General features: G+C 37.2%; 2 protein-coding genes across 4 annotated transcripts; both read left to right on the top strand.

Annotated features, from left to right (window-relative positions):
* Window positions 1–16,215: 16,215 nt before the first annotated feature.
* Window positions 16,216–49,536, top strand: LOC127435825 (FYVE, RhoGEF and PH domain-containing protein 6-like). 3 transcript variants are annotated; one of them, XM_051689563.1, is made up of 21 exons: window positions 16,216–16,344; window positions 18,119–20,054; window positions 25,473–25,572; window positions 30,758–30,819; window positions 30,913–30,943; window positions 34,209–34,360; window positions 34,767–34,923; window positions 35,130–35,217; window positions 36,268–36,318; window positions 36,968–37,026; window positions 37,126–37,197; window positions 38,966–39,034; window positions 39,428–39,511; window positions 40,061–40,140; window positions 40,431–40,533; window positions 40,640–40,786; window positions 42,366–42,468; window positions 42,646–42,743; window positions 42,963–43,091; window positions 46,862–47,004; window positions 48,246–49,536. In XM_051689563.1, the coding sequence occupies exons 1-21, from the start codon at window positions 16,329–16,331 to the stop codon at window positions 48,280–48,282; spliced, it is 3,717 nt and encodes a 1,238-aa protein (XP_051545523.1). In that variant the 5' UTR covers window positions 16,216–16,328; the 3' UTR covers window positions 48,283–49,536. The 3 variants fall into 3 exon arrangements, with proteins under 3 accessions (XP_051545523.1, XP_051545522.1, XP_051545524.1); XM_051689562.1 differs by having other exon boundaries at window positions 42,366–42,489; XM_051689564.1 differs by lacking the exon at window positions 18,119–20,054 and having other exon boundaries at window positions 42,366–42,489; window positions 48,246–49,531.
* A 702-nt stretch (window positions 49,537–50,238) lies between these two features.
* On the top strand, window positions 50,239–55,292 carry LOC127435827 (hypermethylated in cancer 2 protein-like). Its single transcript, XM_051689568.1, has 2 exons — window positions 50,239–50,315; window positions 51,702–55,292. Exon 2 carries the CDS (start codon window positions 51,733–51,735, stop codon window positions 53,137–53,139), a length of 1,407 nt encoding a protein of 468 aa, XP_051545528.1. The 5' UTR covers window positions 50,239–50,315; window positions 51,702–51,732; the 3' UTR covers window positions 53,140–55,292.
* The last annotated feature ends 16,797 nt before the right edge of the window (window positions 55,293–72,089 follow it).

The following is a 72,089-nucleotide window of genomic DNA, read 5'->3' as shown; positions in this document are numbered from 1 at the left end:
CATGTATGTGTGTGAATGTATGCGTGTGTGTATATTTTGTCTTGTGTATTCTATACACACACACACTAATATTTATTATTTATTCAATTGTAATTATTTTTTAAAAGTCTTGTTGCTGTTTTTGTATTGTTGTGTACTAGAAGCTCCTGTCACCAAGACAATTTCCTTGTATAAGCATACTTGGCAATAAAGCTCATTCCGATTCATAACACCAGCCAGGATCCAGTTCTTCATGTTCTTATCCCCTACATCAGTGACTGCCACATCACCTAAAATACAGAGACTGGAGCAAAATGAGATGAGTACCTAATACATTGCCTATAAAACTCTGGGCCCTCAACCAGAATTATTGTATCGTAACACACCACCAAAAAACATGATTGGAAATGCCAGCAGGTGGATGTCTTTAAGACCCAACCCATACAATCTAGAGGGGGTCCAATAGAATCTATGTAAAATCTTAAATTGCATAAGGCACACCTTTGCATCTCTAGATGCAGACTTGATGTTTTTTTAGAATCCTAGCCCACACTCCCTCCTCCAATACCAAGTTTAGATCGCTCAAGAGATTATGGGAGAAAGAAGTTGATGCTGTCCCCCAGACTCAGCAGGGAGTAATACAATGATGCCTCATGGCCTATTTCAAAAATGCAGTAATCATCGCTTCCAGAGTATCTGCCGCTTTAGGGGGTTGTATATGTTGGGCCTCATGTATTCAGATAAAAGACAAAAGGCAGGACTTACAGTTGTAAAACCTAACTCAGCCCCCACACACCAAGTCGTAAATCTTACTGATAAAAATCACGCCAAAAAAAAGGGAGTCCAAAACAGACTACAAATCCCATGAAGCCTTGCTCACTAAAGGATCGAACTCTCAACTCCTATTGGATGAGGCACACAACAGAACATCCCTCAAACCATGACATCATCAGGAGTAGAAATACCTCCGAAATGCTTTCAGCAACTTTGAGCTACGTCTATACACGGTGAACATCGCTGCTCTCAGGTGCAACCTCGTGGCACAAGGAAGTAACATCCGACTTGAAACTGTGGCCATACAATCTCCATCTCACTGGACGAGTTGAGATTACTCCGTGTTCAACCGAACACTAACGGATCCGAAGGAGACCGCTGAGCACTCCGCATCTTCATCCGTTTGCCTGCAGAAGTGAAGAGATTAAAGATTTCTCTTCCATCTTCAATCAAGTCGACACTTCTGATTTCTCCACCAGCCCACCGAGAAACAATCAGCCGTACACCCGCCAACAGAGCGAGGAAACGGCCTCCCGTCATCACCCGAGCCTCAAGGAACCGGGTCGGATTAACACACATTCTGTATCCTCATGCGATTCAAGTAAGAGGTTTACGTCTGGGCAGAGATAGAATATTATTGTGCGTTATTCTTGTGTTAAGGTTTTTGCTTGTACAGTTTACGGACCGCCATGTCCGCTCATTATTAACATGTGTTATAGGATTATTTTAGTTTCCATGTCTAATATCACTGTTTAGTTTGTAGTTGTAAGTCGGAAGTTTGACTGCATTGTATTAATTATTAATTGATATTACTGCATAAATAAACTTTTGTTTATATTACAAAGAGAAGTGTTTTGGTTTGTTCTGCATACACCTGTGTCATGCTGACGGGATGTCAGTGCTCGGATTCAAGCCTTCATTCATTGTTTTTTCCCGAAAATCGATATTCTTCGGATGTCGATTTTCCTAAGAAAACAATCTAATATAGAGACATATTATCTGGTTATTAGTCCCTGATTCCAGGGTGGTGCCCCATCAATGTTAATCCTTATTAATATTCTATTGATTTTTGATAATTGATAATTATCTTTGAATTTGAATGATCAATAAGCTAGTGTTAATTGTTTCATCAATGTTAACAATTAATGATTCTCATTGTTGATTTAAAGGATTAAAAAAAAAAAAGCTAACATTGATTCTCAATTTTCTATTGATTAATAATTATCTTTGATAATTACTATTGCTAATAACTAAACCCGCTTCTAAACATAGCGCACTACATTTACTGGAGCCCCATATGAGGTTTTAATGCGTTATTCAATTAATTAATATTAAATAAAGAAATATTTCTGATAGTAATACTGATTTAAACAACCAGTAAAGCCCTACAACATCACTCAAAAACCTTTATTAAAGGGGCCAAAATTAAATCACAATAAAATGCCCAAATACTTAATGCCCTGTTTTGGCCACTGGAAAGCACCTGGCTGAAAAGCTGTTACTGGGCAGTACGCTGTCAAAGTCAAAGCTTCAGATTTAGACCAATTAACTTTGTATCCTGAGAATTTAGAAAAGGAATTCATAATTCTGTGTAGGCAAGGCATAGATCTAGTGGGGTCGGAGACAAATATCATCTGCGTAAAGCAAAAGTTTATGCGCAATACCTCCCACCACCACCCCTGGAATATCATCTTCCTTTATTGAAGCTGCTAATGGTTCCAGGGCAAGACAGAACAATAATGGGGGAAGAGGGGCACCCGGCAAGGTTGCCCTATCCAGATTAAAATAATCTGAAATTAATCAATTTGTTTGTTCTGCCGCTACCGGGTGTCTAAAGTCCATTCAATAAAAAAAATCCATTCAGTAAGAGTATTCCTGAACCCGTACCTTTCCAAAAAAGATAATCCCATTACACCATATCAAACGCCTTTCGACGTCAAGTGAAATGGCAGCGACCAGAGTCTGATCATTCACCACATGATATTGATGAAACGCCTAATGTTATCAGAAGAGCTGCAGCCCCGAATAAACCCCACCTAATCTATAAGAGATGTTATAACTTAATCGGTTGGCCAGAATTTGAAAAAAAAAAATAATTTAACAGCTAGATTAGTGAAATTGGACAGTAACTCTTACACTCACTTAGATCTTCGTCTTTAAGAATCAGACTGATCCGGGCTTGTCATGGTTGGAAGCTTTCCAAGCTTTAAATGATTCCATATAAACTAACAAAATTGGAGCCAGTTCTGTAGCATAAAATAAAAAAAAAATAATTCAGCAGCAAAACCATCTGGCCCTGGAGTTTTATCCTCATAAGTAATCGGAGCAATTACATCATCAAGCTCCAAGGTTCTCAAAATAAAGATAATTTTTGCCCAGTCATCAGTTTAGGGAGTTCTAATGGTTCCACAAAATGTCTAAAATCTTCATCAATAGACGAAGACACAGAACTATAAAGATCAATATAGAATTCTTTAAAGGCATTATTAATATCAATGGCTGAGGTAAATATTTCACTACCAGCAGATTACCTGAGGGAATGGTAGAAAGAGATTCTCTCTGCTTTATATCTAGCCAAAAGCTTCCCTGCTTTGTCCCCCGACTCAAAATATGACTATCTTGCCCTAAATAACCAAAACTCCTTCCGTGACAAAATAGTATTATATCTGTATTTCAATTGGGTCAATTCTCTGAGGCTATCAGACAACATCTGGCTTTTAAATTCTGTCTCGGTACTTTTAATATTCCCTTCCAACGCCACAAGTTTTCGTGCTTTGGATTTTTTGATGAATGAGGCATACTGTATGATCGGACCCCTAAGAACCGCCTTAAGTGCCTCCCAAGCCACGGCCACAGAGGATACCGAGGACCAGTTAGTCTCCATATAAACATTGATTTCATTTAGCCTTTAACATTTGTTAGAAATCAGGATTTTCTATGGGTTAAGGCACCCCATAAAAAGGAAGGTTATTAAGCGTAATATGAAATAGTGTTTCTTCAAGAAACACATCTTTCCCCACAGGAAGCTGAAATTTGGGAAGATATGGGGTGGACATGTTTTCTTTAGTGCTGGTTTCCAATTGAGCAGTCAACAGATGTGATGAGGGACTTAGATATAAAAAATAAAAATAAAAACAAATTTAAAAAATAAATCTGTCAGTGTTGCTCTAGGGGCTTGCACACTTTCAATCAAGGACTGAGTCCATCAAAAGATTAAAGTCTCCTCCCAATATTATATCATGAGGGGTGCCAGCGGCTTGCAACATCCCTTCAAGATCTATAAAAAAAGCCCTAATCTTCAGTGTTAGGTGTGTAAATGTTAGCCAAAAATCAACCTTTGCCCCTGAATTTGTTAAAATAATGACTCTTCCCAATTTCTTTAATCTGTTTAAGACACTTGAACTGTAGATGTTTATCAATATAATGACTCCCCTGCTCTTACTTGATCCAGCACTAAAGAAAACATGTCCACCCCATATCTTCCCAAATTTTTCAGCTTCCTGTGGGGAAAGATGCATTTCTTGAAGAAACACTTTCATATTTATTACGCTTAATAACCTTCCTTCTTTTTATGGGGTGCCCCAACCCATTCACATTCCACGTGGAGAGGGACAATCCACTCATTAACATTTGACATTAGAAAAAAATAGATTGTGTCAAAGATTATAAAGACCACATTCCCCATTAGAAAAAAAAATGTGCATTAACCCCACGCACGACAGCGCCAACCGGCATCCATCCTTTTAAACTAAGTCCATGTACGCCTAAGAGAGTCCCTGCGACAACTTTGCCATCGGATTGCTCAAGTCCGGTGCTTCTGTACAAATTGAGGCAAAACTACATAATACTTTGTAAAACAAACTCCAGCCAATAGGCAGAATTGTAACATTTGAAGGATGTGACGAGCAGGATCTAAGTGCAGCAAATTTAATGATGAATAAATAAAAGACAGGAAAAATGCAGAAGAGCAAAACTAGGAACCAGGAAACAAGAACAAAACAAACAGGCTAGAACTTGGAGCACAAACTGGAAAAACACACTATCAGTATAAGGTTAAGCCATGGAAGGCAGAGCCGTGGGAGGCTCGAAGGGCAGAGCCGTGGAAGGTGGAGCCGTAGGAGGCTCGAGGGGCGAAGTCGTGGAAGGCAGAGCCGTGGCAGGCTTGAGATGAAGAGTCCTGGATGACTGGGAAATGACCTCCGTGGTCACTAAAATGAACAGAGTGGTTGCGTACATGGGCAGAGACTTGGGAACATAAGCCTTTCTCCGCCTCCGGGAGGCCAAAGTTGGCAGTGCAGGCTCTGGGACGGACAAAGCTTCCAGCTCACTGGCCATGGAAGGCTTGGGCATTGACTCATTGGCTGAGGTAGGCATGGGTGCTGACAATTTGTGAGGAAGGGTTTTTATGGCCCTACACACCGATATCAGTGGCGGATCATTCAACTTGGAGACAGGGGCCAAGAAGGGCGTCGCAGAAGGCTGGGCTGTGACATGGCGAGGAGCAGACTCAGACGTGGCTGTGACATGGCGTATACTCAGGCGTGGAAGTCTTGGAAGCCGGGATCAGGACTGAGAGAGGAGGATCCCCTGAAGTGAATGTTTCTAATATTAACTCCACCTATTCCTCCCACATGTAATCTCTGGCAATTCCCTCCACTTGTGAGCTATGAGTCCGACCTGATACAGGGATTTCAGGTGGGAAATCGGTAAATCCAGTGCATCTGGCAATGATGCTAAACAGATGCGAGTATTCCCTAATTGGGAAGTTCGCTCGGCTCAACTGGATAAAATATGCTGCTAGATCCATTTCGGTTTGGTCAGTTGTTCTGTAATGTTTGAAGGATGTTACGAGAGCAGGATCTAAGTGCAGAAACTTTAATGATGAATAAATAAAACAAAATAAACAGGAAAATGCAGAACAGGGCAAAACTGGGAACCAGGAAACAAGAACAAAAACAGGCTAGAACTGAGCACGAACTGGATAAACACAAATGACAAAAGGTTAACACACAGTAACTGAAACAGGTCACATCAATATGGAACAGCTGAAAGTGATCAGAGCAGGGGATTATGGGAAGTGTAGTCCAGGGGAAACAGTGACAAGGCAAAACACAAAAAGGCGGACAGTGAATCGTAACAAGAATAAACACTAAAAACGTGTAGATTCATTCACAGAACTGTCTCGAAGGTGTGTTATTCCACAAATACTTCAGCCACTAGGCGGAACCAGCACAAAAAGAAACAAAAACGACCATCCGAGCAACCTGGATGGCTAAGTGTATAATCAGTCCAACTTCATTAAAGACAAAATCGCTTGTTGTGGGCATGTAAATATTTTGCAGCCATCCTTAGTATCCATTCTCAATCTGGCTGGGAACTTCAGTGTAAGTGATATTCAGTCAATGCTAAAGTTTCTTGGAGTGTTATTCCACAAAACAAACTCCAGCCGCTAGGTGGAACCAACACAAACAAAAAAAAAAAAAAAAAAAAAAAAAAAAAAATACCCAGCTTCTTCGGACAGCCAAATGTACAGTGAGACAGCCCACTCGGGGGCCACATGAGAAACACCAAATGGTTTACTCACACCAATGTTTCTATGAAGGACAGTGCTTGCTTGGGAAATGTAAATACTTTGTGGCCATCCTTAGTATCTGTTCTCAGTTTGGCCAGAAATAGAGCAAAAGTGAGCATCCATTGATGTAAGAGTTTCTTGCATTCCTTGAATGGATCTCGTTTCCCTCGTTGAATTCGCAAAGTCCGGAAGCAAGAAAATGTTGCGATTCTTCCAAAAGTTTTGCTTTGTTCCTCACCTCGCGTAACAAGATCTTTATCGGATGATCTCAGAAATTTGGCCAGAATTGATTGGGGCCTGTCTCCCTCAGTGGAACTACGAGCCGGGACTCTGTGTTCTCACTCGATTTCTAGCTTGTGGCCGGTTATGTCAAGCAGACTCGGGAAGAGCTCGTCTAGGAATTTCACCATCTCAGCCTTCTTCATGCTCAGGAATTCCAACAATTATTTCACCGGCTATGATTCTCAAGGTCTTCCAGTTTTTCCAAAATGCATTCCACGTCTATCTTGGTCACTAGTGGATTAGCGGATAATTCCCTCTCCAATGACTCCAGATAATCAATCTGTCTCTCACCCTCCGACAAGCTTGTAACCAACTCAGAATTTCATTTCCATCACTGTAATCGATCGACGTGTTATAGCGAGATCTAAGTCAGTAACAACTTTCATCAGCATTACAGACATGCTCGCCAGATGCCACTGAATTTCTGCCACCGCACCGTCCAAACCGAGTCCCTGGTCTGCGGGCCTGTCAGAGGTTTCAGCTTGAGCACGTAGGTGTCTTTTAATGTCTCCAGAGCCTGAGGATTTTGAATTCTTTGCCATGTTGACTTCAAAGAACAGATATGTAGCAGGGTGTATCGAATCTCACCGGATAACAAAAAAAATAAACTAGCAAAGTGCGCAGAGCTCAACGTTTACACGTTCACTCCTCGCATGGCGTCACGTGACTCCGCCGCAATTACTCTGTATTAAATGCAAGATGAATCATTATCTTTATCATGTAATCATAAATGCTGCCACACTATGCGACTGTACTGCCTATGGTTTTACCTTTTAAAACACAATTGTCATAAATACACAGTTAATTGTATGAATTATATAGTATAAAACCAAATGACCAACTATAAGCTTAAAGGACACAGAGTCAGAACCAGCCACAGCTCAAAATGGAATGAAATGCAAATAAACCATGCAATGATGAAATAATATCTGCATTAGTTTTGAATGTTGAAATTCACTTCAGCAATATCAAATGTTACTATGTGATCAAATGTGTATTTATTACAAACAAAAAGATAAGTGAGATTTGACACACTACCAATGACCTATCAGTTCATGTTTCTGTTCAAAGAATGTGACAACCTACTACCAGGTTATTTACAACATGATTTAAATGCGTTGTTTTTCTATAGTGCTAACAAATAAAATTACGAATGTCCACAATGTATTTTCATTTTGATTTTCAGGAGGATAAAAGAACTAATATCTATGAAGCAACTTCTCATTTATTAAAAAAGGCTGACATTGTAGCATTTTTTTTTCTGTATACCAAATCACGTCACTGTATGACCGTGTCGCCATGTTTGTGACCAAAATTCTATATACCAGCTGTCACCAAATAGCGCATTCTGATTGTTTTAACAGTGCAGACTGCTTCATCCATAATTTCTACCACCGATGATACTCAACAGGCGGCGCCGAATCTTTTTTTGTGGCCCGTGTGATGTTATTACATACAATTATTAAATGAGCATGATTTTTAAGGTGTCCATTTTCTAGAGCATTTACTGTAATTCTCAGTATCCATAAACTGTCTGTCTGTCTATCCAGGGTATCTGCAGGTTCGAAGGAAAGAAATGTAAGACTTTAAGGCCAAATAAAACTAACTTAAGACCACTTTTCACAATAAAAAACAAACCCACAATAAATAATTCATTAGCAGGTAAATACAAAACCACTGATGCTACTTCAATGTCTCTACATGTTTTTTTATATTTTGTGTATTTATGCGTTCTTTTTTAAATAAGTAAATGAATACATTGAGTTTTAATGTTGTATTAAGAATGCATGTAGCCTAAAGTATGTAGCCTATATTGTGACCCTTCTCTTTAGTCACTTGCTTTCCAACAAGACGTGATGCAGTAGACCAATGCTTTGGCAATGTCACCGCTTATATCAAGCACGGGAGTGGTGGCAAAAACCATGCACAAACTTTTCAGATTACGTTGTTGAAAAATTATTCCGAGGGCTCTCGTTGACTGCTGTGGCTTCAAGCCATCAGAGCTGACTGGACCGAGGAGATCATTTCAACTCACAACTTTGCAAATTTATAGCGAACATGGTTACATGTTTGTTATTAACTCATTTCATTATAGTAATTGTATCGCTAAGAATATGTTTATGATGGTTGTGTCATTTGTTTAATCTAATCTGTCAAATCCAACACAACAGTCAGCGGGCTTTCTGCCACCACTTACTGCACATGCACAGACATTTTCGTAAACAAGACGACTGGTCTATAGACTTTATTCAAAGTAGCACCATGTTTGGAAATGAGGCTGTGAGGGATAGACTTACCATCTCTTCAATGGCATGCAGGTCTGAAGCTGTAAAAAACTCCTAGATCCCATCTGATCTTTACAGACCGGGTGAAGCCGTTTTGATTCAAGGGCTTGTCTATGTATCATGTAATGTATTCACACTAAGAGTAGAGCAACACCCTGTATTATCGTCACCAATCCACTGTGTTTACCGTCATTGCCTGTGCAGTTAATGTCATGTTCACACAAATGAATCCAGTGTGGCAAAAGATGCTCATCTGTTGTCTGTCTGACAGAAACAAGATGGCAATGTACAATTAAATACAACAATAATCTAAAATCCTAAAATGACATAAGAAAAAGGTGACAATATACACTCACTGAGCACTTTACTAGGAACACCTGTACATCTACATATTTGTGCAATTATATAATCAGCCAATCGTGTGGAAGAGCAATGCATAAAATCAGGCAGATACGGTCAGGAGCTTCGGTTAATGTTCACCTCAACCATCAGAACAGGGAAAAATGTGATCTCAGTGATTTCCACTGTGGCATGATTGTTGGGGCCAGATGGGCTGGTTTGAGTATTTCTGTAACTGTTGATCTCCTGGGATTTCACACAACAGTCTTTAGAGCATACTCAGAATGGTGCCAAAAACAAAAAGAATAGCATCTCAGAATGCACAACACATCGAACCTGGGCTACAAGAGCTGAAGACCACGCTGAAGTCTGGAAAAACACAGCCTGGTCTGATGAATCTAGATTTCTGCTGAGGTACACAGATGGTAGGGTCAGAATTTGGCACCAACAGCATGAATCCATGAACCCAACCTGCCTTGGGTCAACAGTCCAGGCTGGTGGTGGTATTGTAATGGTGTGGGGAATGTTTTCTTGACACTTTGGGCCCATTAATACCAATCATCGCTTGAATGCCACAGCCTATTTGAGTATTGTTGCAGACCATGTGCATCTCTTCATGGCCACAATTTACCCATCTTCTAATGTCTACTTCCAGCATGATAATGCACTGTCACAAAACAATTCGTGTGAATACGTTTTGAGAATGACAGATGTTTTTTAATGCCATGTCACTCAGTCCAGCTTTACTTTAGAGCTGTGGCAAAAAGAATCTCACCTGTTGCCCATTTGTGAAGACCGTGGCAAAACAAAAAAATCCTTGTTAATTTGTACATTAAAGCTGACGGAAACCAATGTGTTCTTCTCCGTCAATCAGTGCTTTCGTCAAGTTGAAGAAAAAAAAAAAAAACTTCGTGACAATCATTTCGTGATAATCTGTTGTTTTACATCTCTTGCCATATGCCCAATACAATTAGCTACAGTATCATTTGACACTGGTATCAGTGCTAATTGATCTGCAGCTCTTTGTCAACACATAACTGTCTCTTTAGTTCAGGGTAAGAACAAAGGCTCACCTAAATTGCGTGGCTTCCCAGTTTTGGCAATCCAATGAGAGATAATGAAGTTCCGAAGGAGGTCCCTCGTTCACTGCAACAGCTTTCTGCAGGAGTAATTTGACCACGTTGCTCCCGTAGTTTTCACTGAAAAACGTAAGCGGCTTGTCCTTAGCATGTTGGAAGTTTTAAAGCTCTCCTTTGCAAACATGTTGCCTCAAATCACACCGTTTTCATCAATGGTCTGAGTGAAGCTTTTTTCCAAGTAGATATTGATGTTGTGCTTTTGGCTCTCTTTTTTGGACACTTTCATGCCAGCACCAATCAGACATCACTCCAAGTCTAAATCTGCAGTCCAACTATTGTACAATGAAGACGAACTACAAATTGCTAGGCCCATGTGACTCTTGAAACCAGCAGTTAATTAGTTTGTCACCATTAGGTTTTTTTTTTTTTTATACACTTGTTAAAACAATATTCAAACAACCCCTTACCCCCAGGTTAAGAATCTCTGCTTAAGGCAGTTCACTAGCGTTAGCTTTCAAGCATTTACCTATGTGTTTTACTAGGGCTAGCTTATGAGCATTTCCATGTGTTTTTCACATATTGAAAATAGCATAAAGTTTATAGTGATAAAACTGGATCCATATATCCGTATGTCAAATAAATAACTCAAAACTGGAAAATCAGCAGTCTGTTCAGAGCCTCCTTCAGAACATCCTTTTTATCATGCTTGCAGGGCCACCAACCTGGACAACATACTCCTATACTCATGCAGTCCTTAGTGTATAGCAGCAACTGACATATCCTTCTGTGGTACACCATTAACTCTGCAACACTTAGCAATTCCTTTTGAAGATCCTACAAAAAAAAAGATAAAGAGGGCCAGCAGTATCAGAAGCCAGTCTCAGAGAGATTAAAAATGTTTATGACAAGACTCCATTCTGTGCTGCTGCTATTCTTACATTATGATAAATTTATCAAAGGCCAGAATTGTCACAAGTTGTGTTGGAGAGGCGATGTATCTATAGGCAGGCATTAATGAGGAAGATGAAGATAATACAAAACAACGTGGCGCGCCATAAGCAAAATCAACAAACTAACACAAGCTTACACGGACAAGAACTGACAATGAATGAACAAAACTGAAGGGTATATATACACAAAAGGAATTAATGAGGGAATAGAGGACAGGTGAGGATGATGTGGAACAGATGGAGGTGATGAGGGCAGTGCACCATGAGAAATGGAGCCCAGGGGGAAACTTCAAAATAAGAGTCCATGGAAAACATGAGGGAGACAAAACGTGACAGCAATCATGTCTTGAACATTGGGGAGGACCAAACCATTTAGGGGGTGGGGGGGTCGTGGTCACAAATATAATTGTCCTCTTTGGTCATTTAAAATAGTAAAGGCTCTGAATGCAATAATTTTCTGAATAAAGGCTTTAAATGCAACACAATTGTGTAACTTTTAGAACCAAAAGTTACACATTTTGTTTTTCACACAGTACAAGACTGTGTCTACATTGCTAGAAATTTGCCCGTTTTAGTCATCTTTTTTGCGCTGTATCAAAGAAAAGACTAACAATTTTAATTCTCATCCCTAATGTATCTGTAAAATGACATGACTGTGGCAGCTGGCTAGCAAAAACAAAATACACAATTATTTACTGCTCAAGTTGTCCCTCATTGTGTTTTCCTCCCAGTAGAATCTTAACACAATATTTTCTTCAAGAACTGGAACGCTGCTCTTTTCCATACAAAAACAATTTGTACTGACCTCTACTGTCAAGATCCAAAGGGGGAAAAAAAATCATTACGAAAATACCATAAAAGTAGTCCATACAACACATAGCTGTTGTGTGGCCCCAGAAAGCTTGGAATATAGTTCACAAGTCATATGGACTACTGTTATGATGTCTTTATACTGAATGTAACGATGCTGGCAATGATGATGACGACAACGTGTAGAGAGAACCCAAGTGCAGTTTATTTACAAAGTGCAGTAATCCAAAAACCCTAACTAAAAAAAACCTTGACTTGACTTGACTTGACTTGACTTGACTTGACTTGACTTGACTTGACTTGACTTGACTTGACTTGACTTGACTTGACTTGACTTGACTTGACTTGACTCACCCTTACATCAAAATTCACATTCAATACTTGACAACTAGACAATGCAAACATGAGGGCTTAAATACAAGACATGGGAGAACATAAACCAATGAACAAACAGAACTCATAACAAGCTAATTAAACAATAAACCAATGAAAACATGACACATGAACATGGAGGGAAAACAGGAATCACATGACAAGGGAAACAGGAACTAAACATTTCTAAATAAAAGACATGAATCAACAAAATACACATGACATTGAATCTTTAATAGTGCTTTATAGTATTTGTCCTTTATGAAGCTCGACCGCTCCTTCTCACTATAAACTGTTATTCTATGGAATAGAAAAGAGCTGCTTAAAATATCTATTTTTATGTTCCAAGAAAATTTAACAGTATATGAGTTCTGAACAACATAAGGGTGAGTAAATGAGTGAGTAAAAGTACATTTTCCATTTGTAGATGAACTACTCCTTTAACTAGTGGTTCATCCTCAAAATAAAATGGTCTCTTAAGAGATGCTGTACACAATTCAGAATTAATTAAAGACTTAATTCTTAATTCTTAAATTGATTTTAAATTATTACCTAATAATATTTGCATTAAAAATGTATGACACTGTCCTTGCCAAAACCTAAAAGCACAATAGAAGTCACAAGTCACAGGTCTTACCATGTTCTAGTTCTGATCTGGGTGATGACGCTCTACTTTGTGTTATAGATCATTTTCTAAGACAGTATCAAGTGAATTTTCTAAAAAGCTACTTCAAAAACCTACCAGATTACCACATTCATTCAATTCCTTTACAATATACAGACATTCACTCTTATTTAAGCTTGATATGCTGAAAACTGCTCCGTTAATGTTTTCACATTTACAGTTATGAATGATATACAAATCACGTACTGTACGTGACATATTTTAAATTCAAATTGGTGAATTTCGCCTAATGGTGAATAGTTTACCCCCTTGGAAATTATGGTTGGTCTGTACAACATTTCAATCATAAAAGAGTCAAATATTGCATGTTTAGTTTGATACTGACCTCTCACATGACACAAACACTCTTAACCAGAACTGCTTGCTGATTCTTGTTGCTGGAATAATCCATGAGGTTCCTGTTCAGCTTCTAAACTGTTTTTTTTTTTTTGTTGTTTGTTTTTTTGTAAAGCTGCTTTGAAACAATGTGTATTCTGTATTGTAAAATGAACAAATAAAAATGACTTGATGAACAGGCACAGAGGAAAACTAGTACACCGTGTATACACCACGTAGCTGCATTAATCCACAAAATGCAAACCTGCTTAAATGAAATCACAAGATATGCTATATTTCATACTAACTAGACCAATGCATCAGTATATAAATCATAAGGATATAGTGAAAACATGCAGCCTCAGAACAAGCAACTCAACACTACAGTCAGATTAATGTTTGCTCAGACACTTCAATAAAAGTAATAGACATTCTATGTGACCAAACCGAAAATGTATTACATACAAAATAATTCATTTTATTCCATCTAGTCATGCCAGATCAAACAATAAAATTAATTTATATTGTTGTAAACTATAAAGACTTATTTACAAAATACACTTAAATGTGAGCAGAAAATACTGATCACAATGCAGGCCTATTCTGAAAAGCAGAAATCTCTAAAGGCACAAATAACTACTCCAACACACCAGAAACATTTATAGCAACTTCTATATAATTCGAGTCACTTGAATTAATACTAAGTATTAATTAAAATAATTAAAATATGCTTAATTAAAGTGTGTCGGAGCTGCCATCTAGTGTTCTGCTATGAAAAATACAAGAATAAGCGTATTGCTAGTCATAAATCTATATACTATGTATATATATATATATATATATATATATATATATATATATATATATATATATATATATATACACACACACACACACACACACCTGGCAGCCAAAAGTTTAGAATAATGTCCAGATTTTGCTCTTATGGAAAGAAATTGGTACTTTTATTCACCAAAGTGGCATTTAACTGATCACAATGTTTAGTCAGGACATTAATAACATGAAAAATTACTATTACAATTGTACAATTACAATTTGAATAACTTAAACTACTTCAAAGAGTTCTCATCAAAAAATCCTCCATGTGCAGCAGCTTTGCAGATCCTTGGCATTCTAGCTGTCAGTTTGTCCAGATACTCAGGTGACATTTCACCCCACACTTCCTGTAGCACTTGCCATAGATGTGGCTGTCTTATTGGGCACTTATCACGCACCTTACAGTCTAGCTGATCCCACAAAAGCTCAATGGGGTTAAGATTCATAACACTCTTTTCCAGTTATCTGTTGTCCAATGTCTGTTTCTTTGTCCACTCTAACCTTTTCTTTTTGTTTTTCTGTTTCAAAAGTGGCTTTTTCTTTGCAATTCTTCCCATAAGGCCTCCACCCCTGAGTCTTCTCTTTACTGTTGTACATGAAACTGGTGTTGAGCGAGTAGAATTCAATGAAGCTGTCAGCTGAGGACATGTGAGGTGTCTATTTCTTAAACTAGAGACTCTGATGTACTTATCCTCTTGTTTAGTTGTACCTCTGGCCTTCCACATCTCTTTCTGTCCTTGTTAGAGCCAGTTGTCCTTTGTTTTTGAAGACTGTAGTGCACACCTTTGTATGAAATCTTCAGTTTTTCTTTTTTTAGTTTTTTTTTTTTTTTTTTTTTTTTTTTTTGGCAATTTCAAACATTGTAAATTGCCTTCATTCCTCAAAACAATGATTGACTGATGAGTTTCTAGAGAAAGCTGTTTCCTTTTTGCCATTTTTGACCTAATATTGACCTTAAGACATGCCAGTCTATTGCATACTGTCTCAACTCAAAAACAAAAACAAAGACAATGTTAAGCTTCATTTAATGAACCAAATAGCTTTCAACAGTGTTTGATATAATGGCAAGTGATTTTCTAGTACCACATTAGCAATTTAGCATGATTACTCAAGGATAAGGTGTTGAAGTGATGGCTGCTGGAAATGGGGCCTGTCTAGATTTGATCAAAAATGACTTTTTTCAAACAGTGATGGTGCTGTTTTTTACATCAGTAATGTCCTGACTATACTTTGTGATCAGTTGAATGCCACTTTGGTGAATTAACCATCAACTCTCTGTAAGCTGGACATGCTGAGAAGTAGCAAATAATCGAGTCCTGCAGCTTTTATAGACCAACAGAAAAACGGGCATTGTGACGTCAGCAGAAACACATTGCACATGCGTCACAAAACCCGATGAGGATGAAGTCGTGAAGAGTTCTAAACAAAAGAATTGAACAGATTACTTGTTGCCTTTGGCTTACTCAGTGTTTCTTTCTTTCTTTTTTGTGTAATGAGCTATTTTGTTTATTTATTTATTATTTACTTTGCAGCTTTGAAACAATATGTATTGTAAAAAAGTGCTGTACAAATGAACTGTACTGAATTTTGTAGTCGAGTAAACGTACACAAATGATGCTTTTTCTCCTTTACACACGAGGGCGCCGTTGAACTATTTTACTGCTTTAGTAAAAGTCGGTCAATTGAGTGTAAAATTAATCCAATTTGTTTACATTGGTTGACTGACTGTCAATACAGGTGTAATTACGAGTGTAATGTACAGTAAATTATCTTCCATTTGTTTACTCCGAACAACACAGCCATTGCTGTACACACATGCAAGGGATTCACAATACTGTGCGTAACACTTGTGCAAATATGTATTTGTTGGTATAACCCGCCCTCACTGCATGCCTAAAGGAGTTTGATCGCAATCTTTCCTCATTACACTGGAAATATTGCTTTGGACAGCGTCGCCGAACTTTTAGAAAACATGTACTGGGAAAAACAAACACAAAAGGACATTCAGTAGAGGTGTCATATATCTCATGAGTACGTGAATATTCTGGGATGATGAAGAGGGCAGGTGAGTTATTTTCCTGCTTCTACATAACAACATTTATTATAATCTACCACAGAAAGAGGAGTTAAGTTATATGTACACTTTTTAGATAGTACCAAAACTGCTGTTGAGTTTTAAAGAGATTTTTAAATAACATTGCACCATCTGATAGACAGTGAGTTTGAAAGACAAAGTGATTGCTCACAAATGGAAAAGTTACTTTTCATGTCGCTTGGTTGAATTGGGACAACTTTCTGAAGGCAAATAAATTCGAATATGGGCCTTAACATTTGATAAGCCTGTTAGGTTTGTTCCTTTAATAAAGTTAGACAATATAGTATACATATTGTTGAATTTGATTTTGCTTTGTGTTGTGGTTTTTCATTAAAGCTGGGGACTTTCCATGTACATTTATTAGTGATCAATATGGAAACTGAAAATGAATGACAGCACCCCAGAGGTTTTTGTTGTTTTCTTCAACCTGAAATTATGTTTGAGGTCTGATTAAATGTCTGAGAGACCCTAAGCCTCTTTTAATAGCTCAAAATGCATACTTAACAATAAAGTATACTGTGTGGCTTTTCCTAATTTTATGAGAACTGATAACAACTTGATAGCATGATTTAAAAGTCCTCATTTGTGTCTTTCCACTGTGGAGGCCTGTCAAATTGGATTTGTTATATATTTCCACATGTTCATGCTGGGGTCACATTTTCCCCAAACAGAAACAGTATACATTTCCTGCATTTAATAAACACACACACACACACACACACACACACACACACACACACACACACACATTTCTAAAAGCTGAATGTAAATTTTTAGAAGAATATTTTAGCTCTGTAGGTCCATACAATGCAAATGAATGGTGGCCAGAAATTTGAAGCTCCAAAAAGCACATAAATGCTGCATGAAAGTAATCCATACTACTCCAGCGGTTAAATTCATGTGTTCAGAAGCAATATAATGGGTGTGGGTGAGAAAGAGATAAATATTTCAGTCCTTTTTACTATTAATCACACTTTCCCTTTGGTGATTGCCATTCTTTGTGCTTATCGCCACGTTCTGCCAAAAAGAAAAACTTGGTCCTCTCATGAATGCGCATAGGAGGAATGTCGCTTCTGAAGACGTTGATTTAACTGCTGGCGTCATATGGATTACTTTAATGCTGCCTTTATGTTCTTTTTGGAGCTTCAAAGTTCTGGCCACCATTCACTTGCATTGTATGGACCTAAAGAGCTGAGATATTTTTCTAAAAATCTTTGCTTGTGTTCAGCAGAAGAAGGAAAGTCATACACATCTGGGATGGCATGAGAGTTTGTAAATGATGAGAGAATTTTCATATTTGGGTGAACTATTCCTTTAATATAGACCTACCATGAGCTTTGAGGTTGTTAATTGATGTTGTATGCTTCTGTTTAACCCATCAGTCCAGGTTATTTTAACATAATTTTTTAGAAACCATGTTTAATAGTGTTATTCCTGGTGAAGAACTACACTACCTATAATTCAGCAGAGAAAGATCCACCAATCAGAGAATCACAGACAACAAAGCATGCCAAACATGCTCATTGTTTTAAATACATTGTTTCTATACTTATTATCAACAACTTATCAATCAACCTACTGTGTTTTATTCAGTTTTGTATAGGATTATTCCCCCCTCCTTTCAATACCATTCTAAACATTCTACAGTAAGTTCTTATTATTGTATTTAGTCAGACACAACATTTACTAATTATATTGTAAATTAACCTTGTTTTTATCTCTCTGGGTTCTTTATTTGTCACAGCGGGTGAGCCAAAACCACCTTTGGCTCCAAAACCAAAAGTTCTTCCAACACCAGCGCAAACAGAACTTCCACTTGCTTCAAAGTTATGTGTTCATCAGTGTGCCCCACCAACTGTTAAAAGTAACATCAAGCCTGCTTTGCCACCAAAACCATGCCTCTCCAAAATTCCTCCTCCCTCTTTCAGGACAAAACCTCCCGGATCCAAGGTTGAGCACCAAGCACATTTTCAACACAAATCGGACATCACAAGAAATGTTAGCTTTCTGAATGTCAGAAATGGAACACACACAGGGAACAACAAACCAGAGTGGGATTACGTAATTCCAATTTGTGTTTGTAATGACAGAAACTGTGCAGATTGCTCTCCAGAGAAAAACAACCAAAAAGTTCTTCAACAAAAAAAAAGTACAGATGCGTGGAAGGAAAGCAAAACAGAAGGTTCTAAAATGAGTCCACCCAAACCTCATTTGAGAACATCAGAGGATCAGAAATTTGTGGTGAATAAACCCGCATTGTCAAGGAGCATCTCTGGAAAGGACTCGTCCAATAATAATCTGATTGAAAAACCTCAGATTTGGAATACAGAGCATTTGAAGGCAAATCAGAGCATCATACTGTATGGAAAATTCAGATTTAAAACCCAAAATACCAGGATGCACCAGAAGAACATTGTTTCTAGTATTAATTCATTAATTGATAGTAGGCCATCACCTGAACCCATTGAAAGTATGCAAATCTCAAGTAAAAGTGCACAATGTAGTCTGTCCCCTGATAAAGTACATGCTGTTTCTAAGCCTCCTGAGAAAGTTCCACCTGTTGTCATGCAGCAAAAAGCTAACATTAACCTTCAGGAGTCATCAGGACTTACCAAGAGAGATCTTACTGTCTTACCTGTTGATATAAACAGTCCAGATCTGTTGCAGAAAGAAGGTCCTCACAAGGAGAATATCACCACTGTGAGACCTTCTAGTGAGATCAAAGGTAACCAAAGGGGTGGTAACAGTACCCAATACAACAGCAAGGGCACCCCCGTTCCTGCCCCACGCCAGAAGATCCATCGATTGCAACATAATAAAACCCAGCATGTGTGCCAACATGCACCAGGGACTGAAAATAAAAAGCAAAATCTGGATGGATGCCCCAATGCCTTTGAGAACTCCTTAACAAGCAATCAACATCCTACAACAAAGAGGACAAGCCAGAAACGTCGACCTGATAACTTTAGGAAGGATAGCATTGGGACTACAGAACATACAGTAGATGGACTCCTTATAAAAACAAGGACATTCAGAGTGCAATTTTCCGAAATGAAGAATGAAGATCACAAAACTGTGATCAATCTGAGCCAACCAAGTAAGAAGCTTGAAGAAGAAGCCCAAAAGCTTGGCTTGAAACTCAAGCCTAAATCCAAGTCCTTATCCTCAGCAGACATGCATAGACCTGATGGCCTAAAGAAGACCTCCTTTCTAAGGATCATGGACCTTGACATCAGTGTCAAAAAAGTGCCTCAAAAGCTGTTTGTCAAGAGTGGGCAGGCACTTGATTGCGCTGCGGTTACAAATGAACAAACAGTCGACACGGAATGCTATTCAGATAGAAACCAAAACGAAGTGTGCTCTGAAAGACAGATATCACTGCACAATAGTTACCCAGATGGATTGAATGTGAAGCCAGTAGTAAATGGGATTAAAACTGAAATTGAGCAAAATGTAGATGACCTTGAGGTAGATCTACAGAATTCTGGTCAATATGAACATATATATGAAGATATCCTAGAATATGAAAACCTGCCTCAATGTAGCATTCCAAATGCACAAGACACCAATAATTGCCAAAGCCAATCTTGTATGTATGAGGGCGATGGTATTTATGAAATTCCAGATGTGTTCCCTGAAAACTCTACAGACACCAATGAGCAGCAAGATTTTCTTAAAAGGTACATAAACTTCATAGTTTATAATAGAGGTCAACCAAAAAGGTGTTTTTTAAATGGCTTATGGCGATATCAATAAAGCATGTTGACTAAAGTCCGATATAATGCCAATTTATCACACAATTTAATGTAATAGTAAATAACATAAATATAAACTGGTAAAAAATGTATGAACTTTTATTTAGCTTATATTTACTCAAAATTTCACACAAAACGTTTTTGTGTCCTAGTCTACAACTAAAGCACGTTGTATCCCTCACACTGGCAAAAGCAACCATTATTCCCATCTTGCGTGCCTGCAGTGAGAAGCTTCTCACTTTAGAATTACCCTACATTAAAACAGCCTTGCGTAGCTGTCTTTTGAAGGAGAAGGGCACCAGGCTAGTGTGAATGTCAAGTTGTACTGAAACACTGGACACATTTAACTTCACTTCGGCAGCAAAATGCTTTGGTGCCACAAAAATTCAAAGGAACATAGTCATAATAAAGAGCCAATGAAATTGGTCAAGGTGAGAAATTATATGACATAACCTAATGATTTGTTATTTGAATATTTCTTTACAAATGAAAAGATGTGGTAAATTGCAGTTTAGTTTTTTCTTTGCCCCCTTTTCCCCTGTTGAACATTTTCTTATTTAAATTAGATGCTAATTCCAAATTGTCTGGCAAAATTCATCATTCCCAGACACATTGTGCAGAAATTTTACTCCCTGCCAGATCCTGACTCCCCTCTACCTGATTGGCCTTATCCCTAAAGCCCACACCTAACCCTAACCATCATTGGTCCCTACCGCTAAAGCCCATCCCTGCACCTGCCCCTAAACATAAGGATATAGGAAGTCTGAATTTGGAACGAATAAATTTCCTAGCTGAAACGCTGGATGGTACAGTTGAAGTCAGAAGTTTATATACACCTACCTTAGCCAAATACATTTAAACTCAGTTTTTCACAATTCCTGACATATAATCATAGAAAACATTCCCTGTCTTAGGTCAGTTAGGATCACTACTTATATTTTAAGAATGTGAAATGCCAGAATAATAGTAGAGATAATTATTTATTTCAGCTTTTATATCTTTCATCACATACCCAGTGGGTCAGAAGTTTACATACACTTTGTTAATATTTGGTAGCATTGCCTTTAAATTGTTTAACTGCTAGGCAAGTGTCGCCAGATAGGCTGGTCTGGGAGATGGGGGCGTCGAGAAAGCGAAACTTGTTGGCGTCCTTCATTTCCACCAGGTTAAGCCATAGGTGGCGCTCCTGAACCACCAAGGTGGACATTGCCTGTCGCCGAGCGCAGCTCCTGCATCACTCCCGGGTCAGGACTACCCTCGTGCAGCTCTTTCAATGCCTTGGCCTGGTGTACTTGCAGGAGGGCCATGGCATGCAGGGCAGAGGCGGCCTGTACAGCGGCACTATAAGCCTTGGCTGTCAGAGACAACGTAGACGTACAGGCCTTGGACGTGAGTCTCGGGCGATTCGGCCAGGTGGCGGCGTTTTGCATCAAGATTGGTTTGCGGTGATAGACCTGAAGGACGCGTACTTCCTTACGGGCGAAGAAGGTCACAGCGTGGGCTCTCGGGCAGGCGATGTCCACATTGGTGGTTATTGGAGGCTATCCAACATGTCCTGCCCCGGTGCGGTTCAAGGTCCCGCACCCCGTCTGCTCACCGCCAAGGGCGTCCACCTGCGGCAGCAACTCAGGCGGCTCTGCTGCAGCCCGAGCCAACCGCTTTTCCTTGTGAGATCCCACCCTCAGGTACGTCAAACACAATCGTCCACATGGTGCTTCTCGCTCGAAGTTTCAGGTATGGCTAGCGCTCTCCAACCCATTGCGCTGGTTGGCCAGGACAATCCGACTCGGCTATGCGATTCATTTTGGCCGGTGTCCGCTCGGGTTCAGTGGCGTCCGTTTCACCTTGGTGAGGGGCGAGAATGCCGCTTCACTGCGTGCGGAAATGGCGATCCTTCTGCAGAAGGATGCGATAGAGCCTGTCCCTCCAGCTGAGATGAAGAAGGGGTTCTACAGCCACTACTTCATTGTGCCAAAGAAAGGCGGTGGGTTGCAGCCAATCTTGGACCTGCGAGTGCTGAACCGGGCCCTGCACAGACTCCCGTTCAAGATGCTGACTCAGAAGCGCATTCTGTCATGCGTCCAGCATCAAGATAGGTTCATGGCAGTAGACCTGAAGGACGTGTACTTCCCTACGGGTGACGTAGGTCACGGTGCGGGCTCTCGGGCAGGCGATGTCAACCTTGGTGGTCCAGGTGTGCCACCTATGACTTACCCTGGTTGAGATGAAGGACGCCGACTAGGTCTGCTTTCTCGACACCCCCATCTCCCAGACCGGCCTATTCGGCGACACCGTTGAGGACTTTGCCCAGCAGTCAAGAAGCAGATGGAGGCTATCCAACATATCCTGCCCTGGTGCGGTTCAAGGTCCTGTACCCTGTCTGCTTGCCGCCAAGGGCATCTCCCTGCGGCAGCAACTCAGGCGGCTCTGCCGCAGCCCAAGCCAAGTGCTCCGCCCTGGCGTAGAGCCCCCCACAGGAAGCTGATGCCCCCTGTCTCATGTTCTGGCACTAAGAGCCCCAGGAAGGCCTCCAAGCGCCCCTGAGATGGAAGACCCAGGGATGAAGAGACCTGCTGGAACCCCGGAGGTGGTGCACAGACGACTCCATCCCCCGGTGGAGGGCCGGGAGGAGAATCCTTTGTTCCCTTTTGTTTTGATTTTGCTGCATGCCCAAGGGGCTGTGCACCCACATTTTCAAAAAGAGAGCAGTCTCCTCATTCCCTGGGTCATACACTCGGTGTTTACGGCCGTCGTTGTCACAATCGGCGTACATCGAACACTCACGGCCAGGGCACTATGAACGCAGGCTCCCCACCTTCACGCACCCGGCCGTGGCACACACACACCCATGGTCAGGCAGTTGTGTTGAGCCATGAGGGCGCCCAGGCCCCTCCCCCATCGCTGACCGTTCCTATGATGGGTATGCGGAGGGAGGTAAGTGCTTTGACGTTTCCCTCAGCACAGCCACGAGTTGGGAATGCGAGGCTCCTCAACGTGGCAGTTCCTGCTCCTCCCCGCCGTGAGGCCCCACCCGCAGATACGTCAAACGCAATCGTCCCATTGGTGCCCCTCACTAGGAGTTTGGAGGCGTGGCTCTCCAACCTGTCGCGCTGGTTGGCCAGGATGATCCGACTCGGCTATGCAATTCAGTTCGCTCGGCGCCCGCCCGGGTTCAGCAGCGTCCGTTTCAGCTCAGTGAGGGGCGAGAACGCCGCTGCCCTGCGTGTGGAAATCATGATCCTTCCGCAGAAGAAGGGGTTCTACAGCCCCTACTTCATTGTGCTAAAGAAAGGCGGTGGGTTGCGGCCAATCTTGGACCTGCGAGTGCTGAACCAGGCCCTGCACAGACTCCCGTTCAAGATGCTGACTCAGAAGCTCATTCTGTCATGCGTCTAGCATCAAGATTGGTTTGCGGCGGTAGACCTGAAGGATGCGTACTTCCATGTCTCGGTTTTACCCTCGCATGTGAAGCGTTTTTACTTTGAAGTTGATCTATCACTCTCATGCGGATCCAGCGAGAGCAGCAATCTGCTGACCTCTTCTAGTTTCACTCAGCCCCGATCGCCTGCTTGGAGTGTCACGGATTGACCATTGCACAAGATTCATGAGTTAGAGGGACACAGTTTTTATGAAGACTATTATAATACATGCATCAGAGGCAGATACTTTATATGAGCACTCCACAGGAAGAAAATGCTGGATTTGCGCAATTTTTCTTAGGTTTGTGAATTTAATCTGTTTAAACAAGAAATCTGTTTATTTGCAGATGATATTCACTTTTTTCCTGGGGGTCTTACTGGGAAACTGATGTGGCATACAATTTACTAGCTTTGGCTGCAGTCATTTTAGACCCTGTTTACAGCTGCTATTAAGATGGATGATCCGATCACAGATGGTCAGCGCTAAATAAAGTTGTAAACCTGGTGCAAAACATTTTGTGATTGAATAAAAAACACATACAGAGGTAGCCTGAAACGCATGTTACCACATCACATTTGAAGTGTAAATTCCATTCTGAATGATGCATCCCAGATGGCAGCGAAGTGCAACCTCTCAATCAACCAGGGCCATTTCTAGGTATAGGTGAACTAGGCAGTTGCCTAGGGTTAGCTGTGACGGGGCACCAAATCGGAAGCCGCCCCCAAACATCGCCCTTCCCCCGCTCCGGCAGTCGGGAGCGAATACAATACCACGTCCGCACCCACAAAAAAATTTATGGATGCTGCAACAACAACTGTGTTTACTTAATAACGGAAGTAACGCCCACATTTTGCACAAAGCATCACGGGACATAGGAAAAAGGTGGATATGATAGAATTTTTATTGATATTAGCCTTTTTATCATTAGACAAGACAATTAACAGTTACAGGGAACTATTGAGTTGAGCGAGATAGAGAGAGAATGAAACACACAAGCACTTTAACATTATGATCTCCTGCTTCTCTGTAGCTGCTTTGATATGCGGGAATGTTTAAATGAGACGTTGTTGCAGGCCGGTCTTTTATTTTGGTAACACGATGGCGCGTAACAACAAAACGAACAGTGATTGGTCATTTACACATCAGACGGCTCCTTCACATGCAAGCAGGTGGTTTTCGGCGCTGTCCTGGCTTAAACTAATCGGCCAAACAGGAAAATGTATCGGCCAATGCCGATAATTTAAAAATATGAAATACTGGCAGATTTATTAGTCTCTACAAAATAGTAGTTGACCATTAGTTTATCGTATATAACATTATACCAAAAATATATTTTTTGAACTTAAGGGGATCTGACATAATATAAAAATCACCTTGTGACTAGCTGATTAAAAGTAATTTATAAAAAATGTAAGTTATTTCACAGAAAAGCTCTTGCATCATTTGTTTGCAGATGGCACTTGGTTTAATGTTTTGTTGTCTAATGCAATGAAGTTCATATACTTTTAAGTGGGACAAAAGTGTCCAGAAGTGTTCAAATAATTTTTGGGGCCACTGTAAATAGCTCTCTTGATGTAAGTTGAGACTGCTACTGCAATTAGATGCATCTTAATGATAGAAACCCAGCAGTACTTTACGAACTTTACGAACTTGTGAAACATATTTGAGTTTGTCGTATGTGACACACCCATTTGATAAGGAGTTGGAAAAAAAATGGCTGCTACATTCTAAACATGCTGCTGAATGATTTCATATTTTAACCTATTTCTGATTCATATTACAGACTATTGTTGACTGCTTAGATAGTTTTGATCTTGGAGAGTACAGAATTGTGGTGTTTTAGTCATCACACCTTTTTTAGTTCCTCTCACATGCCTGTACATTTTGCATTGCTTTTTATGTTGCTTCTTGTATTATTTTCAGAAATGTGTTTGAAGAAATGCACGTGGATGACACACATTCAGAAGGAGATGATAGCAGCTTGGAGGAAGAGGAGGATAATACTGTCAGCAATGAGAGACAGGTATTGTTTTCAAATTTGGGTCAATGACATGCCACTCATTTTTTTACTCTTTTTGTCCAGACCTATGAAGTTATTCAAAAATACATAAAAAATTCACACAAATTATTTGAATACACCTCTAGTATGATTAACACGTTTTTAATTTCTAGGATCAATGTCATTTTTATATTTTTTCTGGGGCAAAAATATCTATGTGGTGAAATGTTTTTTTAAACATCTTTTATTATTATTTCTCAAAACAATAAGCAGAGAAGCAATTTAAAAACTACTTTTGTACACAAAATCAAAAACAGGTTGTGTAACCAACATGCTGGTAGCCATTCTATTGTCTTGTGACAAAAAATAAAAATAAAATAGAGAGGACGGCTTTAGACTGTGTGTGAAGTTTTTAAAAAATATTAAATATTTGGACATTTTTATGAAAAGGCATATTTGGTTTAGGTCAAAAGGAGAATCCCTATGAAAACTTCTCGATATCATGATTAAAAAATTAATGATATTAATATCTATATATATATACTGTATATATACACCAATCAACCACAACATTAAAACCACCCGCCTAATATTGTGTAGGTCCCCCTCATGCCGCCAAAAAAGCCCCAACCTGCATCTCAGAATGCTATTCTTCTCACCACAATTGTACAGAGCAGTTATCTGAGTTATAGACTTTGTCAGTTCGAACCAGTCTGGCCATTCTCTGTTGACCTCTCTCATCAACAAGGCATTTCCATCCACAGAATTGGATGTTTTTTGTTTTTGGCACCAATTGGAGTAAATTCTAGAGACTGTTGTGCGTGAAAATCCCAGGAGATCAGCAGTTACAGAAATACTCAAACCAGCCCATCTGACACCAACAGTCATCCATGCGATTATCTAATCATCCAATCGTGTGGCAGCATTGCAGTGCATAAAATCATGCAGATACCGGTCAGGAGCTTCAGTTAATGTTCACATCAACCATCAGAATGGGGACAAAATGTGATCTTAGTGATTTGGACCGTAGAATGATTGTTGGTGCCAGATGGGCTGGTTTGAGATATATATATATATATATATATATATATATATATATATATATATATATATATATATATATATATATATATATATATACATATACAGTTGAAGTCAGAAGTTTACATACACTTAGGTTGAAGTCATTAAAACTCTCTTTTTTTTAACCACTCCACAGATTTAATATTAGCAAACTATAGTTTTGGGAAGTCGTTTAGGACATCTACTTTGTGCATGACAAGAGTAATTTTTCCAACAATTGTTTACAGACAGATTGTTTCACTTTTAATTGACTATATCACAATTCCAGTGGGTCAGAAGTTTACATACACTAAGTTAACTGTGCCTTAAAGCAGCTTGGATAATTCCAGAAAATGATAACTGAGTTGGAGGTGTACCTGTGGATGTATTTTAAGGCCTACCTTCAAACACAGTGCCTCTTTGCTTGATCATGGGAAAATCAAAAGAAATCAGCAAAGACCTCAGAAAACAAATTGTGGACCTCCTTCGAAGCAATTTCCAAATGCCTGAAGGTACCATGTTCATCTGTACAAACGATGGTACACAAGTATAAACACCATGGGACCACGCAGCCATCATACTGCTCCGGAAGTCTCCTAGAGATGAAAGTAGTTTGGTGCGAAAAGTGCAAATCAACTCCAGAACAACAGCAAAGGACCTTGTGAAAATGCTGGAGGAAAGAGGTAGGCAAGTATCTATATCCACAGTAAAACAGGTCTTATATCGACTGAAAGACTGCTCAGCAAGGAAGAAGCCACTGCTCCAAAGCTGCCATAAAAAAGCCAGACTACAGTTTGCAAGTGCACATGTGGACAAAGGTCTTACTTTTTGAAGAAATATCCTCTGGTCTGATGAAAATGTTTTTTAACTGTTTGGCCATAATGACCATCGTTATGTTTGTAGGAAAAAGGGTGAGGCTTGCAAGCCGAAGAACATCATCCCAACCATGAAACATGAGGGTGGCAGCATCATGTTGTGGGGGTGCTTTGCTGCAGGAGGGACTGGTGCACTTCACAAAATAGATGACATCATGAGGAAGGAAAATTATGTGGATATATTGAAGCAATATCTCAAGACATCAACCAGGAAGTTAAAGCTCATCGCAAATAGGTCTTCCAAATGTCCATAATTAATATTACAATTTGAAAAAAATGTTCAGAACTTCTTAAACTACTTCAAAGAGTTCTCATCAAAAAATCCTCCACTTGTAGCAATGACAGCTTTGCAGATCCTTGGCATTCTAGCTGTCAGTTTGTCCAGATACTCAGGTGACATTTCACCCCACACTTCCTGTAGCACTTGCCATAGATGTGGCTGTCTTATTGGGCACTTATCACATACACTATATTGCCAAAAGTATTCGCTCATCTGCCTTTAGACGCATATGAACTTAAGTGACATCCCATTTTTAATCCATAGGGTTTAATATGACGTCGGTCCACCCTTTGCAGCTATAACAGCTTCAACTCTTCTGGGAAGGCTTTCCACAAGGTTTAGGAGTGTGTTAATGGGAATTTTTGACCATTCTTCCAGAAGCGCATTTGTGAGGTCAGACACTGATGTTGGACGAGAAGGCCTGGCTCGCAGTCTTCGCTCTAATTCATTCCAAAGGTGCTCCATCGGGTTGAGGTCAGGACTCTGTGCAGGCCAGTCAAGTTCTTCCAAACCAAACTCACTCATCCATGTCTTTATGGACCTTGCTTTGTGCACTGGTGCGCAGTCATGTTGGAACAGGAAGGGGCCATCCCCAAACTGTTCCCACAAAGTTGGGAGCATGGAATTGTCTAAAATCTCTTGGTATGCTGAAGCATTCAGAGTTCCTTTCACTGGAACTAAGGGGCCAAGCCCAGCTCCTGAAAAACAACCCCACACCATAATCCCCCCTCCACCAAACTTCACAGTTGGCACAATGCAGTCAGACAAGTACCGTTCTCCTGACAACCGCCAAACCCAGATTCGTCCATCAGATTGCCAGATGGAGAAGCGTGATTCGTCACTCCAGAGAACGCGTCTCCACTGCTCTAGAGTCCAGTGGCGGCGTGCTTTACACCACTGCATCGGACGCTTTGCATTGCACTTGGTGATGTATGGCTTGGATGCAGCTGCTCGGCCATGGAAACCCATTCCATGAAGCTCTCTACGCACTGTTCTTGAGCTAATCTGAAGGCCATATGAACTTTGGAGGTCTGTAGCGATTGACTCTGCAGAAAGTTGGCGACCTCTGCGCACTATGCGCCTCAGCATCCGCTGACCACGCTCTGTCATTTTACGTGGCTGAGTTGCTGTCATTCCCAATTGCTTCCACTTTGTTATAATACCACTGACAGTTGACTGTGGAATATTTAGTAGCGAGGAAATTTCACGACTGGACTTGTTGCACAGGTGGCATCCTATCACAATACCACGCTAGAATTCACTGAGCTCCTGAGAGCGGCCCATTCTTTCACAAATGTTTGTAGAAGCAGTCTGCATGCCTAGGTGCTTCATTTTATACACCTGTGGCCATGGAAGTGATTGGAACACCTGAATTCAATTATTTGGATGGGTGAGCGAATACTTTTGGCAATATAGTGTACCTTACAGTCTAGCTGATCCCACAAAAGCTCAATGGGTTTAAGATCCATAACACTCTTTTCCAATGATCTGTTGTCCAATGTCTGTGTTTCTTTGTCCACTCTAACCTTTCCTTTTTGTTTTTCTGTTTCAAAAGTGGCTTTTTCTTTGTAATTCTTCCCATAAGGCCTGCACCCCTGAGTCTTCTCTTTACTGTTGTACATGAAACTGGTGTTGAGCGGATAGAATTCAATGAAGCTGTCAGCTGAGGACATGTGAGGTGTCTATTTCTCAAACTAGAGACTCTGATGTACTTATCCTCTTGTTTAGTTGTACATCTGGCCTTCCACATCTCTTTCTGTCCTTATTAGAGCCAGCTGTCCTTTGTCTTTGAAGACTGTAGTGTACACCTTTGAATGAAATCTTCAGTTTTTTTGGCAATTTCAAGCATTGTATAGCCTTCATTCCTCAAAATAATGATTGACTGTTGAGTTTCTAGAGAAAGTTGTTTCTTTTTTTTTGTTGCCATTTTTGACCTAATATTGACCTTAAGACATGCCAGTGTATTGCATACTGTGGCAACTCAAAAACAAACACAAAGACAATGTTAAGCTTCATTTAACGAACCAAATAGCTTTCAACTGTGTTTGATGTAATGGCAAGTGATTTTCTAGTACCACATTAGCAATTTAGCATGATTACTCAAGGATAAGGTGTTGGAGTGATGGCTGCTGGAAATGGGGTCTGTCTAGATTTGATCAAATATGATTTTTTTCAAATAGTGATGGTGCTGTTTTTTACATCAGTAATGTCCTTACTATATTTTGTGATCAGTTGAATGCCACTTTGGTGAATTAAAGTACCAATTTCCTTCCGAAACAGCAAAATCTGTACATTATTCCAAACATTTGGCTGCCAGTGTGTGGGTATATATATATATATATATATATATATATATATATATATATATATATATATATATAGAAAAGTATTTTAATACCTTGATGTTTACATCACTTGACATTTTTAAAGTTATTATATATATATATATATATATATATATATATATATATATCATATATATATATATGTGTATATATATTATTTTTTCAACTGCTTTAAATGTTTTAAATCAGTGATTACATTTCTACCAACTGGACATATGTTTTAAACTAGAATTGTAAAAGTTTTCTCATTTTTATCACCTAGAACAACCTTATTTGTCAATGACCCATTTATTGAATATTTAAAACAGTACTTGCCATGCCATGAAATTTTGGTAGTTATAAGATAAGCTGATGTTTCAGATATTAAAGCAGCTACAGATAGTACAGTATATATAATGTAAATAAATGTATAAAGTTAATGTAATTAAAAAAAAAAAAAAAAAATCTTGATGTAAAAAATGTATTCATTGCCATGTAATGCACCGACTACCAAAATAACTGTACCTCTTTGGTACACATTGCAAGTTAAAGTGACTGTAATGTCTTTGTCCTAGTGTGAAGGTGCAACTTATAAACACATGTAGCGGCTGGAGACTGGAATCCTTTTATATTTAAATGTAATGTTTCTGTTTTAATTTTAATTTTAGATGAAGGCTAAAAAGACCAAGGTTGCCCACATTGTAAAAGAGATCATGACTTCAGAGAAAATGTAAGTCTTTTCTGTATTTTAAGCAGGACTCTTATTCAAACCTTATTTTTTATTAAACTATTTTATTTATTATAACTATTTATTATTTTACAGATTTGTAAAAGTACTGAAGCTGCTCCACATAGTAAGTGGTCACTTTAACTTTGTGTTCCCTTATATTGTGTTTTCCGGTCAAAACTGACCGATTAACCTTTTATTTTTTTCCTGAAAACTAGTTTATTTCATCCAGTTCATCTGAACACACAATTTTGTTTTAGATCATTTTTATTACGTTTTATTGGCTTTATTTCACTTTGTTACACCTGTGGTGTTCCTGGTCTAAAGTGACCGGCCACTGGAAATGAATGGATTGGACTACAAAATACAGAAATATTAAGTGTTCAGGAGAATCCCAATCCTTTAGATGAGCACATACATGGCATTTATAAAGTATTCTGACCCCTTTATTCTTTTCACATTTTGTTATGTTGCAGCGTTATGCTAAAATGATTTAAATTATTTCTTTTTTTCACATCAATCTACACTCCATACCCCATAATGACAAAGCAAAAAAAAAACAAAAAAAAAACTTTTGATAACTTTGAAAATGTATTAAAATGTATTCAGACCCTTTACTGTGACACTTGAAATAGCTCAGGTGCATCTCATTTCTCTGGATCATCTTTGAGATGTTTCTACACTATGATTGGAGTCCACCTGTGGCAAATTCAATTGATTGGACAAGATTTGGAAAAGCACACACATGTCTATATAAGGTCTCAAAGCTGAAAATGCATATCAGAGCAAAAACCAATCCATGAGGTCAAAGGAACTGCCTGCAGAGTTCAGAGACAGGATGGTGTCGAGGTACAGATCTGGGGAATGCTCAAAACACTTTTGGCTGCATTGAAGGTTCCCAAGAGCACAGTAGCCTCCATAATTTTTAAATGGAAGAAGTCTGGAACAACCAGGACTCTTCCTAGAGCTGGCCGCCTGGCCAAACTGAGCAATCAGGGGAGAAGGGCCTTGGTAAGAGAGGTGAACATGAACCCGATGGTCACTCTGGTTGAGCTCCAGAGATCATGTGTGGAGATGGGAGAAACTTGCAGAAGGACAACCATCACTGTAAAACTCCACAGATCTGGGCTTTATGGCTGAGTGGCCAGACGGAAGCCTCTCCTCAGTGCAGGACACATAAAAAAGCACCAAAAGGACTCTCAGGCTGTGAGAAACAAGATTCTCTGGTCTGATGAAACTAAGATCGAGCTGTTTGGCATCAATTCCAAGTGACATGTCTGGAGGAAACCAGGCACCGCTCATCACTTACGCAATACCATCACAACGGTGAAGCATGGTGATGGTAGCATCATGCTGTGGGGGTGTTTTTCAGTGGCAGGGACTGGGGGACTGGTCAAGGTTGAAAAAATGCTGAACACAACAAAATACAGAGATATCCTTAGTGAAAACCTGGTCCAGAGCGCTCAGGACCTCAGAATGGGTCAAAGGTTCACCTTCCAACAGGACAATGACCCTAAGCACACAGCCAAGACAACGCTAGTGTTGCTTAGGTGAATGTCCTTGAGTGGCCCAGCTAGAGCCCAGACTTGAACACAATCGAACATCTCTGGAGAGACCTGAAAATGGCTGTCTGCTGACGGTCCCCATCCAGCCTGACAGAGCTTGAGAGGATCTTCAGAGAAGAATGGCAGAAAATCCCCAAATCCATACGTGCAAAACTTGTCTCATCATACCTAAAAAGACTTGTGGCTGTAATCGCTGCCAAAGGTGCTTCAACTTCAACAAAGATGAGTTAAGGGTCTGAGTACTTATGTCAATCTGATATTTCAGATGTTTCATACATTTGCAATTATCAAAAATCTGGTTTGTCATTAAGGGGTATGGAGTGTAGATTGATGTGATTTTTATTTATTTATTTATTTTTAAAGTATTTTAGCATAATACTGCTACATAACAAAATGTGAAAAAAAATGAAGGGGTCTGAATACTTACTGAATGCACTTTATGTGGATGTATGTTTGCACACACAAAGTCCTTGGAAATGTGCAAACACACACACACACACACATGTACACATATCGTCTTTCCATGTACACTCTTTGAGGAATATTTCAAGATGTACTTACTGTGTTTGGGCTCATTTGAATCGGGATAGTCTGCTGTTATGATATGTCATTGTCTATGTTATATGTATATTTCAGAACGTAATAAGGAAATGTGAACATATGTGACAAAAAGACACTCCTGTTTATTATATTTATATGTCAGTCTCTGAGTGAAACAAATTAGCTCATTGCATTTTAATAATTGAGATCTTTCCAACGATATATAACACGTGGCTCATCTTATCTTTTTATGTTTTTACCAAATCTGAATATAATTGTTGTGATAACAAATTTGCAAATTATAAGTACAAACCATTCTAATTTGTCAGCAAATTAAAAAGCATTCTTTAAGAATTGGTAGGATCAGATATATGCATTGTAAAGTCTAGATTCTAAGCTTTAAAATTACACTTATTTTGTTTTGATCAAAAAGTGTAATGTATGTAATGTAATTATTACATTATTATTATTATTTATTTATTTATTTCTGCAGGGAGTCGTCCCCACCTAGCCTGGTATAAGCTCAGTTCAATGAATCCTTCTATAAATAAAAAAACATATATATATATATATTTAAATATGTTCAAAAAAGAAATACAAAACCTGTCACAATGACAAACAAACAAAAAAAAAGACATTGATAAAAAGATCTAATGCAATACCTTGGGATAATATATGCATATGAGAGATTTATTAACAATCTTAGTTGATCAGCCATTTTTGACCGGGAACACAAAAGGTGTTAGCAAAAATGAACACAACACAAGGGATAACTGATTTAAACACAGTCACGTTAAGCTGGAGCCATTACATAATGTGCCATGTAAAACCCTGCTTATGCTCCTGTTTACTGAAATGTGAGTAAATCACAGTCACATGGGCTCTTTGTAAATCTGATTCTTATGATTTATCTGCTTCTTATACTTACCAGCAAAATGTTTATCCAAATATCTTAATGTATTTGCAGTCAGTGTTGGACAGCAGTAGCAAGAGTTGTGCTAATATGTTAATATACCCCTTGCAGAATCCATAAGAAGTTTGATATTTAAATAATAAAAAATAAAGATCATAAAAGTTGTCTTTTGTTTTTTATTTAATAATTTCCAGAAGAAACGGCATAGCAAATATTTTAATAAATTCTGCAAGACAAAATTATAAATGAAATTACCCAAATTATCCTGTCCAAGTTACAAAAATGGAGGGTTCACCAAAAAAACTAAAGGCTTTGGTAAAAGATGTGACAACATCTATCCTCATGACCTACTTTTCTTAACGTCTACTTTGCAGGACTTTCGTGAAGCCGTACTGAAAGCCTCCTGTCTGGCAGGAAAAGCTGTGATTGACGAGCGAGTTTTGAACCAGATCTTGTGTTCTTTGCCTCAGCTGTACGAGCTCAATTACGACCTGTTGAAAGAGCTGGAAGAACGGGTCGCTTGCTGGTAATGCAAATTCACCAACATCAACAATCATTAGTAAACAACAATAATTCATGCCGTTGTGTTCATAGCCAACAATGGAGTGTCAATTGAGCTTCATTCAAACTTGGATACCTTGCATGTGTAGAATCTGTTTTGGAAAATTTCAAGGTGGAAATCAAAACACCTAGACTGTAGACAACTCCATAATGTATGACGTGTAGTGACTAAGGTATAAAATATGCTTAAACTCTTTGGGATTCATTTGCGAAACCATTTCCGAACTGCCATTTTGCTAAGGTAAACCCTACATATAGGAAAGCCAAGTGTGTCATTTTCAAAATCAATTGATTCACAAGAAATAAATATAAATACCTATAGGTACCTATAAATAACTCAAGGCTTTGATACATTTTTCTTGTCTAAACAGGAATGAGAACTGTGGTGTAGCAGACATATTTGTGAAGAAAGGGCCTTATCTTAAAATGTACTCCACTTACATCCGTGAGTTTGAAAAGAATGTTGCTCTTCTTGAAGAGCATTGCCGGAAGAACCCAGCGTTTGCCAAAGTTGTCCGTGAATTTGAGGTAAAAAACCACTCCAACCTGTTTTGTCAGTTCAGTCTAGTAACCTAGTTGCTCTAGTTTGTGTGGTTGATTACCTTTGTTTTGATGTGGATAGTTTGTTTGCTTTTCTTTTACGTTCTTTAAAAGTACTGACTGCAAATTTCCCATGAGGGTCTCTTGCTGTTTCTCTTTTTCTCCTTTTCTTCCTTACTTTCTCCTTGATACAGAGTAATCCGTGTTGTGCTAATCTGGCAGTGACACATTACATGCTTAAACCTATCCAAAGAATTCCACAATATCAACTCCTCCTAACTGGTGAGGATTTTTCAATGTAAACATTTTTTTTTACATTGTCTAAGATGTAGTTATTGGTGCTTACCTGTGCAAAAGTCGAATACAATGCTAGGGTGTTGCTAAGTTTTTCGGAGAGGTTTTTAGCATGTTGCTATGCAAGTGCTAGGGTGTTCTGGGTGGTTACTATGGTGTTTCTAGGTGGTTGTTACTGGCTTAAGTCAAAAAAGCCCTCCCTCTAGTTTCCCCATACATTTGGATACCTAGATATGGGTAAAAAAAAAAAGGGGGATTTTTTTCGTCCGTTTTATCATCCATCAGGCACAAATTGTATATTTTTTGGGGGGAAAGTGATAGCAATAGTCGCGGGTATCATTTATGTCCTTATCGTAAACAGTATGGGACGAGTTATCGGGCCAGTGTAAAAAAATAGTAATTGCCGCTGGATTTGAGATATAATTTATGTGCATAGTGCAAATAATGCGGGATGAGTTACGCGGCAATTTAAAAAATAGTTATTGCCGCAGGATTTGAGGTATCATTTCTGTTCATAGCGCAAACAGTGCGGGACGAGTTACGCGCCAAAGAAATATTTTTTATTGCCGCAGGATTTGAGGTATCATTTATGTCCATAACACAAATGATGTTAGACGAGGTACGCTCCAAAGTTAAGTGCTTAGGGTTTGTTTAAAGTAAACACTAAAAACATTTTTTTGAAAGTAACATAAGTCAGACGTGTTGGCATTAATGCATTTGTTTTAACCACTGCAACCACATAATCAGATTTAGGAAATTAAAGACAAAATCTGATTTGTGGGCTGCATGTTCTTGCGTCTTTTGAGTTAAGCTGTGAAGGCTTAATGGTACAAAAATGTGAAAAATGTATGAATTAATGCAAATGCATTGATTACATAAGATTGTTTTAAACTATGGATTATTTTTGCTCTTTCTTTTTTGTAATTGCATTACAGTCAACTTTTGCTAAATTGAATGTGGCACCTTTTAACATTTTTATCAAAACTCCCTTAAAAAGTGCTAAAAAAAATATAAATATATACATGTCCTCCTTTCCAGCTTATTTGAACCATCTTGATGAAGATTCTCCAGACTACAGAGATGCAGAAGGTGAAAATAACAGGGTTGGCATGGTCATTGGAAACCTGGATGTATCAGTGAATTGTAAACTTGTGTTTTCCTAGCCTGAAAAAGTCATAGAACTTTTTATAATGATCCAGTCTATGCGGGAGGCATCCAAATGATTCAGAGGGAATTGCAAACCGATCCAGACCGTTTTGCCAATCCATTTTAGCAATTAATTGAAAAGAACTTACTCAAAAGATTTTAAGAATTTTAAACATGCAACAGATTTTAGCCAGTCAACAATCTGTCTTTCTGAAGTAACAACTCATTAAGCAATGATAACCAACATTAACTCAATATCTTCCGCTACAGTTCCAAACAAAATACATCTGGCGCTAGACTAAAGCATTCGGGCTCGAGCCCCAAATGTTTTGCCCTAGCGACACCCCTGGTTCTATTCAATGAGTCAGTCGAACTGATTCACAAATCAGTCTTAATGATTCATTAGTGAATCAGTTTGAAATTGAATGATTTTTTAAAATTCTTATCAAGTAATCACAAATCCCTGGAAAGGTCATGGAAAATAAATTCTTCAGTTATCAGACATCCCTTCTAAATCTTATGAATACTTAATCTCATTCTAAATCTTTTATTATGTATAAAAATAAAGTCATAAATGTATAATTTTTTACAGCTGCTTTAGCGATCGTGAAGGAGGTGGCCAATCACGCGAATGAAATCGTAAAACAAGAGGTGATAAAGAATCGAATTCTTCATTTCTAAATCAATTGTGAATGTGCTGTGCTCCTTCTTGCTAAATCTTGAGAAATGGGAAATTTTGTTTTCAAAAAGGATAATTCCCAGAAACTTTATGATGTACAGTGCCGCCTAATGGGTCATCATGTGATTGTCCAACCAGGAAGGGTGAGTAATTTAAAAATAGAATGGAGCAATAACAATGCCAGTAGCAACTTTCTACAAGTATCAGACATTAAAAAAGGCATCTGTAGCCTTAAAATTGTTGAAATTAGTAATTAAGTTACAGTGGCAAGAAAAAGTATGTGAACTCTTTGGAATTAGCTGGTTTTCTGCATTAATTGGTCATAAAATGTGATCTGAAATTCATCAAAGTCACAAGTATAGTCAAAAACAATGTGCTTAAGCTAACAACACACAAACAATTATAATCCTTCATGTCTTTACTGAACACATTCCATTAAACATTCACAGTGCTATGGAAAAAGTAAGTGAACCTTTGGGTTTAATAACTGGTCGACCCTCCTTTGGCAGCAATAAACTCAACCAAGTGTTTCCGGTAGCTTTAGATTAGACCTGCACAACATTCAGAAGGAATTTTGGACCATTCTTCCTTACAGAACTGCTTCAGCTCAGCCATATTCTTAGGATGTCTGGTGTAAACGGCTCTCTTGTGGTCATTCCACAGCATCTCTATTGGGTTAAGGTCTGGGCTCTTACTGGGCCACTCCAAAAGTGGGATTTTCTTTTTTTGAAGCCATTCTGAAGTGGATTTACTTCAATGTTTAGGGTCATTGTCCTGCTCCATAACCCAACTTCTATTGAGCTTCAGCTGACGCACAGCCACTCTGACATTATCCTGTAGGATACCTTGATAAATTTGGGAATTCATTTTTCCCTATGATGGCAAGCAGTCCAGGCCCAGAAGAAGCAAAATAGCCAAAAATCATGATGCTCCTCCACCGTATTCCACTCCATGATGTTTTCATGTTGGTATGTGGTGCCCTTTTTTACACCATACGTAGTGCTGCATGTTCTCCCCAAACAATTCAGCCATAGTTTCATCAGTCCACAGAACATTTTCCAGTAGCGTCTTTGGCAAATTTCAGGTGTGCAGCAATGTATTTGTTGGAAAGCAGCGGCTTCCTCCATGGTGTCCTGCCATGGACACCATGCCTGTTTAATGTTTTCTGTATAGTAGACCCATGAACAGAGATGTTAACCAGTTCCAATTATTCCTTTAAGTCTCTATCTGTCACTCTAGGGTTCTTTTTTACCTCAATGAGCATTCTGTGATGTGCCCTTTGAGTCATCTTGGCAGGATGGCCACTTTTAGGGAGAGTAGCCACAGTACTAAATCTTCTCCATTTATAGACCATTTGTCTAACTGTGGACTGATGAATATCTAAGCTCTTTGAGATATCTTTGTAACCCTTTCCAGCTTTATACAAAGCAACAATTCTTGATTGTAGGTTTTCTAAAATCTCTTTTCACGAGGCATGGTCCACATCAGCAGATTATTCTTGTGAATAGCAAACTCAAAATGTCTGAGTGCTTTTTATAAAGTCAATGTAGCTCTAACCCACACCTCCAATCTCGTTTCATAAATTGGATGCCAGGTTTGCCAGCTCTTGACTCTTAATTAGTTTTTTGTGTTGTCTTTAGCATATGGATTTCACTTTTTCCACAGCACTGTGAATGTTTAATGGGATGTGTTCAATAAAGACATGAAAGATTATAATTGTTTGTGTGTTGTTATCTTAAGCATATTGTGTTTGTCTATACTTGTGACTTTGATGAAGATGAGATCACATTTTATGACCAATTAATGCAAAAAAACAGCAAATTCCAAGGGTTCACATAATTTTTCTTGCCACTGTAATTAATTAAATAATTAGCAACAGTGAGTCAAATATCTTGATGTATTTGTCCCTAGGTTTTGTTAAAGGAAGGAATCTTGATGAAGCTTTCCAGGAAAGTGCTGCAGCCACGAATGTTCTTTTTAGTAAGTGACATTGAAATTCTCATGCTAAATTCATACATGTAAATGTAATCCTTTTGATTTTGATTGGACTGTGAAAAGTATGCTATGATTTTATTGTTTAATAATATTTTTCCTGCCCATTCGGCCTTCTTTACGTCAGCAGAAAAGTAATTTCAAAGCCCGAAAAAGTTGATCCACTTTGATTAAGGATTATGAAAACAAAAAGTTTATTCTTGTGCAAATAAGACCAGAGAAATAAGGTCTTTGATTTCACATTGACTTAAAGAACTACAAGCACCTTATAGGTTTTGTATACATAGGTTAATAAGCAGAGAATCAATAAGTGACCTAAAATCACCTTCTCAGTGATTAAGTATCTTTTTTGTTTATTTTATTTTCTATATTTATTAACAGTTTAACGATAGTCTTCTGTACGGTACGCCAGTATCATCGGGTAATTTCAGACCAAACAATATGCTCTCATTGGCTGAGATGAAGGTGAGTGCGTTTTGCTTATTACTTTAATTAATTATATGAATATCTAATTAATTAACTTTTTACTATTTAATACTTTTCTATAACTTTTTTATTTTAAGTATTTTCTATCTAATACTTTTCTTTTTCTAATTAAAACTAGTTTTTATGACAGTTGTCTTTGCCATTAACTGTTATTAATGAATTATTTGTTATACTTTTCTATTACTTTTCTATTTACAGTATTTTCTGTCTAATACTTTTTTTCTAATTAATATTAGTTTTTTTTATTGCAGTTGTCTTTGCCATTAACAGTTAATAATGAATTCTATCAATATTGTATTAATTTGTTTTTCTTTTCTATACATTTCTATTACTTTTCTATTTAAGCTATTTTCTATCTAATTCTTTTTTTTTTTTTTGCTCTAATTAATACAACTTTTTTATTGTAGTTGTCTTTGCCATTAAATGTTATTCAAATAATAACATGCAACATGCAAGTAATGTTTAGAATCATTTTGCATTTCACATTATTGTATTATAAAGTTTTCTATCATTCTGTATTTTCCTCAGGTCAGTAAACCTAGTCAAGAGGGCTATCAGAACGAGCTTAACATTGAGAGTGTTGAACGGTCGTTCATCTTGTCTGCCAGGTAAGAATGGATTCTTCAGTCATTTACAGTAACACTTGAGCAACTTTAAAATATGTATATTTAATCTCCCAAAACAAATGCATTCAGCAGAGACTGATAAAAGGTTCTTTCAAATAAAAGTGAGATTTTGGTTCTTTGTGGATTGTATTTTAAGTTTCCTACTTTGGAAAGTTTTCTACTGTGTTCATATAATAGAATCGCAACTTCACTTTGTTCAAAGCTGTGTTCATTTCATAAGTTCACTTTGACCAGCAGAATATAATTTCTAAACTCTCATTTCATCATCAAAGCTCATCAACATATCGAGATGAGTGGCTTCAGGCTATTTCCACTGCAATTGAAGATTATACCAAGAAAGAGACCACCTTCACCTCAATTAAAAACCCAGAGATGGTAAAACGATGGATTCATAGGACCTGTACCTCTGTTTAAATCATATTCATATTCAATGCCTAGAGTGTTCTTTGTCAACTTCTGGCATAATTACACATTTTTGCAGGCAACCAAAGATGTTCCAAATAGTGGGGCCCAACTGGGAACCACAGCTCCAATATGGATCCCAGACCCGAGGGCCACTATGTGTATGATCTGCACCTGTGAGTTCACCCTCACCTGGAGACGACACCATTGCAGAGCCTGTGGGAAGGTAATAAAGTCTGGCACGATTCAGTCGTAAAGGAAAAGTTCACCCACAAATTACTATGCTGTCATTATTTACTAACCCTAGGGTCACTCCATGCCAGTATAACTTATATAAACTCACATTAAAAGTAGTCGATATGACTCTTGCACTATATTCTAAGTCTTCTAAAGCCACACAATCACTTTGTGTAATGAACAGGCCAAAATTTAAAGAAATGTTTTGGGTTCAATACAAGTTAAGCTCAGAATACCATAGAAAATAATTTAGACTCATTCCTTGTTTATTAAAAAAAAACAGTGCAGCATTTACAATGGAACTGAATGGGGCCAATCCGTAAACATTAAAATACATACTCTTTCAAAAGTTGAGCCACAAACCGTAACATTATAGAGGTTAACATAATTTTAGTGTGATAAAATATCTGTTCTACATGATTTGAGTCTGATAAAATCACTAACAGGGTTTGCGGCGTTGTCGTCACGACAACAAAGTTGTAATATTAGATAAAACGTTACCCTCATAAGGTTAATAAACCATTTTATCACACTAAAATCATGTTAACATGTATAATATTGTTTAAACTTTTAAAACAGTGTGTATTTTAATGTTTATGGATTGGCCCCATTCACTTCCACCGTAAGCACCTCACTGTAATCGTGATTTTTGCAGTTTTGCTTTTTTTTTATGTTATCAACATAATGCCACAAATGCTGTCGTATAAGCTTAACTTTTATCGAACCCAGGACATTTCTTCAAGATATTCACTCTCAAATCAAATCGTTGATAAACTCCCATTTGAAACGCCCTAATTAAAGGAATAGTTCACCCAAAAATGTTAATTCTCTCATCATTTACTCACCCTCATGCCATCCCAGATGTGTATGACTTTCTTTCTTCTGCAGAACACAAATGAAGATTTTTAGAAGAATATTTCAGCTCTTTGGGTCCATACAATGCAAGTGAATGGTGGCCAGAACTTTGAAGCTCCAAGAAGCACATAAAGGCAGCATAAAAGTAGTCCATATAACTCCAGTAGTTAAATCCATTTCTTCAGAAGAGATACAATAAGTTTGAGAAACAGATAAATATTTAAGTCCTTTTTTACTATAAATTCTCCTCCATGCCAATAGGTGGCGATATGCACAAAGAATGTGAATCACCAAAAACAAAAGAAGAAGAATGTGAAAGTAAAAGTAGAGATTTATAGTAAAAAAAGGACTGAAATATTGATCTGTTTCTGACCCACAACTAACATATCACTTTTGAAGATATAGATTTAACCTCTGGAGTCTTATGAATTACTTTTATGATGCCTTTATATGCTTTTTGGACATTCAAAGTTCTGGTCACCATGCTCTTGCATTGTATGGACCTACAGAGCTGAAATATTCTTCTAAAAAGCTTTGTTTATGTTCCGCAGAAGAAAGTCATACACATCTGAAATGGCATGAGGGTGAGTAAATGATGAGAGAATTAAAATTTTGGGGTGAACTATTCCTTTAAGATAGAGGGTTATTTCATCCAAAAATCACAATTGTCACTGTTATTGTGCAGACATTCATTCTTTTCTCTTGGTGTCTAGGTCGTGTGTCAGGCCTGCTCAACCAACAAACATCCGTTGAAATACCTGAAGAATCAGCTTGCACGAGTGTGTGATCTGTGCTTGCCTATTTTGCAGCAGAACAGTTCAGTTTTACCACACAAACGTATTTATACACCTGCATTTAGAAACACACACATCTATCTTTTTACTTTAAGTTTCTGAATATATTTTTGGATTTGTATTCATTTTAATATAAATGTATTTTTTAATATGGATTTGTATTCATTTTTGTGTTGATGTGTGTCTGTATTTAAAATAGGTGATCAGTCACCCAGCAGTACACTTCTATCACCTACTGGCAAATCCCCTGCATTTCCCTTCAGAAAGCAGAAGAGAATACCAGCTGCCCTGAAAGAGGTGACGATCAAACAATCAACAATAAACTGTCTTTGGACCTGTTTACACCTGATAGTGTGTAGTAAGTGATGTATGTAGTCATGATCAAAGGAGATGCTTTAGGACCCATGTGGCTATCAGGTGTAAACGGGGTCTTTCATATCACAGTCAATCACAGCTTACTAGATCTGTACTATTAACCCAAATCTCATTTAACAGATCTTTATTTACTCATTTTAGGTTTCAGCTAACACAGATGGGTCATCGATGAGTGGCTACTTGGAGAGGACAAAAGGCAACAGGAAACAGTGGAAACGGTTCTGGTTTGTCATCATGAACAAAGTTCTGTACACTTATGGTGCCAGCGAGGTAAGAATATATACTGTAAATGCGGCAATTTATAGGAGTCATATCATACTTTGGTAACACTTTATAATAACTACACAGTATAAAGTATTGGTAAAGCTTTAGTTTAGTTCAGTCATGACAACTCTTGGAAAGATTTAGCATGTTAATGTGTGTATGACATATTGATAGGATATTGGTCTTGGCGGACTAGATCTGCTACGCTGCTGCTGCAGAGCAAGTACGGAGGCTTGCTACTGCTAGAAAATACACAGACATAATGAGTTAAGCATGTGGATATGCTGCTGCTGCTACTGCTGCTGCTGCATAATTAGACAAAATGCAAATCATGCTGCAACGATTACGTAGGACATACTGTTGCACAAATAGACATACATAGAATCCCCATGTAGCAGATCTAGACAAGTGGAACTGAGGTGGAAGTGGGTTTCAGAGAATAAATTCTCGCAGCGTGCTGCAGTGAAACCGGCTTGTCTTCAAAACTGAGCCATTTACAGTGGCAAGAAAAAGTATGTGAACCCTTTGGAATTAGCTAGTTTTCTGCATAAAATGTGATCTCATCTTCATTAAAGTCACAAATATAGACAAAGCACAATGTGCTTAATCTAACAACACACAAAAAAGGATAATGTTTTGTGTCTTTATTGAGCACATCCCATTAAACATTAACAGTGCTGTGGAAAAAGTTAATCCTTAGACTAAAGATGACAAAAATCAAGTCAGGGTCAGGAGCTGGCAAACCTGGCATCCAATTAATGAAACTAGATTGGAAGTGTGGGTTCAATCTACTTTGACTTATAAAAAGCACTCAAACATGTTTAGTTTGCTATTCACAAGCATTTGCTGACATGGACCTTGCCTCGCAAGAAAGAGATTGCAGAAGATGTACGATCAAGAATTGTTGCTTTGCATAAAATTGGAAAGGGTTACAAAGTTATCTTGAAGAGCTTAGATATTCATCTGTCCACAGTTAGACAAATTTCTATAAAGGGAGACGATTTAGTACTGTGGCTACTCTCACTAGAAGTGGCCGTACAGCCAAGATGACTCAAAGGGCACACCACAGAATGCTCAGTGAGGTAAAAAAAGAACTTTAGAGTGACAGCTATAGACTTGAAGAAATCATTGGAACTGGTTAACATCTCTGTTCATGAGTCTACTATACAGAAAACATTAAACAGGCATAAGCCGCTGCTTACCAACAAAAACATTGCTGCATGCCTGAGGTTTGCCAAAGACCACCTTGACACTCCACAACACTACTGAGAAAATGTTTAATTGTTTGTAGGGCTGAAACGATTAGTCGGCGTTATCGACAACATCGACAATAAAAAATTGTCATCTTGGCTAGACGGCCACTTGTAGGGAGAGTAGCCACAGTACTCAATCATCTATATTTATAGACAATTTGTCTAACTGTGGACAGATGAATATCTAAGCTCTTCAAGATAACTTTGTAACCCTTTCCAGCTTTATGCAAAGCAAAAATTCATGATTGTAGGTCTTCTGAAATCTCTTTTTTGCGAGGCATGGCCCACATCAGCAGATGCTTCTTCTAAATAGCAAACTCAAAATGTTTGAGTGCTTTTTATAAGTCAAAGTAGCTCTAACCCACACCTCCAATCTCATTTAATTAATTGAATGCCAGGTTTGCTGACTAATTAGTTTTTGTTGTCGTCATTAGCCTAGGGATTCACATACTTTTTCCAGCCTACACTGTGAATGTTTGAATGATGTATTCAATATGTACAAAAACAATACAATAATTTGTATTATAGTTGAAACAGATTGTTTTTACTAACCCTTTACATTAATGTAACTTAGAAGATCAAACTAGATTTTAAGGCAAATTTATACATAAATGCAGGTAATTCCAAAGGGTTCACATACTTTTTTTTGCCTCTGTATATTAATTGGATAATGGAAGTGAATGGGGCTGAGTTTTGGAGAGTTTAAAGCCAGAAATTTTAAGTTTATAATTTTATAAAAGCACTTACATGAATTATTTTATTAAACTTGTGTTTTATTTGAGCTGTAAATTTGTTTCAATCATAGTTTTTACGGTCATTTTAGGGTTTTACGTTTTACAGTTTTACATTGTCAAGGCAACTAAGTTTAATTGGTTAATTATATAATTGGATATAACTTTACACAGGAAAGATTAGTAAGCTCTTTTATCACACTAAAATCATATTAACATGCATATTGTTAATGTCTTGTGGCTATACCTTTGAAACCATGTGGGTTTTTTTATGTTTATGATTGGCTCCATTGACTTCCATTGCAAGTGCTTCACTGTTACCCACATTTTATTTATTTATTTATTTATATATTCTAAAGAAAACAAGGGACAAGTCAAAATTATTTTTTGTGGTAATAATGCAACAAATGTTGTCAATTGAGCTTAAGTTGTATTGCACCCGGAATATTAATTTAATTAAGCATAAAATGTATAAATAATGTATTTATTAATTACGGATTTATAACTTAATGTTCTCACTTTAGAACATTAGAAGTGTTAAACACTTCTTTACTGCTGGTTTGCTTCAAATGAAATACATTAGTTAGGTATGGTTAACAGTTGTTTACTAAGTTGTTTACTTAATTAACTATAAACTAATGCTTTACAAATATTTTATACTGTGTAGTTATTATAAAGTGTTACTCATACCATTTTTTTTTCTCCCTTGAGGTCCACTTAGTCAAGGTTTTTGCACCAAAAAGCATTCATTATTTAGTTTTTCGCAAACATTTTCCACCCTCTCTCTGACCCTACCCAAATAAATACATAAATACATTTTACTGTAAACCTTTAATTGTTTGTTTGTTTGTTTTGGTGGACTTTCCCACATTTTACTTTATCATTAGTTCATCTGGTATTTAGGAAAACTAGTATCTTTACCTTACTCTGACTGGGTGGACCAAGTTTCTTAACTAAAAATAGGCATCATTAATGTGTAAATGTAGGGAGTCATGTGTTAATGTATTTGGGTTTCTGGCCACAGATATTCAGGGTTTTCAGAATGAGCCATTTTTCCAGCTTAGTTTCAATAAATGGTCTTAATGGACTAGGGAGTTTTGAGTTACAGTTTTCATGGTACAATGAACTGATCTTTTATATCAAAAGATAATGGGAAATGTTATTTCTTTTAATATGACCACATTGTCAGGGGGTCTGGGTAACTCAGCGAGTATTGACGCTGACTACCACCCCTGCTGAGTGAGGTCTCCTAAGCAACCAAAATGGCCCAGTTGCTAGGGAGGGTAGAGTCACAGGGGGTAACCTCCTCGTGGTCGTGATTAGTGATTCTTGCTCTCAATGGGGCGCGTGGTAAGTTGTGTGTGGATCGCAGAGAGTAGCATGAGCCTCCACATGCTGTGTCTCCACGGTGTCATGCACAGTGAGCCACGTGATAAGATGCGCAAATTGTTGGTCTCAGAACGGAGGCAACTGAGACTTGTCCTCTACCACCCGGATTGAGATGAGTAAAAGCCCCACCATTAGGACCTAATAAGTAGTGGGAATTCGGCATTCCAAATTGGAAGAAAAAAGGGATAAAAAAAAAATATGACCACTTTGTCGAGTACCAAATTCAAAATTGTGCTTTTTTACATTTTGTTAGTGATTAATTGTCATTAGGGTATGGGGATTTAATATTTATTTATTTATATAATTTGCCTTGTATTTAGTTTTTTTATTATTTTATTTTGTACACACATGGCAACTCTACCCTTTATATAAAAAACAGCAACTAATTTGATCTTTTCTGCAGGATGTAGCAGCTTTGGAAAGTCAACCCCTTCTTGGATTCTCTGTGAAAACAGAGATGCCAGAATCCTCACTGCATTTTAAACTGTACCACAAAAACACTCTTTACTACATTTTTAAGGCAAATGATCCCCAGATCTGTGAAAGGTGATGTTCTTTCTTGTATATTTACAAATATATCATATATATACTGTACACTCGCTGATTATCTAATCAGCCAATCTTGTGGCAGCAGTGTAATGTATAAAATCATGCAGATATGTGTCAGGAGCGTCAGTTAATGTTCACATTAACCATCAGAATGGGGGAAAAAATGTGATTTCAGTGATTTCGACCGTGGCATGATTGTTGGTGCCAGATGGGCTGGTTTGAGTATTTCTGTAACTGCTGATCTCCTGGGATTTTCACACACAACAGTCTCTAGAGTGTAAAGAGAATGGTGCGAAAAACAAAAAACAACCACTGCGTGGCAGTTCTGCAGAAGGAAACACCTTGTTGATGAGAGAGGTCAACAGAGAATGGTCAGAATGGTTTGAGCTGACAGAAAGGCTATGGTAACTCAGATAACCGCTCTGTACAGTTGTAGTGAGCAGAATAGCATCTCAGAATGCACAACTTGTCGAACGTTGAGGCGGATGGGCTACAACAGCAGAAGACCACGTCAGAAAACCGAGGCTGCAGTGGGTCTACCATTTGTGTACCTCAGCAGAAATCCAGATTTGTCAGACCAGGCGATGTTTTTCCAGTCGTCTACTGTCCAGTTTTGGTGAGCCTGTGCCAACTGCAACCTCAGTTTCCTGTTCTAAGCTGACAGTAGTGGTACCTGGAGGGGTCTTCTGCTGCTGAAGCCCATCCGTCTCAAAGTTCGATGTGTTGTACGTTCAGAATTTGTCTTCTGCATAGCACTGTTGTAATGCGTGTTTATTTGGGTTACTATCACCTTCCTGTCAGCTTGGACCAGTCTGGCCATTCTCCTCTGACCTTTGCCCACAGAACTTCACTTGCTGGATGTTTTTTGTTTTTCGCACCATTCTCTTTACACTCTAGAAACTGTTGTGTGTGTAAATCCCAGGAAATCACCAGAAATACTCAAACCAGCCCGTCTGGCACCAACAATCATGTCACGGTTATTTTTCATTATATTTTTTCCCCATTCTGATGTGAACATTAACTGAAGCTCCTGACCTCTATCTGCATGATTTTATGCATTTCACTGCTGCCAAACAATTGGCTGATTAGATAATCGCATGAATAAGTAGATGTACTGGTGTACCTAACAGTGGTTGGTGAGTGTATATAGAGTGTATTTAAAATAGAGAAAATACTGTAGATAGTAATAGTTATTTTTTATGTTCAGGTTAATCATTTCATATACATTTTTCTTATAGATGGATTGAAGCTTTCGAGGAGGCCACAGTTCTCTAACACTGACTTTCAGAACATGTGATATTTCCATAACCATTAGACCAGACATCCATGCAAAAGACACATGCACACATTCACAATACCTCCTTTATTATAACTCTAACTCTAGAGACTAAATAGTTTTTGTTTGTGGCTTACTGCATTTGCATGCTATATTGCAATGATTGTTACAATAAAGTTAAATGGGGTTAAAATATTTTCATGTGTTAGGGTTAGATTACTCAGAAATAAAAATTATGTCATCATTCACTCACCCTCATGTTGCAAATAAAGGAGAAGTTTGGTAGAATGTTAGCCTCAGTCACGTTGAAATTCATTGCTTCTTTTTTCCATACATTGAAAATGAATGGTGACTGAAGCTAAAGGTTTGCCTTGCATCTTTTATTTTCCTCCAAAGAAAGTCATAAGGTGCATCCCAAACCACACATTGCTGCACTATTTTACATCATTTTGTTGTGTAAGTAGTGCGAGTAGTATGTTTACATTGAAAATGCAACAAAAAGAAGTGTACTACGTGTACCTGGATGATGCACTTTTTCAACCGTCAAAATGGAGTGTGGAATGTTGGATACTTCATGCAATCAGCGCACGCGGATTGCTGTACATAACGGCCGTTTTGGTGATCTGGCAAAACAATTGTAAATAATGGAGAATATGACAACTAGTGAAACTTCTGTGAAGACAGCACCTTACAAAAGTAATTTAAATGCTTTACCATCATACCATGCTGTGTGAACATGTATATTATTGAGATATACTGTAAGTGTTGAACTGAGGGTGGATAGCCTGCTAAAGCTAGCGGCAACGCAATGCTTGGGTTTGAAACATCACTTCCATCAGCTGTTAAACTGTGAATGTTTCCGTCTAGCAAAAAAAATTTAAGTGTTCCATTTGGGACGATACTACAGATTAAAAATTAGTTCACTACATGGCTGAGTGCATAGTATATTTTAAAAGTGCATAGTGAATATTGTGTCATTTGGGACAAAGCTATACAGGTTTAGAATGATATGAGGATGAGTAAATGATGACAGAATTTAAATTGTTGTTAAATGTTTGATGTGAATGTTAGTACTTTTCCATAATCTATTTTTTTCCATAATGTGTATGCATAATATAGTAAAAGTCTTTTTTTTTTTTTTTTACTGTTATATTTATTCTATATGGACTCAGATTTTAGTGTTTAAAAATCAAATTATGAATTCATTGTTACCACTTTATTGCACTCAATAAATGTATTTTTATACAACTATTTCAAGCTCAATATGTTATCATTATAAATGATCTATCATTATAAAATATCTAGTATTTTATCATCATAATGTCTGTATTTCCAGCAATTATTATACAAATATTAAAGGTGCACTCAGTAACTTTTGTCTTTGTGTCATTTTGGACTTACATTGACACCTAGCAGCTTGGATGCAGCATTATTTAAAATCAATAGTTTTCAGTTACAGGTGCCATTGTAGAAATGTAGTATTCACAGTCAGACATGATTACTTTAATCAATGAGTGAAAGTGTCCAATAACAGGACGGTTACTGAGATTAAGTGAGTAGTATTCAGCTGGTCATGTGATTCTAACATGGCCGCCCCCATGTGCGGACCCTCTCTATGTAGAATAAAACAGCTTTTATAAGGTTACTGATATGACTGGATTCCTCATCTCATGTGAGTGCTCATGATTTCCTACATATATTGCAATATTACAATTCATGTCTTTAGGAGTTAAACTTTTTTAATGAGGAAATAAATTACTGAGTGCACCTTTAATTGTCACTCTGAAATAATTGTATCTCTGTGTGTAAAATAAGCACAGGCTTCGGTAACAATACTTGAAGTACTATCATGCCTTCTTATGTGTCACTCTGAGAGAATAACCTGAGGGTAAAACTATGGTAATACCTCTAGTAGGACAGGTAGAGGGGGGTAGTGAACTGGGTCAGGGGTCATGCTGACTACGTCACAAGCTCCTAAAATGGCGTTTTGATGACGACGGGAAAAGTGAGGACCACTACCCTTGTTTGAAAGGTATTTTATATACATTTCTCCCATTTGTACGATATGCATTTCGGCGTTGTGTAGATTGGATGAATTGATCAATGGCATTAAACGCATTGCACAATCAGCCCGTTTCTGCCCAGTTTACCTAACCCATACCAGCTTGGCAAGGTATCATTTCCTGTTGTTTTTGAAACGCTCTTTAAATGCTACAGTGTTTACCCGTTTGAAAATGTTCGCACTACATGATTCCTCGATGGAAAAGGTCGAAACGCCGCTTATGTTTTGAACTATACATTAGGAAACACGTTGTCTATAGGCGATTAGTGTCCGCGGTTCCGCATTTATCGAGACAAGGATACGTGTATTTTTACCTTAAACACACCGTATGCTTTTTACAAGCCCGGACTTGTGTTATTCGTTGGCATGCTGCTCTGGACGAGCATATTTTGACGAATATTTTCTTTCACCTTTATATTTTGAAATAAAACCCCGCTGTCTGTGTGTCCTTTTGCTAATTTATCAGAGACCAGACCTAATTAATTAGCACGTACATTCATTTGTTTTATAATTAGAGCTCAGTCTTTTAATAATAGTCTTTATTTTTTTTCTTAGTTAGACGACCTAATTGTTTAAAAAGCAATTTCGCACGAAAACTGCCTCAGAAACGCACAATGTTTGTTAAATGGACTTTAATTATGACGTCACTGCATTATGAAGTCCCTTTAAAATAACCATGGTAACTATAGTTTCCGCTAAAGTAGATTGCTGGACTGAAATATATTTGGCCATTTTGAGATTGTATAATAAACTGTTTTTTTTTTTTTTTAGCATTTTTTACATATTGTGGACAATAATTGTTTGTTTCATTTCTAGACATCGCATTTACTGTCATTAAATTGCATTATGTATATATATAGGCGTTTTTAATCGTTTAAAATTCCATTGTTGGTATCAGGAATGGATATATGTACTAATAACAATGTAATAATCGATATAAAAGAAGTACATAGCTGATATGTGTATTAGGAATTTAATTAAGAAATAGTTTTAAATTATTAGTAATTATAGATATCTGTAATTGCTTCTTAAACAGGAGTGAATGACAAATAATTTTATTATTCTATTAGTAATATCTGTAACTGCATTTTCACAAATTTGGAATTCCTTTTTTGATATCAAAAAGTAGTGACATGATTTTAAGAATTAACCTTTTTACTAGTGCAAACGTAATTACTGATATCAAAAATTAGAAGTAATTCAATTTCTTATATCAAGAATTAGCTTTTTAACTAGAGAAAATTAAATTATCTACAATTCATATTCTGCACTAGATTAAAAATGTCAAAATGGCATGTGAAAGTCCATTAGGGTTTTTGCTATTCCAGAATAACAGTTTATCCTCTTATCGTGCAGAGACCCCAATGTAAGACATCAAGGGTAGGCGATGGAGCTCCCGAACTATGCCAGTCAACTGCTTCTCCAGCTCAATCAACAGCGCTCCAAGGGCTTCCTGTGCGATGTCATTATCATGGTCGAGAACACGCTCTTCCGAGCCCACAAAAGCGTCCTCGCCGCCACCAGCCACTACTTCAAATCCCTCGTCCTTCACGATAACCTCATCCACCTCGACCCCGATATGGTGGATACAACCATTTTCCAGCAAATTCTGGATTTCATTTACACTGGCAAACTATCCGACGAGACACTTGATGATCTAGATTTAAGCTCTCTGCTCACCACAGCGAATTATCTCCAACTCACTGACCTCGCAAACCTGTGCTCCAGCAAGATCAACCAAAATGGCTCCTTCAAAAGCTTATCTCGTGGGAGTTCCTTGAGAGTGCAGAGGTTCTCCTCGCCTACCTCAAACAACTCTTCAGGTCACTCGTACGACAGGGCAATTGAAGATCACTCGTCAGACACTGAAACATATTGTATGACCCCTCCCAAAAAGAGGCATAACGCTCAAAGTAGATGCATTTCCAGGAAGAAGCAGGACTTGGGGTTGGATTTGTCGAAGAAAAACTCAAATTCGGAGACCTTAGAGAATGATGAGGTGCTTGTATCTAGAACAGTCTCCAACAATATGCAGCTAGGAATAAATGTTAAGTGTATCCCAAAGGAGGAGAAGTGGATAATTCCTTTAGATGGAGCTCAGGAAAGGAAACGGGAGGGATCCCGAAGAAAGTCCAAGGTCAATGGTTACATTCCTCCTAACAGGGCTGGAAGTCAGCTAAGCCAAAATCAGACGTTTACTCTTGAGTTGTCTGTAAAGAAAGAGATTGGAGAAAAGATGCAAGATGAAACCGAAGGCCAAAAACCAAACAATGGGTCCACCAATTTTGTTTATCAAAAGGAGACCTTTCTCAAAGAAGCCGAAGGCGACAACCCTTATGTTTGTATACCATGCGAAAAGGGTTTTCCCTCTTCGGAAAGCCTGAAATCCCATGTGCAAACCCATATCAATGAAGATGTGGATGTGAAAGTTGAGGATGAGGAGGAAGGTGAGGGAGACCTTGGAGGTACCAGAGTCTCGCAAGAAGCTCCTGAAAGCCTGGAGCAAAGTCCACCAAAGTCCCTCAAAGATGTCGACACCTTGCGTCCGTTCCCTTGCAATATTTGCGGCAAGATGTTCACGCAGCGTGGCACTATGACGCGCCACATGCGCAGCCACCTCGGCCTAAAGCCATTTGCTTGCGAGGAGTGCGGCATGCGTTTCACCAGGCAGTACCGTCTAACCGAGCACATGCGCGTCCATTCGGGGGAAAAGCCGTACAAGTGCCAGGTCTGCGGAGGGAAATTTACGCAACAAAGAAACCTCATTAGTCACATGCGGATGCATACCTCCTAGGACAAGTCAAAGAGTTCCAAACTTGGATGATACCTCGAAATTAGAATCGGATCTTCATAATGTTGTTTAGTCTGGTAGAGGTTGCCCTTTTGAGCTAATCTAGGGGTTAGGCCACATTCACACTAATCCGTTTTGGTTTGAAAACTCTGTTTACAGTGGAGGAAAACAGTGTCCTAGTGTGGATGAGAGGGGTGAAGGTAAACAAAAATGTATTAGTGTGGACGTGGCCTTAGTTTCGCCCACAAATACTCTTGAACACTACAAAGATTGTTTTTTTGTTTTTTTTTGTAGAGGAATGGCGACGCCATACTTGGATAAGCATAAAAATGCCAACTTCAGCCAAATCTTATTGTTATACCTCTGTCTTCATACCTTCTTTAATATTCTACTTGTGCATGAGTTGTTTATTGTTCTTGTTAGTGTGTAGTTAAAAATGAATACAGCGTTTATCCACTTAGAGATGTAGTTTGAATAACACAATAAAAAATGACCTCAAATAGCTAGAAATCCTCTCTAGAACTGAAGCGAACAATTGTTCCTGGTGATACCAGTTATTTTACAGCAGCGACTTGCTATACTTCTCGAATGTATTTTATGGAGTTTGATTTAGTTTATGCTTCAGAAACAGACCTTGATAAAGCTGGATTGTTTACTTGAATACACAAAATTGCTACCTCAGATTAAACCAAACCCTCTGATTAGCCTGTATGAGATTATATAAGACTACATATTAGATCAAAACTACTCTCTGTCTTCCATATTTCAGTCTCTATCTCTGAATTCAAATAATAAGCTTAAACTGTTAAACATCTGATCCAAATTAGAGAAAACACACTGCCTGTTTTAAAGTAAACTTTTCAGGGGTACAGGTAATACTTCACTATGGAGTTGCGATCTGAGCTAGTTAAGCGTTGTTGCTTGAGCAATTAAGGTGTTTTGATGTACAGTTCCAAAGAAATATTGAATGTTGAAATGCTAAAGAAATACTGTAAAACTATAACCAAATCTATATTCTTGCTAAATATTTAAGTCTAATTTATGCTTCTTTCGATTCAGGGTTATATTTGAGTCTTTGTTTTTTTTGTTGTTTTTTTCCAGGGGTTTTCCTTTTTGGTTTTTTTTATTTTTTATTTTTCTCCAATGCTTTAAACCAATGGCTTAATTTATACACCATGTTGTCCATTGATATTACTGATGTGGCATGTGCATTGTACTTATGAATTAAAAAGAGTTAGGTTTAGCTAATTGCATTCATGAATTTAAGTGTTGATAGGAGACCAAAAGCGTAAAAGCGAAACCTACTGTAAATATCTTTGGGTATCTTAATGTCAGTTATTGTTCTCAGTTGATGTATTACTGAAACTTTTACTTTGTTTAGATATTAAATCACCTTCTTACTGTGTTTTAATTTCTTTATGACATGTTTATTTGAAACTACCTCTTGTTGGGTATTTTGTACGTTGTACACATGTTTTCAGCATGCTGAAGGGCTTTTGATACCTGATTTGAAGGTTGTATTAACAGTTTTTGTAGCTGCGATATCAAAATGGTACTTTAAATAATAGATCAACTAGCCTAAGGTTTGATTTGTTGAATTGCTTTTACATGTAGTCTTTGTTCATTTTTGTGCGTGCTTGCTTTTTCTGTTTTTGGTTTATATCGAGATGATTATTTGACATTGTCTGTAAATCAGTACATTTTTAGAATATTCAGGAACTTTTTAATATGTAATAGGACTTGAAACTGAACTTCAAAACTGTGACAACTGTTCATTTGCATCCTCTGCAAACCTCAGGGAACAATTAGGGATGCATGTCCCAATAAAGCGCCATTAACCAATGTTTTTTTGTTTTAGATATGTTTCAATGTTCTCTACACCTAACACAATAAGGTGTGGCAGCTCTTCTTTCAACTTACAGTAAAGTTTGTGTGTAGTTGTACGGATTGATGTGGTTTTCAATGCTTTTGGAAGAGTACCTTGTCCAGAAAATACAGATACTAAAGTATTTGCAACCTGTTTATGAAAACCAAAGCACATTTTCACTCTTTGAAAAATGTAAGATCCTATTGTATAGAACCTTGTTCTCAGTTATGACATGAAATAAACAATAAATAAATGCTGATCAAATAATAAAAATCTAGTTAAAACATTTGTCAAGTTTGTATACATGTAATCTTTCTTTATGATTTATAATTTTGGTTTCATACATAAATATAGTCTTTAAAAATGATGTAACCATCAAGTAAAATACTTTCCTTGCACCTTGAATACATGTGTACACAACTAAATTATTAATTCCAAAAATATCATTCAAGCTAAAAATATTTTTTACAAATATGTTTTTTTGAGTTATGAATATCAAGTTTTTGTAGGATTACTCCATTTGACCTGAACAAAATGTGTTTCATAAAACTGTGATCAGAGTCCTTTCTGGTTTTCTATTCATTTTATTAATTTTTTTTGTCAAATAACAATAAAATGACTATCATCATGTTTGAATTTGATTTGTTGGAAAACGTTTTGTTTTGTATGTATGACTATTTAAAAAAAAACCAAAACATTTATTTATTTTTATTATTATTAAATATAATTTCAAAGTACTTATGCAAGCATTTCTTTTTTCAAGAATTCCAGCTTTTAATTAGATTTATTTTATTTTTAGACAACATTGTTTAACTTTAATCACCAGAAAAAATTACATTGAAAATATGTTTATCATACACTGAAAACCCTAATAAGGTGAATCGTTCTCTCAATTGAATTGAGTAATGGTGTCTCCAAAACTTTAATTTAATTAAACTTGAATTATAATCAATTAACTTGGTGTTCATTTAGAATTAACTTAACTATTTAGGTTAACAAGATGCAAGTAGATGACTCAGATTTGCTATTTAAATATTGTTGTTTCTACTGTTGTAAATTTTAATTGATTTAATTTTAGATCAAACAACAGCACTTCAGACGATATAAAGATCATAACAGATTGTAGGTCAGTCATAAACTTAATTCTGCAAAGAAATGAATTTATACCTGCACTTTAACTGCACGTGCACAGTGGGACACTGATTACCCTAATGGTGACATCGCACAAAAACTATTTGCAACAAAACAACATAATTATTACTACACAAGAGCTAAAACCTTTATAAGTTCTTAATTACAACTATTTAAATGCCCCCATAACTTCCCTTTGACCAAGGAAACATAATTCAAGCGCAAATCTTTATGGGTATTCCACATAGACTCAATTTAGCACTCAAACGTTTGAGGTATTAACACTTAAAATCTTAAGTCTATGGATTTTTAAGAAAAATAAGTTTAATGAACTTAAATATTAGAGTTATGAGCCCAAAACCTGACATTTCAAGTAATACTTAATAATTAAGACAACTTGATATTTCCAGTAATTACTACTTTAGGGTTTACAGTGTAGAAAAGATGTATTCAAGTAATTGTTTTTTGTGAATGGCATTTTAATATATTTGTGAATAACTTTATAGATCCGTACAAAATGTAAAAAAAAAAAAAATGACAAATATGAAGATTTTGAAATTTTGAGTTAATATGTGGAGTCATAAGTATGATCTGGCATTATATGCCAATATTATGGACTATATAAGAGAAAAGAAAAAACAATTAGCAATCAATATCTGACTATTTTGTAATGTAGTCATGTTCTTGGCATACTACCATGCTACACTACTTCTGCAGAATATATAATTGTGCTCAGTATGCAGATTCTCTGTATGTGCAGAGTACCCTGTATGAGCAATTTTGTAGCTTGTTTTGTATTTTACATTTTGTATGTTGTATTTTTATATTTTCCTTTCAATCTACTGTAATTCCATGGTTGTAAACTGGGAGGCGCTTGCAGGGATGGCAGGTGCTATATGTGAGCAGTGAGCACAGAGGAAGAAGTAGTTAGGTGTTGTTGGCGGGAAATCACAACAATTTCTGACCATGTGTTCACTGAGATCATGTTCAACGTGTTAAATGAGCTTTTATTTAACTTGTTCATGGAACCCTATAGTGTTAACGGAGTTTAATAAGTCAGAGAGTGTCTTGTCAAGTGAATTGGTTGCATATGGAATATATCTGTGGATAGTGCTTTCATATCTAGTCCAATGGGTGGCAGCATGAATCCACATAAAACAACTAGTTATAGGTAATCACCATTATTCACTACAACCTATCACTTTTAGTTTTGAATAGTTGTTGCTTTCTAAAATTTGCAGTATTTATAGATGAAATCTGAAATAAATCTGAGCTTTACGAGATGGAAATGCTTAAAGACTACTTCAGGCTTTGCTTTTGCCCATAGTTTGGTTATAGGGTTTTGGTCTTTTGTCTTTTAATGGTGTTTTTCTTTTTGAATGTTATTACTTGCAGCCCAATTAATTGTGATAATGACACTTATACAGTGAGGTCCAAGCGTATGAGACCAAATTAAATAGCTGGGATGTAAAATCTGTTTTAAACTTGCAAATAAACAGTGAGTTTTGGTATTTACAAAAGTTGAAATATGTAGGCAAATTTGTGACACTGACCACATTAACTCCATTACACAAAAGGCCAGATTTCCATGCTTCCGTTTCAGCACACAAAATACTCTTTGGAACATTCTCAAATCATGATGTGAATGAAATAATGTATTAAAAACGTGCAAAATCCAGAATAGAAGCTTTTTCACCTGTGATCACAGACTTTTAAACCCCACTGTATCTAATACCAATATACATTCATATAAGTGAAATGTGTCTTTGTGTGATTGCAGAGGGCTTTTTATTGTAATTTTGATGTTCATTGCACTTTCATCCAACAGTATAAACCTACCTGTTAACCGATCTGAATCTCCACACACAAGCACATTGAGTTTTCTTGTCCTTAAGCTTCAGTGAAGTGAAGATAAGACCCAGTGTTTTCACATGTAAATGACGCTCGGGCTGCAGCGAGCACAGCGTATTGTTAGCACAGAGTGCTCCAGAGGGGTTCTGCAGAGCATTCTTGCGTGCTCCAGGGTCTTATCTGATGGCGTGCAGGCCCTGCAGGGGAGGGCAAGGGACAGGGTTCGGGGAATGTGGCAGGCACAGGTCGCTGGGAGAATAGAACAGCTGGCAGTGGCCCACGTGCGGACTCTAAACACAGAGAGCAGACACTCTGAGCAGGGTGGGAACTTGCGTACTAAGACATCTACAAACATAGAAATCCCTTTCGTGGCATTATCAGAGTGCTGCCAGCTTGTGGTACACACACACAGACAACAAGTGCACAGAGAAAGAAACCTTAAGACAAGGAGAAGTTGAATAAGACTTTGCTCACTTGTGTTATCTCACTTTTGCATAGTGTTTGCATAGTTCATGTTTTGGTGACCCACATTAGGCTTCTTTTTTAAATTATGTTGTTCAAAAACCTTAGGTTAATATGTTAAAGGTGCTTACTGCTTATTCACATATTTTGGTAATGTAGTGGTCTTTGTTTTTTTTGTTTTTTTGTTTTTTTTTGTTTTTTTTTGTAAACAAGGCCTGAATTTTTTTTACATTTTTAATAGACCACTTATTAGTTATCTTAATGTTTTCAGTCAGAACTAACATGGATTCCACAGCCTGATACCATTAGATAACCTGTTTAAGTTTTTACAAAGAACTGTTAATTTTCCAGTTTTTTGGAAAACTATCTATGTACTGGTGCTTAAAAGATCCCAGAAACCAATGTGCTGTACTGAAGAACCTGTAATGAATCATAAATAAAGTTTTTAATCTCCAGTATCAACATAAATTAACAGTTCACCTGAAAATGGAAATATTAACACTTTATGTTAATGTTTCCCTTGTAAAGGCGTAATAAAGGGCTTTGTTAATGACTTATAATGCATTTACAAATGTATAGTGTAACAAGTATAACAGTATAAGAATAAGTGTGACTTTTATGCAATACCGACAAAATAGCAATTTTACCTCACATATAATAAATGCTTAACCTTAAACTCTGGCGCTATATCGCGAAAAACGTTTACGCTTAAAACGTTCCCTGGATACATAAGTCAGGCATATGAAAGCTTAGACTTTCTATAGAACACCATCACTTTTGCATTTATGATAAAATAACAAAATAAGGGCTGAAAACATTCGTGTCACAAATAAGCGCCACCTAGAGGTAATGTGGTAGAAATATTAATATGAATATAAAAGTCTTTCACATAGCACCTAAATGGACAAGTCATACACCAGTCAGCCACAATATTAAAACCACCTGCCTAATACTCAAACCAGCCCATCTGGCACCAACAATCATCCATGCAATTATCTAATCAGCCAATCATGTGGCAGCAGTGCAGTGCATAAAATCATTCAGATACGGGTCAGGAGCGTCAGTTAATGTTCACGTTAACCATCAGAATGGGGAATAAATGTGATCTCAGTGATTTGGACCATGGCATGATTGTTGGTGCCAGACGGGCTGGTTTGAGTATTTCTGTAACTGATGATCTGCTGCGATTTTCATACACAACAGTCTCTAGAATTTACCCTGAATGGTGCCAAAAACAAAAAACATCCAGAGTGGCAGTTCTGTGGATGGAAATGACATGTTGATGAGAGAGGTCAACAGAGAATGGTCAGACTGGTTCAAACTGACAAATTCTACGGTAACTCAGATAATCGCTCTGTACAATTGTGGTGAGAAGAATATAATCTCAGAATGCTATTCTGAGATGCGGGTTGCTGCTGTTTTGGTGGCACACAATATACCTACACAATATTAGGCAGGTGGTTTTAATGTTGTGGCTGATCAGTGTATATCAAATGAAAGTTCTCATTCTCAGAAATGTGACTATACAGTTTATTTTGTTTTCCTAATACCACAGTTTTTATATTATTATTTTTAAATATTTTTAAAATAATCACAAAGTTAAATAGGATTTCTGTAAGACATTAAATACAAATGTCTCTTTTGTCAATCAATGCAGCTGTAAGCCCCAAGTAGCCAAAACATTTATATCTGCTTTTACCTTAGGCAGTTTCCTAAAAAAACTGAGCCATTTTTACTGGTCTCTGAGCTTGATTTGGTAAAAAATTAAATCTTATATCTTAGATGTCCATAACAAAATATGCAGTCCAGCAGAAAAAGCATGCTAAACAAATAGTCTCTCAAGAAAATGTTTTCTATCATTGCAAAGGCGGGAATCTCAGCTTTCTAATGACACTTAGATTGAACTTTTAGTCCATTCAGAGATATTCGATGAAACAATGAAGGTAGTGCTTGAATTGAAAATAAGATGAATGTCTATGGATAAGCTCATCTGTGAGGGCTAAAATGTGTTAGAGTGCCACCTTCATTTCAGATCGTCATTTTGTGATTTTGAAAATTGCAATTAGTCCAGAGTATGTATTAAATTGTGAAAAAAGTGTGAAAGAAAAAATCAGGCGGCAGCCCAAAAATGCACCACAGTTTAAGGGCACTTATTCAACATTAGTAACATATGAAAATGTACCTTAAAGTAAAGTGGACACATATAAATCATTTATTAAGGAGTTGTCAACATAGAAACCTGTAAATAATGTTCGGTATGGTTTAATGGTCATCAGGCTTTATTATATGATTTATGCTGTGAATGAACATGAAGACCTGAAAAGTGTTTTTGCAGAGGACTTTAGGTAACTAGAACTAGATAATACCATTCTTTAGACATCAATGTGAGATGGAAAGTGACAACACAAGTGAGTCAAGACATTGCAGTAATAAATATAAATACAAAGTGGACTGTAGCAAAATGACATAACCCCCTCTATTAATCTCACAATTAGTCGCTGAATTGTGATATACAGTAAATCATGAATTTGGGCATTTTATGTTTTTGATTACTATAAGTATGAATAAGTATATTAAGCATTTATAAAATGCACGTTTTAATGCTCAATATTTGACAAGTATTGATTTAAAGTTGCCCTTTTTTTGCTTGTTGCTATAACAGCATATAAATGATTTATAATGCATTTGTAAATGCTAGTCATTAATGAACTCCTTTTATAAACTCTTTACAATGGGAATATTAATGTAAAGTGTTTCCATAAAAAAAATAAAAATAAAAAAAAATATGTCATTATTTACCTACCCTCATGTAGTTTTACCCCTTGAAACTTTCTTCAGGGAACACATTAAGGAAAGTTCTGAAGAATATTTATACTGCTCTTTTCCATACATTTAAAGTGGATGGCTATTGAGGGGAAATTTAAATCGATATTTGCAACAACAGCAACAACAATAAAACCTTTGCTGTAGCTCTCAAATTCTATTGGCATTCATGCATATTCAGTCTTGCAATCAATCTCATTTTCAATTACATCAAACAACACTGGTTCTCACAATCAATTGCAACGCGCTAAGTTTGAATATGAAAGAATGAATGGGACATCATTTCATTTTTGGGTGAACTATTTTTAAGAATACCATTCAGTGAAGAAGAGGGTTCTTTGCTGAATCTGGTGCTGCAAAGAACTACTGAAGAACTTTTAATTTTTATACTGACAAAAATAATAAGGAACTTCTTTGTGCAGGAACACAATACAGACAAAACAAATAGAATCCAAAGGGGAAAAACATGGAGTTCATGTCTTTGAAGATCAACTTAAGCATTTCAGTGATTATGAAAATGAGTGCTGCTCACCCCATGACAAATAGAAAAGACCAATACAGTTATATACATGTTGCCTGGCATTTTCCAGCAGTGGTATGTGTCTTTCTATCCAGGCTTTGTGAATTACCAATAGGTGTTATCTAGTTGTAGCAATTTACAAATGCTTGAAAGAACTCTGGCAGAGTGACGTAATAAGGAATGTCACTTATGTCCTGTACATTCCAGCTAGCAAGGTGGAAACTAACTGGAACAGACAAAAATGATTCTGCTATCTGTGTTCACACAATAGAGGGCAGTCTAAAGGTCAGGGGGGTTATTGTTAAGGCAGAGCTGAGTACACAACACAAGCACTTTATAGACGTACACATATGTGTTGTGGCTGGTGGCAGTAAAATCAGAATGTGTGTGGTCTCAGATGTGCAGGGTTACAGTTTTACAAGGCCCAAGTCTTGTGTCCTTAAGATGTATGAGTTTCTGTATTAGTAATAAATGCAATGTGCTGAGTGAGCATTCAGAGAATACTCTTGTGTATGTGGTTGAGCACACACACACATTAATCAAAAAAAAAGTTTGCCTTATCAGCATATTGCTTTTGGGATATCTGTTCTCCTACAAATATTCATGTGGTCTCTGACAGAGCAGCCCATTATAAAGTGTATAAAACAGGAGCAGCAGCAAGTTTCAAACTGTCATACTGACCCTGTGGCTGCCATACGTACACACACACACACTTTTTATTAGCTGACTAAATTGGACCATACCATTGACTTCAATTGTTATATATATATATATATATATACAGTCATTTAATTATATATAAACAGTATTTTTTTTTTTTTACTTAACTTTGGCCAAGTATACACTTTATTACCTGAACTCTAACTTAAGTCCAAAATATTCTATTTTTAGAATTAAAAAAGGAACAATGAAAACTAATATTAACTAACATCTGAGGACATTATTCAGCTATTTAGAGCATTGTACTTGTGATGCAAAGGACCAGGAGTCCTCAAGAGCACACAAGTCGACACGTGAGCCGACAGTGTCTTGGAAGCACCACAAAATAACACAGTTGCTTCAGCAATTGTGTTTTTCAACTCACATTTGCTTTTTATGACACTATCAGTTAGGTTTAGGTTTAAGGTTTAGGATAGGAAGGTCGGTTTTGTTGATTTTAAACTCAATAGAGCATTAACCTTAAAACCTCATCTATTTGGGAGAACATTTAAATCGCTTTTAGCGCCACAAAGTGGACATTTCATCTCGAAACTGCCGCCATACATCCCAGACTGTCGGGACTCCCTGCTGAGTTAATGGTTCCAGCACCTGGAAAAGCACATCAAAATGGTTAAAAAAAACTGTTCTGTGGCCAAGGCGTGCTCTTGTATTCTCGTCAAGTGACCAATGAGCTTCTTCTCTTACAGAAGAGCAGAAAAGATCTCAAGCTGATCTCAACGTTTTCATCGCGCTCAGCCGCATTTCATCACAAATGCAGAAACTGGATGCACAACAGTCTGTTTTTACGGAAAGTCATTTTTTTCACTCACTGAAAGCTGCATATGGACATATGAGTTCTATGGCAAGCCTTGAAGGGATAAATACACATTCACATGTCTACAAGTTACTCCATGAATCACATCCTAATTCACTCTCTTACAATTCTTTATGCTCACGCGATACTCTTGTTGTTATTTCGGTGAGCTCCACGTGACAGGGATTCAGAGAGAGAGAGAGTTGCGGTGAGTTGATATGTCTGTCACCACTCCATTTTGTATCGACAAGTATTACATGCCTCCGACTGAAGAGAGCGAGATCTCAGCAAAACAGTCGACAGGTGTGATACCCTCTGCAAAAATCTAGTTGTTTGGAGTCTCCTAGTGTGTCGCCGACTTAAGGAATCAACCCCATAGTCAAGTAATTTTCATGAGATCAGCCCTTACAAAAGTTCTGCCAAATGTGCCACTAATTATTTTCACATGCAAATGAGCATGTGATTCACTGCACATGTTTACCAAAAGTATGCAGCTCTTCATCGGTAGTGGTGAACCTGCAGCAAACCTTCGGCAACAATGGACAATTAGCTGCAAGTTTGCCACAAAGCTCATTTGCATGTGAAAATAATCAGTGGCGAATTTGTGGCAAGTTTGCGGCAAATTTGCAGTGAACTCTCAGTTTTTGTTAGGGAGGCAATTACATTAATATACTCCTAACTCTAAATCTAACCCTAACCCCTAGGCGTAGATTTAGGTAGGGATGGTATAAACGTCCCTACCAACTTTGTGAAAATCAGAATTGTCCCCACCAACATTTGGGCAATAATACCACATAAAAAATACTTTAACTTTACACTATGTTTTTATTTTCATTTTAATGACTATTAAAGTTCCTCAGTATCATAATTAATTTGTAAATTATTGTCCAACCTCTTCTGGAGCAGCACAGAAATGGCATTGTCACATGGTGCCTGTTACTTTTCTCAGCGCTGTTCAGGATGCACCAATCACAGTAGTTCTTGATTACTGCATAAAGATTTTTTTAAATAATTTTCTGGAGATTACACTGGCGGATTTCCATTTGTATTTTAGGTCCAATCCTTGATACTATTTGTGTACAAACTAGGGCTGTCAATCGATAATTTTTTTAAATTGAATTAATTACATGACATGCAGATTAATTAATCGCAATTCATCGCATACATCATTATTTGCTAAGATAGGCCCCCAAATAATGAATTTCTATAAATAATGCACAATAATTCAAATATTTATAAATATTATATCTATAATAAATACTGTATATAATACGGATTAAAATTCAGTTTGAAATAAATTGCATTATTGTGGCAGATGAATAAAGCATTAATCAGACAATACAGAAAGTGGCTTAAGAACTCAGTATATTGTTTATTTTATTCTTGTATAACTGAACAAGCCTACAGTTGACAGCAATCTGTTTTGCATTGAGTTCGTCAGTGTGTCCAGTTCTAACAGTACGCGTTCTTGCATTCCGTCTGTGCTATTTTTAATTGTCCCTCTATTTACATGCGTGTGCCTCAGATGGACGCGTTTGGACCATCTCACTGGTATTCATCATAATTTTTTGGATGCTCTGTCAAGTTTAAAGAAGTGGAATCTTTGGGTGCTTTCACACTAGCAGTTTTGGTGCGCACCCGAGTTCAAATGACGTCAAAGTTCAGTTCGTTTGGATAATGTGAATGCTGTTTACCGCACCCGAGTTTGCTTTAACAGGTGGTCTGGGGTATGTTTCATGTGAACACTGGTACGGTTCGCTGCTGATATGAACCCAATCGTACCAAATCACGGAATCGCTCTGTGCATGTAAAGTTTTGATGGTAAATCCAAAGAGATTAATATTTTAATAACACAATGAAGCTGATCTCTTCTTGAGTTGTTACCTAGTTACAGTGGTAAACAGCTGCCGCTTGTACGCAAGTTGATGACGTAATCAGACCGTAGTTCGGACCTAAATAATATGATGTGAACAGAGACCAGCTGGGGCAGCGGGAGGGGGTAGGAAATTAACTCTGGTTCGGTTTAAGCAATCAAACAAAGTGTGAAAGCACCCTTTAAAAATCATGTCTCAAGGTTCCTGTATTCTGTTATGTTACGCCCACCTGTTGTGCTTCTGCTTCCTCAGAGTGAGCGAATCTTCCTCAAAAGCAAGACACCTTTGAATTTATACAACTGTGCTAGGTAAGGGGGTAAAATATGTGGGAGTGAGGGGAGTTGGAAAGTAGAAATGTAAATTCTCCTCATAGTTTTTGTCTTTTTCTGACTGCAATTTAATTCTCATTTTGCACATTAACTTGTTAATTGAGCCCACCTTTTGTTTTGATTTCCATTTATTTAATGCTGTATAATACATTTTACATAATGTCACTTTTTGTCCCTTGGATATCATTGTTTTCTTAATGTAGATCTACTAAAAACTATTAAATTTGATTTAACACATTAATCTTAAATTTATTATATCATCACATATCGCCATCATATAATCCAACAAGAATGCAGCCCTAGGGCTCAAAAGAAAGTTTTGTCAGATTTTGTCTCCACAGTATAGCTTGGTTAGAAACACATACAGGCACACACACAAAAGAATATGGTGAATAAAAGGCAGAAAGTGTAGCTGTTAAGAGGGGTGATGTGGTTTTGAGTTTGGCTTTTGTTCGGCTCAAGCCCATCCTCCGCTGAGACACCCTCCCCTTCAGTGGGACAACAGCTCAGAATGGAGGTCTATTCAGAGGAGGGAGTGGTGCTCCTTTACCTCTGTGAACACCCCCACATCTCCACACCCTCAGCCTGGCCTGGTCACCAGCAGCTCACTCTGTTCTTGCCTGTCAAAGGGGCTGGAGGGATCCACCCCTGAACTCAGCCATCTAAACACTATGTCTACACTGCAAATGAGTGATGCAATACTACAAAACTTGGACACTCACAATATAATCAATGAAGCAGTGCAAGGGAATGATGTCATCTGCAATAAAATAGCATAAACAAATATTTAACTAATAACTTCCTCTGAGTTTTATATATTTGTGGATGTATCACAACTCTATATGTTCTCAAAACTCTATACTCTGACTGCAATATAATCCTCCAATAAATAGCGAACAGAATTACTATAACATGGTAACGCTTTACAATAAGGTTTCATTTTTTTAACATTACTTAACAACATTAGTTAACATGAACTAACAATGAACAGTACTTTGACAGCCTTTATTAATCATGGATAATGTTAATTTCAACAAATACTAATACATTTGTAAAATCAAAAATTGTGATTGTTAACATTAGTTAATGGACTTTGAACTAACATGAACTAACAATGAACAATAGCATTTTTATAAACTAAACTTAACAAAGATTAATAAATGATGTAAAAAGTATACTGTTTGTTTTTAGTTAATGATACATAATGTGAAGAATGTACTGACACTTTTTTCATATAATATGTCAGCTATATCAATAACATCAAACCTCATTGGTTCTCATTGACATCTGGTCTCAAGACGCGATGATAACCAGTGAGGTTTGATGTTATCGATGTAGCCGCCATATTTGATGTATAGGCACTTTACTTTATCAATATCACTTGATATGAGAGTAAATATTGACTTAAATTTCGTTCTGTTCCTCACATAAAGTGATCGTATGGCTTCAGAAGACTTGGAATATAGTGTGTGGGACATATTGATTACTTTTATTTCATTTTATGGTGTTTTGTTTTGTTTTTTTGTTTTTTTGTGTGGCTATTTTCAAGCTTGTACAGACCGAAGTCACCATTCACTTACATTATACCAAATAAAACCGGTAAAAACATAAAAAAATTAATTAAAAAAAAAAAGAAACATAAAAAAAATATTTGTGAGGTATTTGGAATAAGTATCAAATAAATATGTACATTTGGAGTCAGTAAAAGATTTAAGACTGAAATTAAAGTTTTAAATTAACTTTTAAACCCTATACAACTTGGTAATTAATGCTGATTGCAAATGACTACAAAAATTAATTGTGTGTAATATATATTGGCTCAAGTAAATGTTGACAGAGCGGAATGTCAATAGTGGTTCATTTATTAAATATTTATTTCTAAATACTGTATATTTAATACTCCACTATTTGACATTTTAAATGTTCAATAAATAATTATATGAATACATAAAATATTATAAAACAATATACTGTAATTAATAATTGTTTATCAAAATATTTAAATAATTATTCATAATAATTTATTAAAATATTCTTAATGTAAATAGTAATTATAGGGTGCTGACAGGCAAACCACCATCTTTCCTACACATTACACTATTCCTTACTGTATATATCACAATATCAGAATCATTTGTGTCCTGGAAACATTCAAACTATCATCATACCACTATTAAATGATGCATTACTATCATCATACCACTATTAAATGATGCATTCTCACATGAAACCTCACCAGACTAACTGGCTTGCACTTGAGTCTCTTAGCTTCATTGCTGACTGCATAAGTTTAAAACTGTTGCTGAATCAAGATATTTTTTAGGCCAAAACTTTATTCAGGTCCCCCCAAAACTAGATATATACTCTTCCTTGGTTGATAAATCAGCTTATATGCCTCCCTTTTCCCACAGGTATGAGAATGAATGCACACTCAACTGAGAAAGGGGAACCAGGGTGGATATTTTTAGCCTCGAACTTGATTCTGATTTGTTACCACCAAAAGCACTTTTTTAAGGTTCCCAGTCTTATGAATAACCAAGAAAAAGAATTATAGTAATATTGTGAGAAAAAAGATGCATGTTTCCCTTTACTCTTGAATTTAATATTAAATCAAATCTGGTAAATTCACTTTTATGTGGTTTTGTTGTTGTTTATGGTAAGGGTTAGGGTAGAAAGTGAGATTTTTTAGAGGTCTCTGAACAGTAAAGAATTATATAAGTCATTTCTAAAAAATATATTTTCATTATACACTGTTACACGTTATACACTAACACTTTATTCATGTAAAGAATATTATTAATCATAACTAAATAAACCTGACTTCATAAGGTTAAATAAACTAAAGTTATTTTTAGGGTTAGATCAAGTCAAGGTAGATGACCACTTTTTACAGTTCTAGTTAGTCTGGTTAGCCAGTGTCTTTTTTGGGGAGATAAAGTTCATCAAACTGTTGTCTTTTCCCCCAACGATTCTTTGTCACTCTGTATTTGGTGGTTTTTCTGTAACTGTACTCCAAGCAAAGGTTGCCATAGTGATCTGAGCTATGTCCTAGAGACAAAGGTGGAACAATGCATCACTTAACAGAGATGTCTCACTCAAGATTTGACCTGCCTTCTACCCCAGAGAGGAAAAGACAGTGCTTGCAGACACAAGGCCGAACACAATGGAGTCATAAAATATCACAGGGTAATACACAGGCACCTACACATGCATACACACTCCAAAACAATGTGGCAACCTCAGACACAAAAGCATCTGTAAGTTGGATAACCCCAGATGTCACTGATTTAAAACAATTGGGCGATTATTTGTTACTGATGCATAATGAACACATAGACTCACCATGTGTCCCAATTGCACACTATTTGTACTAAAGAGATAGTGAGATTAGAATGAGTGTGTCTCGAATCATAGTACAATTACAATATTAAGCCAAAGCTGCCTGGATGATATACTTTTATTCTGGTGGATTCAATGCATGTACATGCTTTGTACATTGATTTGTTCAAAGTAAATGCTTTCAAAGTACATGCTTTGTACATTGCTTTGTTCAAAGTACATGCTTTCAAAGTACATGCTTTGAGGCTAATATTGTTAGAACTGTGCAACAGAAGTAGACTTGTTTGCGATGGCTGACTTACGACTTTTTCAGCTGAAGAAAAATTTCGAGAAATACAAGGTTTAAACTGCCACAACAGTTTTTAAATGTATTAATCTAAAAGTTGAGTAATAATGAATTTTATGGTGATGATGTAAGCTAGATGCTAAAGTTTACATGCAAACAAAAACAGTAGCCTACTTGTCAAGGGGGTCTGTAGTATCAGGCTATCATATGTTGTGTTATTGTAATTCCCCATCTCCAGAAAAGTAAATAGTTTTAAGGCCTATACACACCAAAACTTTAAAAAAGTTCATTGAAACGTTGCTGCAAAATTGTCCATTGTTGCCAAAGGTTTGCTGCAGGATCACCACTACTGATCAGAGCTGCAAACATTTGCAGCGATTCACAAGCTCATTTGCTAATCACAAGCTCGTTTGTAAAAATAATGACTGGCAGATTTTCCAAGTTTTTCTGTCTGCATCCTGCAAAACTACAAAGAACACCAACTTCACCACATGCCCACAACAAGTAACGCCCCCCTTAAATCATAAAGCGTTTCTATTGGCTACAAGAACTTTTAAAATCCTATGCAATTGCTGTTTGATTCATATTCTCTTAACTCTTTAAATATGACAAAATATAACTTTTAAATTTTATGTCACATATCATATTATTAAACCAAAGATTTAAATGGTAAACTGAACAGAGGTGGGTAAAGTAGCCAAAAATTTTATTCAAGTAAAAGTACAATTACTTTAAAAAAAAAAAAATTACTCAAGTAGATGTAAAAGTACTAAAGTATATAATTACTTGAGTAAGAGTAAGAAAGTATCCAATTAAAAGAGTACTCAAGTAGCGAGTAACTCGTTATTTTCACAAATTACATAATAGACGTTTACTCCCCTATATTCATAATAATAATAATTATAATTAATTTATAATTTTTTATAATTATAATTTTCTTTATTTATCACACATTATACATTTGCACATATACGGTGAAATTCTTCTTTTTCACATATCCCAGCTAGGCTGGGGTCAGAGTGCAGAGTCAGCCATGATACGGCGCCCCTGGAGCAGATAGGGTCAAGGGCCTTGCTCAAGGGCCCAACAGTGGCATCTTGGCAGTGCTGGGGCTTGAACCCCCGACCTTCTGATCAGTAACCCAGAGCCTTAACCGCTGAGCTACCACTGCCCATAATTCCATTACATAATACACATTTAACATGTATTACAGAATTATTATTATTATTATTGGAAATTCTGTCATCATTCACCATCATGTTGTTCCAAACTCGTATGATTTTCTTTCTTCCATGCAACACAATAAGGAGATATCAGACAGAATGTTAGCCTGAGTCACTATTTACTTTCAGTGAATGTGTTTATATATATATATATTGAAAGTGAATGGTACCGAGACTGTCATCCCTAACATTCTATCTAACATTTTATGTGTTCCATATAATACAAAGTGTCACACTGATTTGGAACAACATGAGGGTAGGGAAATGATGACAGAATATTAAAATATGGCTGAGCTATCACTTTAAAGGTGGTAATTTACACAAAAATGAAAATTCTCTCATCATTTACTCACCCTCATGCCATCCCAGATGTTCCTTTCTTCTGCAGAACACAAATTAAGATTAAAGAAGAATATTTTAGCTCTGTAGGCCAAAATGTTGATGCTCCAAAAAGCACATATAGGCAGCATAAAAGCAATCCATAAGACTCCAGAAGTTAAATCCATATCTCCTGAAGTGATATGATAGGTGTGGGTGAGAAACAGATCAATATTTGTTATTTTTTTGCTAGACAGCAGGGGCGATATGCAGAGAATGTTAATCACCAAAAACACAAGAAGAAGAATGTGAAGGTGATCTGTTTCTCTGTTTCTCATCCACACCAATCACATCGCTTCTGAAGATACTGATTTAACCACTGGAGTCTTATGGATTACTTTTATGCTGACTTATATGATTTTGTTTAGTTTTAAAATGTTGCCACCCATTCACTTGCATTGGATGGACCAAAAGAGTTGAGAAATTCTTCTAAAAATCTTCATTTGAGTTCAGCAGATGAAAGTCATACACATCTGGGGTGGCATAAGGGTGAGTAAATATTGAGAATTTTAATTTTTGGGTGAACTATCCCTTTAAGGGCTCTTGTCAGATCTGGATGAATTTGTCAATAAGAGAGGGTTGGAAACATTTCTAGTAATTATTATGGTGAAAACGTGAAAATGCCCCACAAGAACATTATATATAATGCTGAAATATAAACCAAAGCAAGATCATGCTTTATTAATGCCTTCTTTTTAATGATCTCTAAAAGCAGAGTACGCAGCCTAGTGTGTAGGGCACCAACCCTGGTCGTGGAACACTCGCTGTGTCTGAAACCGCCCCCCTATCCATTATATTGTGCACTATTTCGAATGTCTGCCATTTTGTAGGATTGTCTGAATTCTGAGTGAGCCACTCGTTCCTTACTTTTGTTCACTCATTATTACCCAGAATGCACTATAATTTCAAGTGTACATTTGATGTACACTCGACGATGGTTAATTGCCCACAATCCACCATGGGAAGATGTACGAGCTGGGAGTTTACTGCTTCCTTCACTCCTGCAATGTTTTTTCATGCTGACTGTATTAAATTACTTTTTGACAAATCATTACTTGATTAAAATAACATAATAACATATAGAGAGGCAAAACATACAGATACATTTTAAAATGTACTCTTTATTAGATCAAATGTGCTTACTCTTTATATTAACACACAGTATATATTAAAAATGACAAACAGAATGAAGATTTATGGTATTAATATATCATTTAATAAGAATAACAAGTAAGGCCTAAGTATTTTAAAAGTTCATATGTGATGTTGTTTCTGTGACAGCCCCAGAGATCCGACACTTTGTGTACATGTCAGCGTCCGAATTCACTCACTCATTTCGTTCACTCACTGCTGAGAC

Source organism: Myxocyprinus asiaticus, chromosome 46 (genome assembly GCF_019703515.2).
Source record: "Myxocyprinus asiaticus isolate MX2 ecotype Aquarium Trade chromosome 46, UBuf_Myxa_2, whole genome shotgun sequence".
Taxonomy (NCBI): domain Eukaryota; kingdom Metazoa; phylum Chordata; class Actinopteri; order Cypriniformes; family Catostomidae; genus Myxocyprinus; species Myxocyprinus asiaticus.
The sequence above is the reverse complement of the archived record's forward strand: the minus strand, read 5'-3'. Positions and strand labels throughout refer to the sequence as shown.

Coding starts and splice junctions, on each gene's coding strand:
- LOC127435827 (XM_051689568.1), top strand. CDS start 51,733: ATGGAGCTCCCGAACTATGCCAGTCAACTGCTTCTCCAGCTCAATCAA.
- LOC127435825 (XM_051689562.1), top strand. Junction 39,035..39,427: donor AGCCACGAATGTTCTTTTTA/GTAAGTGACATT, acceptor ATTTATTAACAG/TTTAACGATAGTCTTCTGTA. Junction 42,744..42,962: donor TACCAGCTGCCCTGAAAGAG/GTGACGATCAAA, acceptor TACTCATTTTAG/GTTTCAGCTAACACAGATGG.